This window comes from Tenrec ecaudatus, chromosome 4 (genome assembly GCF_050624435.1).
Source record: "Tenrec ecaudatus isolate mTenEca1 chromosome 4, mTenEca1.hap1, whole genome shotgun sequence".
Classification (NCBI taxonomy): Eukaryota; Metazoa; Chordata; class Mammalia; order Afrosoricida; family Tenrecidae; genus Tenrec; species Tenrec ecaudatus.
Genome location: NC_134533.1, coordinates 64,159,676 through 64,231,764, shown reverse-complemented (window position 1 = coordinate 64,231,764; position 72,089 = coordinate 64,159,676). Strand labels below are relative to the sequence as shown.

Below are 72,089 nucleotides of genomic sequence, written 5' to 3'. Positions count from 1 at the left end.
TCCCTTAAATATGAATGGGAAGTAAGAGCATTTACAGACACGGATAAACTAAAGGAATTTATAGAAACAAGAACAGCATTACAAACAATACTTAGGGGATATTCTGGACAAATGACAAAAGTAGACACCTGAGATTAACGCACAAGAAAAAACCACCTAGAAATGAGTACACTTAAAACAGCGTTCAAAAGCAGCATAGAAATACAGGAAAATTAAATAGACCATTATTCACATACACACACAAAATCAAAATGACAGCACAAAATCCACACATAACAATAACAACATTTAATATTACCATTAATATTAAACACACGGGTCAAGAGACAGAGTAGCAGATTGGATCAGAAAACAAGGTCCATCAATATGCTGCTTGCAAGCAGCACACCTTAGACACAAAAACAAAAAATAGACAAAAATATCCAAGGTTGGGGGGGCAATTTCAAGGTAACGAACAAAAGGAACAGGAATGGCAACATTAATTTCCAATGAAATAGACTTCTAGACTTCCATTATGGAGTCAAAGAAGGACGCTACATGATGATTAAAGAAGCACAACTATAACAAGCATATATACACACTCAACAAAAGACCCTTGGACTACATTAATCAAGCTCTTATAGAACCAAAAAGAGAAATGGATAATCATCAATGACAAGAGGACACTTCAATATAACACTGAGGAAGGACATGTCATTGGCAAATAAATTCAATAAAGACACAAAAATGTAAACAACACAATTAACCAACTTGATCTCCTAGATATATATACACGACTCCACATAACTGCAACACTATAGAAATTCTTTTTCAGTGCATCTGGAACATTCTCTATACTAGAGCATATGTAAGGCCACAAAGTAAATCTTCATAAATTTAAAATATGGATATATTACAATCCAAGACAACAATGTTTTCATTATTAAATAAGGACTCAGACTCACTGCTATCAAGTTGTTCCAACCCATAATGACCTTGTAGGAAAAAATAGAACTGGCCTGAGTGTTTCTCAGGCTGCTTTTTGTTTTTTTAATGGGACTAGAAAGCCTTGTTTTTCTCCAGTGCAGCCCTGGGAGGAGTCACACTGCTGACCTGTAGTCGGCAACCCAGTGCATAACCACTCTGCCACCAGGGCTCCTCAGGAAGAAGAAATGCACTTTTTAAATTCCTTGAGACTAAAGAGAATGAAAGCGCAACACACTAAACCTTTGGGATATATCAAAACAAGAACTCAGAAAGCAATTTATAGCAATAAACACACACATGAAAAAGAAAACAAAAATCAACACATCTTAATCTAGCACATCCCATAACCACAAAAAGGGCAACAAAATACATCTTCAACCACCAAAAGAAAAAAAATCATAAAGATTAGAGCAGAAAAAAAACAGAAAAAGTCAACAATATAAGAAGCTGATTCTTTGAAAGTATTAAAAAAAGATAAACCACTAGCAAAACTCACAAAGGAAGAGAGAAGATAACAAAATCAAGAATAAGACATGAAAGGAGTGACCTCACAACATATCATAAGGAAAACAATTTAAATTATAATGAATTACCACGAAAGATTGTACTCCAACATTTTTTTTCAAGTCTAACTAGCTCATCATGGAATAGAACCTACATTCAGGAGGGGTGTAAGTGAAGGCTGTTTCCTGCATGACTTATCTCCTTAGTCATTGTCCACAGACTCTGAGAAGCTGTAGGAGTATACAGGTGCAGGCTCCAGCCCTGGCTTGATCTCCAACCTCATGGAAAAACGCTGTACATCACAGAGTACTGAGCCCTGTGCTCCTCCATGCCACCTGGGAGTATCCACGTCGGGAGTATCCACGCCGGGTACAACAATTTTTAAAACATAGATGAAATGGGAAAATTCAAGAGACGCAATAGCTACTCGTTAATAAGACTTATACAAAAAAACCCTAACTGTACACATAACAAAGGAAGAAAAAAGATTAAGTCACTTAAAAATCCTTTCAAAAAATATCAAAGACCAGATGGCATCATTGGAGAATTCCACAAAGAGGTCCGAAAAGAGTTGATATAAACTCCAAACAAATTATTATGTTACATAGAAAAGGACAGCAAACTCTCGAGCTCATTTTATGAATGAACATAACTGTGATACCCCAACCAGACAAAATATTACCAAACAACCTTACAAGAATACAGAAGGAAACATTTTAAAAACTTCTGGAACATAACGAGTACCCTGGGAGAATGGGTCACTGCACCTGGAGTTCAGGAACATAACCTCAGAGGAAACCAAGGTCAGTTGGCATATAGAGTTCGCAAAGTAGGTCTACATCTTACCTTAGTGAGTAGAGACGGAGACTGAAGCTTGTGAGTGAACATCTACGGTACAATTATTAGCCTTTCCCTGTTCGTGAAAAGCATGGTGATGAAAATCCTAGAGTCATAGAAGCAGTTAGTCCAATGGATTAATAGACCATCAGTCTTTAGACCCCCCAGATATGAAGAACTAGATGATACCCATATACCACTACCCACAGCTTTGAAAGGGATCACATTAGGAGTTTGCGGATTGAAAAGCTTCCGGAAAGAAAGATGTTGAAAAATATGCAAAATCATGAAGGAGACAAAGGTTGCTCCTCAGAAAGAGATTGATGGAACCCCCGAAACTATGATCCCCTGTCATCCTTTCAGTCTAGAACTCAATTCACCCTTAATAAAAATGTCCCCAAGGGAATAATGAAACTCTTACTATGTGAACACCTTAGACTAATTGACCATTTGTGATCAAGGGAGCAGCATTTCCTCTAGGACACAGTTCAGAAGGTTAGGAAATAATGAGAAATAGAGACAAAATGATGGATGATGTTACATTGAGGCTACTGACCAGGGATGTGACTTGCCTTGCTAGCAGACAGAATAAAAACCACAGGAAAGGACTGTGTGCAAAGCACGGCCAGTTCTCTGCAAGTCCAGTACTGACATATTCCCTACTCTCCTCTAGAGGGCTGAGCTGAGATAAACACAGAACAGTGAAAGGGTGAGAGAAATCAGCCTTGAATGCAGGAGGGTAAAATCTTGGCAGCCAGAAGACTGAATCCCACTAGGCAATTCTTGCTGCATATTTATCCCTCGGCACTTAGGATGTTTCTCCATTCTGAACCTGTACCAACCACATATTCAGGGACAAAAATCTAAATTCTCCTGAGGCCTGAATGACCAATTTTCCTGAGTGGAACTCATTAAAAATGGAATCCTGAAAACTGCTGTGAACAGGGAATCCCAGGTCACTACAGGTCGGAACAAAGTTGATGGCATCTGACAACAACAAAACGGACTGCCAGAATAACACGTGAATCTGTTTGGGAGAAAGTACAACTAAAATGTTATTTAGGAGCAAGGATGTCAAGGCTTGATCTCAGGCCATAGTGCTTGATACAGTGATTGTCAGTGAAAAAGAAGAAAACTCTTAATGAGATAGATTGACACAGCGACTGCAACTGTGAGCTCAAAGGTGACAATAGTGGTGAGGATGGCATCAGACTAGACAGTGTTTCATTTAATTTGTGTATTGGGCTACTATGGGTTGACGCTGATTCCACAATCTCTTTCAACCCTAGTAACAGCAGTGCTTCTATGGATGCTATGAGTTAAAATTTACTTCATGGCAAAGACTTGAAGTCAAGCATGGGGATTGACAGCATTCCTACAGACCAGTGGTTCTCAACCTTCCTAATGCCATGACCTTTTAATACAATTCCTCATGTTGGGGTGACCCCCACATATAAAATTATTTTTGTTGCTACCTCATAATTATAATTTTGCTACTATTAGGAATCGTAATGTAAATACCTGATATACAGGATATATTAGGTGACCCCCAAAGGAATCACGACCAACAGGTTGAGAACTTCTACTATAGACCAATAAAGCTGGGTCAGCCCATTTAATATCTAGAGTTAGACCTTCAGTTGAAGATGGGCCAAAAATGGATTTTTTTCCCTAAGGATACTGCAATATGAAATATGAACATCAGTGAGATGCCTCTGTTAGTGCTTCTTCCATAACTGTGGCTATAGCAGTACTTAAAAAAGATTAAATGGGTCAATGCATCCCAAAGAGCTATTCATGTCTGTGACAGGTAGGTTTATTGTGCCAAACTGCCCAATAAACACAAATGGGATTAATAAGGTTGCAATTTAATTGCGGGACAAAGAGATAAATGGCTTGTGAGCCTTGCCTTTTTCTCTTGCTCTCTGATGATGGGACCAGTGTGTGGCTGCCTGACCGAGTTCTCTGACTCAACTTGTAAGCTACACTATCTGTGGGACACCCAACCCATGGACCATGTTGTTATAGTGTGAGGTTCCTTCGAGACCTGATTCGCCACACTGCTGGTGTATATATCACTTGAGCTGGGGACTGTCGGATCCTGTCATCAGGCTGACTGTTGGTGACCTTCCCTGTTGTTTTCTGTCTGTGGCCAGACTGATTGTATTGCTCTACAGAAGACTCAGCTGTCTTCTTCCTTGACTTGCACCCAGAAGCCCTCTGGAGTTGAACGAGTGCCAGTATATTAACTGTCTCCTGGTTGTGAGTTGAACTGAGCCCTTTGAACTGCTCTGTATACTAATAAGCTTTTTATTTCTTCGTGTTATATATATATATGTATATATATGTACATATATATATATGTATATATATGTGTGTGTGTGTGTATATATATATATATATATATAAAGTTTCCTGGTTTTGTTTCTATATAGCTAGCCCTGCCAAACACCATCTTCTGGAATAACTTCTCAAACATCAATTATATTATTTTCCTTCTCAGAGGGTAGGTGGATACTGGCCAAAGCAAGCCAGTGAGGGAGAGGAAAGCATGTGGGAGGAGGAAAGAACTGAGGTGTATTAATGTCATGGGCTGTCTGTTCTGAGAGTTGTAGACAGACAGCAGCTAAATTCTATTTTCTTCAAATGAGAAATGGTTCCTGGAGGGAGATAGTGTGTGAAATAATAGTAAAGATACAAAAATGTTTGCCAAAATGTGAGTTTGTTTTTTGTATTGGAAAATAGTTTCCTTATCTGTGGTGGAACTGGCTATCACTGTAGTGCAGGACTAACCCAATTACAACAAAAAGTTATTTGAGCTTTATGTGAAAAATAGATAATTTTTCCTCAAAAGACATTGAGGGATCTATAATATTTATATTAGCTAAGATCCCAAGATTTGTGGATATCTTAAATCGCGCTAACCACTATGTCATCAGGGCATCAAGAGCTATGAGATAGATCTATCAATAAATATTCTAAGATAAGGATTACAATGGTAAAACACATCAGTTTTCAATCTCCAGTGTTGCCAACACATTGACATCTTATTTAGAAACTATCATGCCTTTGTTCTTCTATTACCTACCCTATTCAAGCAGATACTTCTGTTTCTCTTTACCTTTGCACTTTCTCTTCTGAGAGAGTGAATGGATGGTGTGCCTCCTTGTTAATATGATGGCTTTCTGTTACACTACCCAGGAAGCATATTCTGATGCCAAAACTTATTGGGAAAAATTACTCACTTCTGAGCCTCAATTTCTTGGCTATAAGATGGTCCAAATAATAGTACCCACAGAATTAAACAAGATAATGCATGCAAAGCACCTAGTTTAATAACTAACTGTTTATGGTTACATGGAAATATATGGGAGAGCAAAAAGTTTTCATAGAAATACCTGTTTGACTTTTTAAAAATGATGGTGAATCAACAAATTTTTACTAATAGCATTCATTCTTTTCATTTGTTATTTGCTTTTCTTCACTACCCTGACTTTTCCTCGTGATCTTGCTCGATCTTCTCAAGGAAGCTTTCCAGATGGTATCTACACCATGTCATATCCCTTCTTCACTGCCTTATTTTTCTCAATTGACTCATCACCATCAAGCTTCTGTGCATTCTACTTCCACCATTTGTTTGCTATGTCTCTTCCTCTTAAGAAGGTGAGCTCCATAAGAGTAGAGGTCTTTATTGGTTGTGTTTACTGGGGTATCACCTTTCATATCTAAAACAGAGCTTAACATCTATTAGATCATTGATATTTATTTTATTGAAGAAATCAGTATATTGTATTAGGAGTTGAAGGGCACAGGCTATAGTGATTTGGGATGATGAGTGGACAAAGAGTGGTTTTTACAGGAAGGTAAATCAAGTGTTATAATCATTGTAGTAACAGCACTTATTTACCATTTACATTGTATTAGATGTCAAATTAAGAGCATTAGATATATTCTTTCATTTGAATTTAGTCATCAGGAAAAAAATCAGAGGCCCAAATTTGATAATTAGTTTTTGGTGCAATGATGAAGCTTGTTTTGCTTTTTCACAGTAATGCCTGCATGTTTCAGTTTGACTCTATTAATATGTTATACTTGACTCTCAGATATATTAATAGTCAAGTTTGGGTAATTTGTTGTGGCAACAGGAACTAATACACTTGGCCACAACCTATTCTTTCTTAGTTGATGTTCCAAGTTGTTAATATTCTTTCTAATTCCAATTCTTAACCTCTTGTGTACAAACCACCTATTTATACTTCACCAAGAAAATTGAGCTGATCAAACACAAATGATTTCTTTTTATGCCTTGACATCTAAAATGTGTCCATCTGTGTCCACATCTTTGTCTATTTTGTCAGAAAAGATGGGATACCTCTTAGTTTTCAACCTGTATTCTTGATTATATATAGGCTTCCCATCACCTCATGGAGGGCGAATAGAATGCTACTTAGCAATAAGAAGGAACAGAATAATGACATATGCAGGTTATCAAAATGGATATGTCTAATCAAGTGTGTAAAAGAAACTAGACCAAAACAACCAATAAAATCTTATGTGATTTCATTTCTGTAAAATTTCAGAAAAATAATAAATATTTAGTGACAAAATATATAGCAATGAAAAAAGTTTTTAAAACTATAGCAATGGTTTGTAGCTATGAGTGGGGGAATAGCATCAAATGAAAGGGAGCACTAGGTACATTTTAAGGGTCATTAAATTCTTTATATCATATGTGGTAGTGATTTGCTGGACTGCTTACATTTACCAAAACTGAGCCTTGGTACACCATTCTTCACCAAGAGAACCAATTGACCTTTGGTGGTATGTTGATTACACAGGGCCACTTCTATCACTGAGCAGTTAGCCATGTTTTGTTCTCATTAAAAAAACACGTAGATGTCTTTTAGCATCAGTATCCATTGACTTATAAAAGTCTCATCAATAGACAAATGTATCTCACATAAGAACAATTCCTAACAGAAGGCCCATTTTATGGTTAAAATAAGGTGTGGAAGTGGACTCGCACTACAGTTATTTGTACTAGCAAGCATCCCATTATCCATGAGCACTTGACTTGAAAGTTGTGGAATGACCTGTTGAAGTCTGTTACAACCACCTAGGGAACAATCTTTGAGGGGTTGCAGTCCTGTTTCATACAGTGTAACATAAACTTTAAAAATAGTGGTCAACACAGGAAGCTGGCCCTACAGTAATGAGACTGCAGTAGTTGACAAAACAAGATATCCTGGTGAAGCGGTTCCTTTCATTTCACACCTGTAACCAAGTGAAGTTTTTGCGACCCACGAGGTGGTTTCAGTGCCTAGATTTCCAAAGAAGGACTGTCATCGTGGTGGTCTTAATAAATTGGATGCACAAACCTCTCCCTTGTATTGGTGTCTTCATTATACTGAAAAAGATGGGAATCATTCTGTTGGCTGAAGTCTTCAATTCTGAAGTCTAAGAATAAATAAGCTTGCTGATTACAACTTAAGATAAGAAGGACCAAGTTTAGAACTATGAGAAGCTCAGGTATGTCTTATAACACTTCCCTTAACAATAAGCATTTATTTGAAGACAAGCTGATTGCAATCAATGGCAACACCAAGGAAGACTTAGTAGAACCTTGCTCCCTAGAGTTTCCACTGGCAGTCAGGCCGTTTTTACAGAGTTCCCATAGGTAGACTTGAACCTCCAACTTTTCAGTTGGTTAAATCTCCTTGAACAACTGTTCTGGTCACAGATAAGCTTCAGAGTCAATAAGAATGCCAAGCACTCAAGTGTGACAGGAAAGAAACTCTAGAGAAACACAATAGCAACATACCAGGCAAAGAGCCCCAGCCAAGTGAGATGCGTGAGGAAAATAAGAACGCCATGAAAAGGAGGGGGGGAAGGAAGAAGCTTTGATGATCAACTTAGACCCCATGACCGGAACCAGGTACTGAAGCAACTATGTTCTCTGTTGTTGATTTGTTGTTGTTTTTTTTAATGGTTTCTCCCTCTGCTTCCTACTGAAAATGGTTCTAGGGAAAGATATTGTTTCAGATATCAAGGAGGGGTGTAATGAATTGTTATGGCATGGCTGTGATAACGTTGCTAATAAATCTTTAGATGTTCTCTCTATTGGAGTGATTTATTGTACTCATGTTACCCATAGTCCACATGTCACACACACACACACACACACACACACACACACACGCCATCTGTTGTTAGATGCCGTTGAATGGGTTCTGACCCCTAGCGACATCTGCTCAATAGAACCAAATATTACCCTGTCCTGTGTCATCCTCACATCTGTTCCTGTGCTTGCATCCATTGTTGCAGCCGGGGCATCAATCCATCTCCTTGAGGGCCTTCCTCTTTTTAGCTGCCCCTCTACTTAGTAACACTTCCAGTTCACAATCAGCAGCCACTCCACAAGAGAAAGACAGGGCTTTCTACTCCTGTAAATCAGAGTCTAGGAAATTCAGAGGGGGCAGTTCTATCATGTCCAATAATGTTGCTAAGACTCAGCACCGACTCAATGGCAGTGAGTTTGGTGTGGACTTTTTCGACTTTAATAAACGTGATGTCTTTGGCCTAGAACTGGATGCTCTTGACAACATGTCCAAACTATGAAAAAAAAATGCATCACAATTCTTGCCTCTAAGGATCACTCATGTGGTACTACATCCAGCTCATAGTAAGGGCTTAATGTTTCTTAAATGAAACTCTGCTAGCACAAAAGTTAAGTGGTTGACTGTTCGCCAAAGCCCAAAGATGATCCTCCTGCCATATTACAGATTCACAAAAAAAAACAACTACTCAAGTCTTACCAGAAGGGTGGTAGTCTGTGAGCTCAGTGTCAGTGGTAGAAACCAAGTTTGCACAGGACATTCCTTGAGGCTGCTTTTCTCAGAGCCCCCTTCACATCCTTGTTCCTCAGGCTGTAGATGAGCGGGTTAAGCATGGGAGTTACCACTGCATAGAACACAGACACTAGTTTTTCCTGCTCTTTGGAAGACTTTGGGGTCATGTAGGTGATAATGGCTGACCCATAAAATAGGATGACAACCATGAGGTGGGAGCCACAGGTAGAGAAAGCCTTCAGCCGCCCAGCAGTTGACTTCATCCTAATCACAGTCACTATAATGTTGCCATAGGAAACCAAAATTAAGGAAACAGGTATGAGGAGAATAACCACCCCCACAAGAAAAATGGCCATCTCGGACATGTGGGTGTCGGCGGAGGCGAGGAGCAACAGGGCGGGGGCCTCACAAAAGAAATGAGCGACGGAGTTGCTGCCTCGGTAGGGTAACCGCAGAGTGAAGGTGGTGTCCACAATAGACACAAGAAGGCCGCTGCTCCATGACCCTGTGGCTAGCTGGACACACACCCTCCAGGTCATGATGCTGGAGTAATGCAAAGGATTGCAGATGGCCACGTATCGGTCATAGGACATCACTGCCAGAAGGGCACATTGTGTCCCACCAAAAATGAGGAAGAGTAAAAGCTGAGCTGCACAGCGTAGGAATGAGATAGTCTTCTTCCTGGACAGCAGGTGAACAAGGGCCTGAGGGACGATGTTGGTGGAGAAACAGAGGTCTACCAGAGACAAGTTGCAGAGAAAAAAGTACATGGGCATGTGAAGATGGGAGTCGAGCCGGACAAGGGACATGAGAAGCAGATTTCCTAGCACAGTGACCAGGTAGACAAACAGGAATAAGACAAAGAGCAGTTTCTGGATGTAGGGGTCATCAGAGAGTCCCTGGAGGAAGAACTCTCTCACCAGGGTCTGATTTGTCAGTCTCATTGTTTGTTTCTTTTTAATGTGAATGCTAAGCCAGGGCCTCTGACGGTAAGCACTTCAGAGTTAGAAAGTGTCTGGGTTGTCCCCTTGACTATCAACTATTTCTAGAATTCCCTGTACAATTCCAGGGGCCTTAACAAACAATCATGCTTCCTTAGTTGGTACCTTTTCAGTGCTGCAAAACAATGCTTCATCAAAGGGTGCATTCCATTGTGGGTGTAGTCTAGCAAAAGAAGATTAGAGCAAAAGAATCATCTATTTTGTATTTCACATTTCTGATAACAGAACAATAAACTTAATTCCACTCTGAAGTCATTCCATTTAATTAATTTCCTTTTATGATTAATTCGAACAAGTCTATCTTAAGCTGCTCTTGCCACCTTGTTCTTACCTCAGGATTGTGTGGATTTGTTGTTGTTTCTGCTGCTCTGCACATACAACTCATTATGTGGATTTTTCTCAGATAACATAGTCATGAAAGTTATGTGTGAAGAATGAGAACCAAAGTAGCTTACATATTGGGCATGTTTCTCCGGGAATAACTTGTCTAAAAGGAGCTGGGGAACCAAGAGGTCATGGAAGACTGTGGATAATATCATTAGAAATCCTGTCTCCACCTTCAACCCACAATTAATTTGAGCAATAAAGGAGTTTCCAAATCTGCAAACCTACAATGACAATAGAAGTTTCATTTAAACCACCATCTTGACCAGTTTCTTACTCAGTACACACAGCATTTTTCACCCTCTCCAGTCCACCATCATCTTCCTCTGACCTGCACCATGTGTCCAGTACTTCCAGAGATTTAAAAATCTTTTGAAAATGATGTATGTGTTTTTCATACATCAGGAAGAACTGGCAAATGGAATGTATCCTCATATCAAGCAACACAAACATAAATGGTTACACTCGCACTAGGCCTACTTTTGATTAGCCATGGGGGAATTGGGAGTAAGTACTAATTTAATTTTAATAAAATAAGAACCAGTTTCACAATCCCCTAAAATGTTTTAAAAGGTTATATATCTTATGATCTCCAAAAAGTGTTGAACTCCTCAATCTTCTCCATTTCCATTTTGTTTTCCTTCACTCCTTTCCTTGAATAAATCTTACTAATATAATTTTAAATGTTTAATAATCCACATCTGAAATATATGAATTTTCAACACTCAAATAAATATTTGAAAAATTCCACATTTTTATACCTCACTGTTCATTCTTTAGGAATTTTCTCTCTACTCATACGTGTAGTGCTAGATGTAGCACTCATTTCCTTGTATGCTCACGACAATGGGAATATACAATCAACCTGATCTGTTGATCAAATACAACAAATTAATGCAACCAACTGTAAAACTCAATTTGGAAACATGCTGGAAAGTTTGTCCAAAGATTCAGCTCCTAGAGCCAAATAAACCTATAGAGGAAGATACAAACCATAGTCAAATTTTATCCACAGTGCTTAGTGGGGGTTCTTGGACATCATACTTGTATAGCAAATTTTAGTATGAAGGATGAATCTAACAGTTAGTTAAAACGAACTGACAAAGAATTGTTTGTAAATAGAAGTATGAACTGCTGTCAAAACAGCCGATATGACAATACATTTTCACAACACAAGCTATTTCACTTTAGATACTTCCTGAATTACCGTCCATTTAGTGTGAGGCACGACCTGGTTGGTCCTTACATCTCTGGATCTTATCATCTCAGCTCAGCTTTTGACTTGTTCCTCTTTCTGCCACTGCTTGCACCCTCACAGGTGTAGACGTTTGAGGGCAGCTGCAGGGACCCTGTTTCTAGGAATCTTTCTTAGGTCCATGAAAGGAGGTAGCATAAATACTTGACACAGTTCAAAGTGATACCAACATTGAGGGAGTAATGTAATGAAAGGGCATCTATAGAATATTACTCTGATACTTCCCTTATTCATCTGTCTAACAACCACAGGTTTTTCAAGATCTCATTTAGGAAAGACATTCTTCAAAAAGGGCCCTTTCACAGAAACATACACTTGTCTCATTCCTCTCATTCATTTCCAACAGACACAGACACAGATGAACACAAATAAAATGACTCACAGTCTATAGTGGGTACATGGGCACCTACACCACTGTAAGCACACTTACATTTTAGGTTAACAGGTTATATTAAACATTTTTGATTTTCAGTCTACTGCTGTAAATGCACAAGGGCAGAGGTCACATCTTTCTTCCTTTTTCACAGAAAATAAGGTTAATCCTGAAATGTACAAAAAGTAAACATGTAGTTCAGCTGGCTTTCCTGAACTAAAGCAGTTAGACAATGAGTCAGAGAACAGAGTGCATAGTCAGAGAACAGAGGTTCCCCTGGATGCTGCGCTTACAGCAGCAGAAGATGAACAACTGCTCTTCTGATTTAATTTTTAAAAACATGCTCTCTCCCCATGCACATGTAGAGGAGAAGATGCCCCTCCAACTGACTGTGACTCTGTCAGGGATCGCCTGTGAAGGAACCATGATATCCATCAAGCTTAGTTTCATCTAATTCCCTTTCCCCACATTTTACACCAATTTATACATTTTTTTCTGTAAAGGGACCCATGCCACCAGATAACAGCATCACTGAGCCACGTACATTTTTCATCTGCCACTTCTTTTAGGAAGAGGAGCCTAAGGAAACCTAGAGGAACCAAGGAAAACAGTAATTGCTTTCCTGGATTGCAAGATTCTTTGTGTTCAGAATCATTTCCGCATATCCTCCCCAACGACCTACTATCTTCCAAACCAATCTCAACACACGAGTAAGAACTTCAGCATATGGACCAATGTGTGGGAGGTTTACATATGTCTCTGTAGGTGGAGAACAGGTATTCTCCAAAGGTAATGCAACATGAAAATCAAAAGCAGATCCACTGTGTGCAAAACCATGGTTATATTTATCACAGAAGATGGAGGTTACTTTGACAAAATTGGTAGGAATTTAAAAGTCTGTGAAGAGATTGAAATTAATCCATTTCCAACAAATGTTAATCAAAACATGATTTTTTTTCTTCCAATAATGTTACCCAAATGAAATGTTCTTGCCTGTTAGGTAAAAAAAAAATTGTTAGTATTCCAAAGCCAGTAAAACACTACCCTGTTGAGAATGTTACAGGTGCCTTGGCAGCAGCAAGAGGACGATGGAGACAGAGAGCATCTCCTTCTAAAGGCACAGAGTTCAGGAAAGTCTTGGAAGCTCAAGGACCAGAGAGAAAACCTCACATCTCCTATTTCCTTCTGCTCCACAAGAAGAGTTTGCCTTGGGCCCCAGGGCAGGTTGTGTGAGAATTCCACGACCATTTTCCTTAAATGAATCCCAAGGGGGAATAGGAAGAGTGGCCTCGAGAGCAGTGCTCAGGGGACTTCTGCATCATTAGGGTGGATCCTGAGCTGTGTTTCCTTGCAGGTGATTCCCTTGTGGCTATAAGAAGACAGAAAACAGATTTAATTATTGCTCAAGTTCTAGTCACAGCCTCTGCCACCAGTTTCTCTTATATGTCTTATTTTGGAGGAAATGGTATATTGTACAGATTATGGATTTAGTTTCTGGAGAGAGAAATAATAGGTTGTACTTCATATCTCCCACATGTTCTCCCTGTGATTTTTTGAGAATTTATGTGTTGTATGGAGGGAGAAGACCCCAACGTCAAATATATTTTAGAGAGACCCCTTTCACTAAGTCTTAAATAAGACAAAGATGTGACACAGACAAAAATGAATGCTCGGAATGAGGGCGAGCACCGCATAGGGTCATCATGGCCTCCATGGGAGTCACAGCCCTGAGGCTAAATTATGTTGCTGTTTCCTAGTTAGGGGCCATCACCTCCTCCCTCACAGCGACTCTCTGCACCACAGAAGCAGACACTGCATGCCCCTTCTCCATGCTCACCATTATTTCCTGGCCTGAGCTCATTGTTGCAGCCACTGTGAGCGTCCATAACATCTAGGGCCTTCTCTTGTTCACTGCCCCTCTACTTTACCAAACATGATGTCCTTCTCCAGGGGCAGGTCTCTCCTAATAATATGTCCAAAAATATGACTAAATTAAAGCATGGAAGACAAAGTAAATTCTTCATAAATATCATGATTGGTAGCAGATCAATTAATCACCGTCTTAGGTGCGAACGTGGTAGCTGAAAAGGGACCACAAGTGAGATACATACACTATTGAAGAATAGGAACATGTACAGGACTGGCTCTGGGCCCTCTGCCCATCTTCTGGGAGAATGGTACTTGGGCACTGTAAGATCAAGTGCCCTGAAGTCAAGACTGCCCCTCCCCAAACTGTCTAGGGGAGTGGTAGTAATCCACTTTGAACTGCACTCATTTAGAAGGCAAACTTTTAATACTGCTGGTCAATGATTAAGGAGCTCTGGTGTTTTAGAGGTTATGAGTTGAGTTGTAGTGCATATGGTCAGTAGTTTGAAACCACCAGTTGCTCTTCCTGAGGAAAAGATTTCGCTTTCTACTCTCATAAACAGTTACTGTCTCAGAAATGAAACACTTGGGGACAGAGGAGGGGTGGTTGTGGTCAATATGAGTCAGTATTGACTCCATGGCAGTGAGTTTGGGTTTCATTTTGTTTTGTTTTGTTTTTGGTTAATGATCACAAATAAATCGAGGAGGCTGAATTTATGTGTAGATTGTGATAGTTAGGTTTATTGTGTCACCTTGGCCCATCGGCACATGTGGGATTAATCCGGTTGCAGTGTGATTGGAGGGCAAAGAGATAAATGCAAGGCCTACCATCCTTGCATTTGCTCTCTGGTGATCAGAGCAGCTGTGGCTGCCTTAGCTAGTTCTCTACGTCAACCTGTGAGCGACAATACCTGTGGACTAAACTAACCCATGGTTTGTGTCACTAAAGCTTGAGGCTCCTTCCAGATCTGCTGTCTCATGCTGCTGGTGTGTACATCTCTTGAGCTTAAGACAGGTGGAGACTGTTGCCTTGCATAGCTTGAGTTCCATATGTCGTCTGGGCCTCCTTCGCGAAGCTCCTGAGCTATGGACTAGTGGTGACCCATCCTACTGTTTGCTGCCTGTGGGCAAACACTGCCTGCATTGCCTGAGGAAGGACTCTGCCATCTGCTTCCTTGACCTTGGAAACGGTAGGTCACGTGAGTTGAAGGACATCCAGTACATTACCTGTTCCATGTAAGTGAGTTGAAGCGAGCACTCTAGGGAAACAAGATCATAAAGATGGGCTTCTCAAATTTGTTCTCCAGCCTTATTAGGCCTAACAACACTGAGAATGCTACCTCTACCCTAAGCATGGATACATTTCCACTCTTACTAGAGAGGGTGGTGTTAATCCATGATGTGAAGTCATGAAGCTACTATCCACAACATCCCCACCCTTACATGAAGTGCTGGTGACAGGAGTGGTCCTGGGTGAGCGCGTGCTTGATATTTTCTAGCAGTTTTGTCAGGATGAGAGTCTAGGGAAGCTCGTTGGCTGGTCTTCCTTACACTAGAGAATGTGAGCCAAAAAAGGGATAATCTCAGAAACTCAGAAGTACGTCTCAAGTCCTGAATAACAGACCTAAAAGCTTCTGCATGTGCTACAAAGGATAGTCTTCTCTCTTATAGTCATAGTGCTGACACTGCTGAGAAACAAATCCAGAGTCTCATCATACGAGTAACTGGGATAGAACAGTGTCTGATATTAAAGCAAGGTCATTTATCGGAGAGAATTGGGACCCTGAAACATGGGATGGGAACATATGGGTTAGTAATCTAGAAGAGGGGAGATGAGGCAATAGAGTGGTTTGTGGCATCCCAGTCAATAGCTCCACCCTCCCACCTGAAGGGATGAATCTACTATCAGTAAAACAACTCACACTTGAGCAAATTAACCAAACTGTTCAAGCTGACATGACACGTGGGTTTGAAGCCATAGCATTGTCTGGGGGGAGATGCCTTACAAGATATTGCTGCGAGCCCCTAGGAAAACACCACCACCCATTAAACCTGTAACTAGAATTAAGACTTAGAAAGTTCCTAAACGTGAGGTTCAGATGATGACTCAGGAGGAAGTGCGCTATGCTCATAAAGATCTTGAGTTTTCTAATACGTAGAAGCAGAAGCCTGGGGAATATCCCTGGGAAGAGTTCCTAAGGGTGGGGGATACCTGTGCAAGAATGTAACAGTGGACCAGTCTGAGGTTCTTGATATGGGCCCCTAAGCACAGATTCTTCCTTCAATGTCTCAGCGAGAGAGGTTAAGAGAGGATCTAATAGCTTATTTGGTTGGCTTACAGAAGCAATGACTGCCAGATGGCCTAGATGAGGCCATCTTGAGGAACCTGACCTACCTTGGTGCACTGGAGGAGAAGGCATCCAAAAACTTAGGGAAATTGCTATGTTGAAATGGCTCTATCAGAAAAATCCCATAGACCCCAAAAAGTAGAGTCCTGAGGAACTACCCTCACCACAACAATACGGGCCAGCAGCTCTGAAGACTCCTGGGACTGCTATTTTATGTTAACAGTGGATTAACAATGGGAAATTCCCTAAGTGTATTCTGACCATTTGCCTACAGTGGGGCTGTCTGGGCCCCATAGTGATAGGGGCCAAGTGTCAGCATTGAATCAACAGAGAAAGGGTGGGCATGGTTATCCTACTAATCAGAACAACCTGTCTTGTGTGGGCTTATGTCATTGGCTACTTAACCATGGTATTCCTAGGAGTGAAATACATGGGAAACCTATTAAATAGTTACGAGATCTATTCAGGCAGAAGGATGTTAGATCAGGGGAACAGCAAATAGAGAGTCACGACCTCCTCAGTCGACTCCCAGACCTGAGCTGTTTACAGACCCACAACCCCTTGAATGAGGGGGAGGCCAGGTCCCTTTGAAGAAGGACCCTGCTATACCCCCAAAGGTTTATACTGTTAATCTTTCGTGGCGTCTTTAAGGAGTGCTCCCATTGTAAATTTCAGCCTTCTGAAATCCTACTAGTGCTCAGAACTTAAGCTCCAGAATAGTTCATATCATTTGTACAATGTCCAAGCAATGTGCCAATGAAAACTTTTATAAATGCAATTAAACTAATACCTTCACATGTAAGAGCGGAGTATTACCTCTTATTGTAAGCAGGGCATGCAAGTTCTTGTAATATGGTCGATATCTGAGCTTTGGGAAGTGATATCATATGTTCAGCATCTCTGTCACTCAAATTGAACATTATTCTGCTAATGAAGGATAAAAGTAGATACTAATCTGACTCAATAAGCCAGCAATCCATAGCAAAAGGAACCACATCCAAATGATCCCGACATTTTCCAGACTTCTCCTGTAGTTGGAGCTCCTGGTGATCCAGATGCACATATTCCGGTTTATTGTGCTTCACTTTATTGCATTTTGCAGGTACCAGGTGTTCCTACAAATTGAAAGTTTGTGGTAACCTTGCTTTAAGTAAAAGGGCATTCGTGACATTGTGGGCTGGACTGTAATTTCTATCTTTTCATAATTCCATTGCACGCTTAATAGACTGCAGTATAGCAAGAACATTGCTCTCATATGCACTGTGATGGAGAGGGGCAGACGAGTTTAACTCCCTGTACTGAGGTGGTCAGGAACCAAACTCTCACTATCTCTGAGTCCCTATGCCTGTGGTCAATGCACGCATCTGCTAACTGGGAGGCTGGAGGCTTGAATTCCCCCACAATCCCAGATACCATTAACTAACTCAGACTTTGTAATATTGCCACATTAAACATTATGCTAATTTTGGGCTCCAAATAAAACATATTATCATCAGGGACCAGTCCTGCAGAATATCATGCTCAGTAAAGTAACAGTTAAGAGAAAAAGACAATGGATTTATCAAATGGATTGACACCATGATGCAGGTGAGACCCATCAACCATTGTGAGAAGAGCACAGGCCCTGGCAGCTTTGCGTCCTGTGGTACCCAGGTTCAGAACTCGCTCCACGACACCTGACCAGAGCATGGACCTCCTAAGTATGTTGCCATTTCTATTTTGCAAAGGTATTTATCAGGAATAAAAGTTGACTTTTTTGTGTGTGTGATTAGTTTTTTATTTATTTATTTATTTTTTATTTTTATTTTTTAACAATTTATTGGGTCTGATACAATTCTTTTCACAGTTCATACATATACATACATCAATTGTATAAAGCACATCTGTACAGTCTTTGCCCTAATCATTTTTTTCTCTTTTCTTCTTTTACATTTTATTAGGGACTCCAACAACTCTTACCACAATCCATACATATACATACATCAATTGTATAAAGCACACCCATACATTCCCTGTCCCAATCATTCTCAAGGCATTTGCTCTTCACTTAAGCCCCTTGCATCAGGTCCTCTTTCCCCCCCCCCTCCCTTTCCCCCCACTCCCTTTTCCCCCCTCCCTCATATGCCCTTGGTAATTTATACCTCGTTATTTTGTCATATCAAAAGTTGACTTTTTAAGATGCCTTGGGGCATTTATTCAGCTGACCTTCTTAACCCCCATTTTGATCAGCTGATATGAATAATTGTATGAAACAATTACTGATATCAGGCCATGAAAACATTAATGCAATAATTCATTTAACTGCGATACTTCATTCTTTTGTAATACAGATACCATGTCTTTATTTTTATTTTATTTAGCGTTTGTATCTGTGTTCATGGTTTCATGCTTCTTCAGTTTTTAAAATTTACTTTTGCTCCCCAGCCCTTCGATATGCTAGATCAGGTCAATATATTCAAGTTTGTTTTATTTTTAGGTTTTCGTGTGTGTGTGTGTGTGTGTGTGCGTGTGTGTGTGTGTGTGTGTGTGTTGTCCTGTGTGTGTGTTCAAATAGTTTATTCAGAAGAAAAATGAAACACGTGTAAAATTGCTCAACTGCATCAAAGTACAAAGGAATGCAATTTTGTGTGCACACATACACACATAGAAGATACAGAACATAATGTGTGACAGGATCTCAATTTAGGAGAATTGCTGTTTCTGTTTTTAGATGTCCTCTAGTCGATTCTGACTCAAAGCATCCCTGGAAGCAGCAACCCTGTAGACAGCAGGATGAATCGCCACTCCTTCCTGCATCGATCGTCCTCACACTTGTTGCTATGGTTGAGCCATTGTTGCAGCCATTGTAGCAATCCATCTTTTCTAAAATCATTTTATTGGGGACTCGTACACTTATTATCACAATCCATACATCCATACATTGTGTCAAGCGCATATGTACATTTGTTGCCATCATCATTCTCAAAACATTTGCCTTCTACTTGAGCCCTTAATATCAGCTGCTCATTTTCCCTCACTCCCTATTTTTAGGTTTTCTTTGGTCATTCAGAATTATTTTAATTTGTTGATATCCTAACATTTTCAGTATCATTCAATTAAAAATATTTTATAATTCTACTTGATTTTTTCTTTGACCCATAGACTTTAAAAAAATATCTTGTTTCATTTCCAAATAATTGAGAATTTTCCAGATGTCTTTTGGTGATTGATTTAAAATTAAAGTTGTTGTTGGAAAATATATCCTATATGTTTTCACTCTTAAGGTAAGGTATTAAGATTTATTTTATCACCTGGCATATAATTTATCTGTGTTTAATGCTTATTTTGTATTTGAAAAGATTATACATTTTGTCCTTTTTAGTTAGATAAAAAAGAAACCCAGTACTCTTTTTGTTTTAATTTAATAAATCTTTTTATTGGGGCTCATACAACTCTTATCACAATCCATACATACATCAGTTGAGTAAAGCACCCTTATACATTCATTGCCCTCGTCATTCTCAAAATTTGCCTTCCTGTTGGGTTCCTGGAATCAGCCCCTTTTCCTTTTCTTCCCTCCTCTTCCCTCCCAACTCCACCCTTCCCCCTAAACCCTTAATAGTTTATAAATAATTATTTTATCTTATCTTACACTTCCTGGCGTCTCCCCTCACCCACCTTCTCATTGCCTATCTCCCAGAGAGGAGGTTACACATAGATCCCCAAGATTGCTTCTCACCAAAATCCAGTACTCTGGACTCAGTTATGATTCCTAACAACCCTATGTGTGGTTTCTGAGATTGCAAGTCTTTATAATCTATGTTTTATCAAGCAGCATGTTAGGCAGACAGCCTTATCTCTCTTTCTTGGAGCAGGTGGATTTAAACCATCCACCTTGTGGTTAGCAACCCAAAACTAGTGCACAGGGTCACCATGTTAATTAAGTCAAATCCTTTGTTGTTGTTACTCAAGCCTTGTACATACATAGTGATTTTATTTTTGCTTGTTCTTTCAGGAGAGGAGTCTTGAAATATTCAGCAGTATCTGTGGATTGCTCTCTTTACTCTATCAGCTTTCCTTGGTATACTTTGAAATTTTAAGTGCATATGCATTAAGTATTGTTTTATCTTTATCATGAATGACACTTTCATCATTATGATACATTGCTTTTTATTTTTGGTAATACTCATTATTTCCTAAATTTTCAGATATTGGAATAGCCATTCCAGCATTATTATGGCTATAGTTTTCATGATATATTTTTCTCTGTTCTTTTACATAATTGTGCCTATATATTCACAAAATGCTTATAGATTGCAAGTTAGTAGGTCTTTATGCAGTCTGATCACCTTTGTCTTTTAAATAGGCTGTTTCGTCCATTTACTTAAAAGAAAATAAAACTGCATTGTGTTCTTAGTGGAGGTTTACACAGCACTTTAGGTTCCCAATCAACAATTAGTACACAAATTATTAATGGCTATAGTATGCATTCCTCACTATATGTGAACACTGATTTCTGTTCTACTTCCATTTCCATTGATAATTGTTTTCTCGCCCTGTACTGTTTTATCTCATTAGCTAATTATTGAGCATTTAAGTTTATATAGATGTTTCAAAATTTACTTATATAGGACATGTATTTTTTTCAGTTATCTGGCCTAAAGGAGGTCTTATGGGCTAATTTCACCTCCAATTTTAAAGTATACCTCAGGGTAGTATCTTGGGGTTGCTCCAGTGTACTGGTCCATGAAGTCTGGATTTGTTAAAAAGTATCTGTTACTGTGCCACATATGTACTTACTTATATTGGTGAACATATACACACATACAATTATGTACATATATGCATACACCTTTTATATACACATATACACTCACATCTAGATATCTAGACATGTATGGTGATGCTGGCTGTTATTTTTACCACCTTGTCACTTTTCCCGCTTTTTCTCATCGATTATTTTGTTCCTTTCATCTTTTTTCTATCCTTTTGAAGTAGTCAGTATTTTGGAAATGATTCCATTTTCTGTTTTATAGTTTAGTGGCTAAAGACATGCATCTTTAATTCATCACCATCTTACTCTTAAGATTGTCCTCTGGGTTATCAAATAAGGGACAGAGGCTCTGCTCTGGCTCATTGGAATGCCGAAGTCGCTCAACCTTCCATATGTTCTCAGTTCTTGTTGACTTTGGCAGGTTTACCGTGGGTGTACCTGGTTGACTAGTTGCCTGAGATAGTGAATTCCTGAAATTCCTCCTCCGGACAGTACCTATTTCGATTGGTCTCTTCCACAATTTTAATATTCTTTGGGTGTGTCAATAATTTAAAGCTTCCCTAACTTAGCAAGGCCGCTGTGTTCTGCTCAAGGTCCAACTAGTGTAATTTTGGAGCTGACTCATCTGTTTGGTCCTCCTGTCTTCCTATTCCCAATTCTCTTCCTCTTTATCCTCCTCCTCCTCCTCTTTTTCCTTTTCTTTTTTTGTAATCATAGCTTTCCAGCCTCTACTAGCAACTGTCTGGAAATACTTGTTCCAGATACTTTATCCAATTTATATTTACATCTAGCAGGAGGCTTACTACAGTTCCAGTTACTAAAAGTAAAAGCATTGAAGTGACTAAGTTTAGAAAATCCTTAATTAAATAATGTTAAGATTAACCCACTTAGAAATATAATTCTATTGATATTGTAAAGGCTTTTAAAGAAAAAACCTTTCAGTTTAAAACATATTAGAAAAGGATTAAACAAAACAAAACAAAACAAAAACACACCATAACCTTAGTACCCACCAAGGCCAACTACTTTTCAAATTTTGGAAAGTTTTTCCTCCAATCTTTTCTCTGCATTTTGAAAATATTGTTATTGGTCTCCAAGGCATTAGCAAAATCATCTTTTAAGGTGCCAACCATAATTACTATTAATAATAATAACAATCATTACTTGTAGATTCCAGAAAAAGGTCATTCTAGATAGCACATGTACAACCAGAGGAGAGAAAAGGAAAATGAGAGGCATCACTTTGATTTCCATTTCCTGAGAACAGATAAATTATTCCCTGCAAAATATCAGAAATAATTGGAGACGAGGAAGTGACCCTTTATAGTCATTACTTTTTTTACTGCTAGAGGAGGAACTATTTGTGCAAAATGTTATTGATTTGTGCCCATTTTGCTTGGCTATATAAATATGTTGGCTCTTTACTTTCATAATATTTAGACTGCCCGAATATCTGAAGTGAACCTGTGAATTCATTTGTGACTTCTCCACAATTGTTAATGGAAGAAGATAGTAGAAAACTGTCTCTTCATGGGAAGTAGAGTCCCAGGACATTGCCTCATACTATCCACTACTATAGAAGCTACTGCCTGTTCAGGATGACTGGACGTGACTGTTTAAACATGTTCATTTTCCACACATCAGGCGTTTGAGAGAAATAACCTAAACTCATAATAGCAGTAAACCATAAAGGCCCATCCATGTATCTGGATTTTAAGGACCTTTTGGATGCTGTAACACAGCTGGCAACTTGTTTAGGGTAAACCTTAATAAAATGGAGAAACCAAATGGAGGCAGACTAGCAAAAGTAACTCTATTTTTGTTATTTGCTGAATGAACTGCCTCCTTCCCCCTCTGGTCTTGGAAAGTCCTCTAGTGATTGATTTTAGAATGTACTCTCAGGTTCTCGAGATCAGAACATTGTTATGAATAATATTGTTCCTTTTGATGCTGTAATTAGGCTGCTATAAATAATGCTGTGTTCTGTAACACGAACTCTAAACAATAGTAAATTTAATTTTGCTTTTTGCTTCTGTCCACGCTTGCTGAAGTCCTAGACAAATTATACATTTGATTTTCTAGTTTAAAACAATGGCACATATCCTTGAGGGTATCAAATGTTCATTGACATTTATTTGTAGATGACTTCTCTAAATCTATTTATACTGTACATCACTCTCTTAAATACCTGTAGTCAGTAATGTGAGGTGGCACTTACTGAGCAATAGATACGTTCTACACTGTCATAGAATTTCCAATCTAAGAAAATAATTAACAAAGCTTTCTGACTGCCCCAGTATCCCCCTGCCGGGAAAGCAGTGCACATTTTTTTTACTGTGCCTAAGAGTCTGCTGACTTCATTGTTACCAATGAGGACTCCAAAGACTCATGGTCTCATAGCACCCTGAGAAAGAGAGTCTTAACAAGCATGCCTGGAACTTTTCAGGTCCTGTTAGAGAGAAGAGTGTCAACTCAGAAAGTCTAAATGCCTCACCAACGTATACAACAGCCTCCATTTACCTTCACTCTTACTTGCCATCACTGGTTCATACATTCCCTTATCGTCAGCATTTTCAGAATTCATTTACTGGGGAAATATTGAATTCAAAGCATTCTCAATCCTGTCTTTCAGCTTTCCTAATTCTAAAATGTTGTCATTTATTATTCCTTAAATGTGTTCACATTCAAATTTCAGAAATGGTTTCATTTAGGTTTAAAGTCATCTTAGATACATAATACCTTGGAAGGTATTTCTTTGTCTATATTCATGTGTTCAGTTCTGAAAAAATCTGCCTATGATACATATAAATAGTAAGTGTTCAACAAACAGTGAATCGATACAAATATTTGTGATAGTTTATTTTCTGTTTTGCTTTGCTTTGTGTCTGGTTTTTTTGGTCTCATTCTTTCTTTTTCCAGTCTCTCAAAGAAGAGTGATAAAAGTATGCTGACATGTTTCAATTAACGTATTAGCATGTGCTGGTTTGGGAAGTAGAAAATCATTTTTATGCTCATCTGTTTTTCCTTTTTTTTCCCTCTGTGAAAGACAGTATACGGTTTAAGTAGGCAATTTAGTAAATGTATGTGAAAATAAAGATGGGAAAATATGAGAAAATATGAAGGAATGAGACAAAGTGCTTCCTGGAAAATGACAATTTCTCACAAAGGTTATCTTGCCATTATCCTCCTGAGAGCTCCTTTGACATCCTTGTTCCTCAGGCTGTAAATGATGGGGTTCAGCATAGATGTTATGACTGAGTAGAACACAGAGATCACTTTATCCCTTTCACTCATTTTTTTGGAGTTTGGCCTCATGTAGGCAAAGATTGCTGAGCCATAGAAGAGCACCACCACAATGAGATGGGAGCCACAGGTTGAGAAAACCTTGAGCCTTCCCTCGCCAGACTGCATCTGGATCACAGTGGAGATGATATTCCAGTAGGAGACAAGGATGAGGGACACAGGAGCTAGCAGGATCACCACTCCCATGGCAAAGATGGCCATTTCTGTGTTGTAGGTGTCTGCTGAAGCCAGCTTCAGGAGGGCAGGAGGTTCACAAAAGAAATGGTTAATGATATTGTTTCCTTTGTAAGGAAGATGCAATGTGAATGTGCTGTCCACCAGGGACACCAATGCCCCACTGGCCCAGGACCCAATGGCCAGCTGGACACAGACCCAATGTGTCATGACGGTGGAGTAATGCAGGGGCTTGCAGACAGCCACATAGCGGTCATAGGACATCACTGCCAGCAGAGCACACTCTGTACACCCAACCAGAAGCAAAACAACTATCTGAAATGAGCATCCAACAAAGGAAATGGTTTTCCTCTTTGCCAAGAAGTGGACTAGCACCTGGGGAACTACGGTAGTCGAAAAGCAGAGATCAGCAAAGGACAGGTTTCTAAGGAAAAAGTACATGGGTGTGTGGAGTCTTGAGTCTATGTGAATAAGCACAATGATCAGCAGGTTTCCCAGCACAGTCAGCAGGTAGATGATCAGAAACAGGAAGAAGAGCAGGACTTGTGTCTGTGGGTCCTGGGAGAGGCCCAGGAAGACAAACTCAGTCACAGAGGTGTGGTTCTCTTCTTCCATGAATGTTTATGCCTGCTGACAAAATAAAAATAACAAACAAACAACATGATCAGTTCTGAAAAATATGATTAACATACAGTATTTTGTAAATTATTTTTCAAGTTTTCTTCAATGATTTCTACATCCTACAGGTTCCACATATCAGAAGACTGAGTATGCACTTGTTCTAACAATTGAAAACCACTTCTGCTTTTCCCTGACTTTGCATTTTTAAGAGAATCAGCTTGGAATCATCCTTAAGTAGCTTCATGATTAAATCTCAATTGGAGTATCAATGACTTACCGTCCTGAGAAGACCCCAAAGCTGTTTAGAGTATGCCCATGCTATTTTGTAGGTTTGAAAAGCAGATGGATTGATGTTGCTATAAATCTGTTAGATTGTTATTCATATTGATAGCATTTTTATGAAGGTTGATTTTCTTGAATATATTTTTTAATAATTCTAAAAGTATGTCCTGAGCATGAAATCAAATTTAAAATAAAGTACCTAGTTCTTGTCCATAGTTTCAATCATTTATATCATGTATCAGTAAAATTGGATGCCTTGCTGTTGTTGAATTCAGTAGTGATATTCCCAGATTCATCCTCGACACCAGGGGAAGGGAATGCCATGTGTGCTGGACCTACTGGCCTACAATATCATCGGTCCCAGCCAACACCACACACCTCACTGAGGAGAAGCTGTTCCAGTCATCGCATTAGGGCTGAGTTCATTAAATGCTTGAGCAGTGTGCCTCACAATGTTCTAAAGATTCAAGTGGCCACTGGAAGAGACTAGATTCCCTACCTCTACTCTACAGCTTTCATATCTCTCTTTGAACCAGATCCGTTGGCAGTAAAAAATGATAATTATGGTCTCCTAGAAAATCTGATGTGAGTCATTATTGCTGTCGTCGTCAGGTGCCATCCAGTTAGTTCTAATTCATAGCTCCCGATATATAGCACGACAAACCTGCCTGGACCTGCACCATCTTCACAGTGGTTGCTATGATTAAGCCTAGTGTTCCAAGCACTATATCAATTCATCTCATTGAGGGACTTCCTCTGTTATACTGACCCACACTACTGGACAACCTGAGATATGCAGATGACCTAACCTTGCTTGCTGAAAGTCAGGAGGACTTCAAGCACTTGAGGATGAAGACCAAGGATTTCAGTCTTCAGTGTGGATTACAATTCAATGTAAAGAAAACCCAAACCCTTAAAAGTGGACCAGTAGATAATGCTATAATAAAAGGAGAAAAACTTGAAGTTGTCGATGATTTCATCTTTCTTGGACCCACACTGAATGCTCATGGAAGCAGCAGTCAAGAGGTCAAAAGACATGTTGCATTGTGTAAATCTGCTGTACAAGACCTCTTTAGAGTATTGTAAAGCAAAGATATTACTTTGAAGACTAAAGTGCACCTAACCCAAGTCATGGCATTTTCAATCACCTCATATGCACGTGAAAGTTGGACATTGAGTAAGGAAGCCCAAAGAAGAGTTGATGCATTTGGAATATTATACTTATGAAGTATATTGAAAGTACCATGAACTGTGAAAAGAACAAACAAGCTTGTCTTTGAAGAAGCACAACTATAATGCTCCTTTGAAACGAGGATGGAAAGACTGTCTGACATACTTTGTACATGTGATCAGGAGAGGCCAGTCCTTGAAGAAGGACACCGTGCTTGGTAGTACAGAGGGGCAGCAAAAAGAGGAAGACCCTCGATGGAATGGACGGACCCAGTGATGGAAACAATGGGCTCAGACTTGAGAACAGTGGTCGGGGTACAGGGATGGCCAGTGCTTTGCTCCGTTTGCCCAGGCTGGCTGTGAGTCAGAACCAGCTGGAAGACACTTCACATCAGCGTTCTGCTTTTCCTTCTTCCCACAGAGCCATTTTTCTCATGTTTCCCTCTTCAAAGATGTTACTTCCAGGGAACATCAGTCAGTCCAGTAACTCCATCCAACCACATGCACTACACCTATGGTCTTGGCCATTGGTGTTTATGCTGGAAAGAGCACCATTTTATTTTCTCCCCATTTCCTCCTTTTCTTTCTTAACTCCCTCATATTCATTTTCCCCTCTTCATTCCTTTTGGTACATGCGTGTGTGTGAGGGTGTGTGTATGTGTGTTTTGACTTTCTCATCTTTTCTTCTCCTTTCCCCCTCAGACAGGAATCAATGACTCTACCCAGTCCTACTCCCCGAAGTTGTGAGTTTCATACCTGGAGCTTGAACTGGTACTGTACCAACCACCACCCAGTTCCCAAGCCTTGTGATTTTGCTGCTATTACTTTTGCTATTGTTTGTTTGTTTTTGTACTTTACCCCTGACGAGTTTTTGTACACATATACATTTCTTTTTTAAGTATGTGATAAGTTCATTTTCCATTCAACAGTTCATACACAGTTTGTTTTGTGGCATCGATAGCAGTTCCTACAAAATAGCATTCTTTCACTTCTTCCCTGTGTTTACCATTTCCCGTTGCCCTTCGTTCCTATCCCTTTCTGCCTGCTGAGCATAATCCCTGGGCAAACGGTGCCAATTTGATGTCATGTAGTTGATATTCCCTGACATTATTGTACCCTTTATAGGCCTCTCATGTCCATGGCGCTTTCCGTGTGCAAAGGCAGCGCTGTAATTCAAATGCATCAGTGCTTCTTCTGCCTTCCTTAATCAATATACTACTTTCACCTGCACATGAGCCAACTGTAAATCTCAGTCTGGGTGAGGCCCACCTTAGTTCTCAAAGTAGCACCCTCACTTTTCAACTCGCTAAAGAGATCTACTGCAGCAGGTTTACCCAGATGTAGTGTATCCATTGATCTCTTGACTACTGCTGCCATGAGAACTGACTGTGAATCCAAGCAAGACATAATCCTTGACAACTTCTATTTTTTCTCCATTTGCCATGATGTGTGAAAATGTTGGTTTTCTTTACATTAAGTTGTATTCCATATTGAATTTTGTAATATTTGATCTTTATCAGTAAATGCTTAAAGTCTTGTTCACTTTCATGAAGCAAAGTTCTGTTTTCTGTATATTGCAGGTTGTTACCTCCAATCCTAATGATGCACTGTTCTTCATCTAATCCTGTCTCTATGCTTCTTTACCTGTCATACAGATTCAATAAGTACAGTGAGAGGATACAACCCTGATGTACATCTTTTCCTGATTTTAAACATGCAGGATTCCTTTGTTCTGTTCAAACAACTGCCTCTTGATTCATGTACAAGTTCTGCATGAGCACAATTAGTTGTTCTGGAATTACAATTCTTCTCAGGGGTATCCATGTTTTTTTATGATCCATATGTTCGAATTCCTTTGCATAGTTAATAATGCACAAGGAAAAATCTTTCTGGCATTCTCTGTTTTCAGCCAATACCCATCTCACATCAGCAATGCTATACCTTGTTTCATGTCCTCTTCTGAATCTGGACTGAATTTCTGGCAGCTCCCTGTCAATGTCCTGTTACAACCTTTGTTGGATGATATTCAGAAAAATTTTGCTAAAGATAATGGAGATGGATATCTTAGGTTTGGGCCATTTTCAATCAGAAAATCATACTGTTTCCTGTGCTTGAAATGACTCAATCAAGAGAATAGTGTTGCATTCATTTTCAAAAAGGACAGTACAAGATCTGTCTTGAAATTCATTGCTGTCTGTGATAGGATTACATCTATCCACATTCAAGGAAATGCAATCAATACAACTGGTATTAAAATTTATTTATCAACCACTAAATCCAGTGATGAAGAAACTGAAGAATTCTAGTACATCTTAAGTCTGAAATTGATCAAATTTGCAATTAAGATGCCTTGATAATTACATTCACAAATCAGAAGTTGGAAACAAAGAGGAACCATAGATGTGTGATCTTGGGAATAGAAAGTAAGCTGGAGATAACATGATAAAACCTTGAGAGACCAACGTCCTTCCTGATTGCAAATACCACTTTTCAACAACCCAAAAGGCAACTATACACATGGACTTTTGTAGATGGAATACACAGAAAGCAAACAGATGAAATAACACATTCAGGTGTCCAACCAACCCACAATGAAATGCTCATGTTCCTTGGCTATTAAAACTCACAACGATCAAGTCAGTTCTAACGCATAGCAGCCCAATAGGGCTGGATATATAATTGCCCCTGTAGGCTTCTGAGCCTTTACATCGTTACGGGAATAGACAGTCCTTTTTCTCCTGGAACATGGCCGGTGGGTTCAAACTGCTGACCTTGTGGTCAGCAGTCCAACTCATAAACTTCCACAGCACCCAGGCTTCGGGAAAGGAAATACTAAATGAGTTCACACAAAACGATACAAGGCAAATGACACTGAGAGGGTCACAAGAGCTGAATGCAACAAAGGTAAATACTTCTCGATCCTGTAAAAACAATAACCTACTAGGGAATACAAAGGAGCCCTGAACTGGTGTGTGGAGCTGATCACCACAAGGACAACAGTCTGAACCCACCAACCATTGTGCAGGAGAACACTGAGCCTTTCTGTGAGGGTAAAGTTGTTTGTTCCTTAGGCACATGGGATAGGACCACCTGCTACAGTGCATTGCCCATGGGAGAATGCTGATGGTTCAGCCAAGGAGCCGATGAAGCAACAACTGGCCTCTCTCTCTCCTGAGATAAACAGACTGTTCCCTGACTAAAGTTGCAGAAGGCAGCAGTCTGCAAACTTGTCACTTCATGCTCCCAACCTTGTCCTCCTCTCCCATCTGTGAATAATTGGCTGGTGTGTTAATGCTTCCTTGTACACCTTTGAAGAATTGTGAACTGTGTCATTGTGTAATCCTGCCATGGGTTGTAGGTTATATGCAGGAAAAGTATTTAAGACTACCTTTAATAAAGTTAGGGGCCCTGGAGTGTCAGTACTACAGGTCCCCTATGTCTCACTGCGTCTATCCTTTTTCTCATCTATAAGTTTTCTCACTGCAGATCGTACTCAAACCTGTAAGATTTGTAAGATAAGAGCCGTTCTCTACATTTACATGTACATGTGCTGCAGATACATCATGGAGATAGCAGAATATATGTGGAGCAAAATTATGATAACTTCTTAGACAAAGCTAACACCTTGAAAAAAATGATTAGATAAATATACATTTTATAATATATTTATAGAGTTTATCTAATGATTGTATTAAATAGATTAGATATTCTTAGATAAGCTCTATAAATATATTGCAAAGAATCATTAAATTAAATATCTAGATACTTAAAGAATTTAGAACATTAAACTCTGTTGGATTATGTGTTGGGCTGCTAACCACAAGGTCAGTGGTTTGATCCCACCATCTGATCTGTAGGAGCAAGATGAGAGCAACATGCATCTGAAGTCTACACAGGCAATTCTACTCTGTTCTATAAGGTCACTGTAATTCAGAATAGACAGGAAAGCAGTAAGCTTGAGAAGCAAGACTGGCTAATATTAATCCCGTTATAGTAGGATTATGATCTAGAACTATACTTCCAACTATTTAAAAAACTTTTTAATATTGAAAATTTGAAAGAGAAATTAGCAGTGTCATATATCTAAAATTAAAGGACAACCTTATATATATAAAATCATTTGCATCCATCTTTGCAAAATCTATTGCTATATAGCAGCATGGATTATATATATGGTTTGTGTACTCATAGAAAAACAACTTTTTAATAGCAAATACTACCAGAAGGTATTTACTATTAAATTTACTAAAATACCAGGAGGTGGTGTTTAATGAATCAGGGGAAGTGGTTGAAGGAAGAACTTCATGTATTTCCTTTGTGTGTAAATTTATTGCTTGATTAATTTTATAATTTAGGCTGAATTTTCTGAGTGAAAATAAATTTTTTTAATGATTTAAAGATAATACATAGAAATATTTTAATGAGCTGGTAGTTGCATTGCCTACTTTTAGAAGTAGTATGAAACAAGATACATGATGTTCATAATGTTAAAAATATTGCAAAATAAAAAATAAAATCACTGACCAGAATATATATCAAAATTAGTCAAAGGCACCTAAGAATCAGACAAATGATAGTATTTCCAATGAATCAGACAAGTACATGGTTCAATAAATCATGCGCAGACTACTGATAAAGTAGTTGACAATCTAAAGAAGTTTATTTATATAATTCATCACTGAGAAAACATACCAGAGGGTTTAGAAATGTGTGTTCATGTAACATCCACGGACAGACACACATAGTTACAAACAAGTAACTCTTTGTTTATCTAATGTAGTAGAAAACCATTCAGAACCTGGCAACAAAGGCACAAAATAAAAAAGAAAATATTGACATGGTTGATGAAGAAATATCTATATCTTTGCATCTCTTTAAATATATCTAAAAGGTTAAAAAAGCAATGTGGAAAAAATTACAATTATGTAGCAGATCAAGGTTTAATATCTGTAGTGTACAAAGTGCAATGATAATGCAATAAGGAAATGTTACAAATAGCTTGAGCAGCATAAATCGTTAATTTATAATAAATCATTTTAATTTGTCTACCAAAATGGCAATAGAAACTAGATGTTCTTTTTGTCCATCAGGTTTGTATGATCTGATTTTCCCCCCAGCTCTTCTTACTAATGAGGTTGTGGAAAATTAGGTGGTCTTTTTGAAATAGAAAGTACTAGAGTTTCAACAATGAATACATTGCCAGTTTTTAGAAAATACCTTAACATGAGAAATATAATTCAATAGAAGAAATTGAATTTTTTCATAATAAAATCAATAGCAATGAAACGAATCTATAAGGATGTTTGTTACAGTATTATGATTATAGAACTTGGGGAAAGTATCCTTAGATAAACTGATGTAGACACTCAAATGATGAAATATTATGGAGCAACTAGAAAAGTATAAAGTAGTATATGACTGCAAAATCCATTTACTTAATTTGTAAAATTAGATGACAAAAATGAGTTATACTATTATTCTCCGTCTATAATTTTCTCTCTCGGGTCTGCCTGTGTTATTTTCTGCGTCATGTGACTTATTCTTTGTTTTCGTTTCATAGTCTCCAAATGTTCCACAACCAAAACAAATTGCTTTTGAAGTCAGAAAAGAAATAATGATCATTTATCCCTTTTATCTTTTATTTGTATGCTACCTAGTACACAGAATTCTCTTGATAAAATATGTTTGGCTATGAGTCCACTTTCCTTCCTTCCTTTGTTCCTTTCTCAGATGAGAACATTCAGAAGTGTAGCGTTCCACCTGAGGATGAAAGGGTGCACAGATGTATCATGTAACCTGCATATCTTATTCTGGTATTTCAAACCTAAATGATCCATTAATTGCCTAGAATTCAATTTGATGTAATCATTTTCTTTCAGTTCTCACCTGATTTTAAAGGATTCATTATCTTCATAATCACTAGGAAAATATTTGTATTTTTTTTTCTGGTAGTAAGTTTTTTCTTGTTATTGTGAATTGGTTGAGGTTTACAGAGCAGACCAGTTTGCCATTTAACAATTTATATACATTTTGTGTCATCTCATTACTACATGCTCCACAATGAAACATCTCTGACCTCACTTCCTCCCTGTGTATCTGTATCCATTCCTCCTGCTTTGCTAAGTCTTCTGATCTTTTTCCTTAGGCAAATGCTGCCCGTTTTAATCTCAAATGGTTGATCATGCTAAGACGTGCATTCCTCTGAAGAATGATCACATTTCCTTAGTGTTACTGTGGCCCTGATAGACATGGCAACTGTTTGGCTGAAAAAAGAACTAGATGATGCCCTCCTACCATTAATCAACTGCTCTGACAGGGATCACATTAGAACGTTTTACATAGACTGGGAACAAAACTCAGTATATATAAATTTTAAAAAGACAAAGATTGTAGGTTGGATAGAGGCTGGTGGAAGCGCTGAGCCTATGTCAGATATGGAATATATATATATATATATATATATACTTTTTGTGCAATCATTGCATTGTCTCTTAATCATTTAGTGGCATATTTTTCTCCATAGGCTCTAAGTTCTCCTTCTTCCAGAGAGTGAAACACCTACCAGGGTTCTTCAAAAACTTGAGGGAAAAATTCCCCTATCTTTTTCATTTCATTTTCCCATGAACCCTTTGAATTACCCTCATTTTGCTCCTGTCATCTGTGATTCATTATCAGCTGATATATAATGGATGGATTAATAAGAAGTGAATGAGTGAATAAATAAATTGACACTGACACCCTTACACTTCAAGTAGCACACAAACACATTCATTCTCTCAAATGACAGATGTGAGTAAGAAGAGGCATACTGGCCATTAAGACGTTAGCATGACCAAGACCTACCATCAAGTAAAAGAACCGGTCAACCAATCTCTGTGTGCAATGGTGAGTGCAGTGTGATAGGGAACTCAAACTAAGGAAGCCTAAAGGGGAATCCCGGAAACAGCCAGGTGCAAAAAGAAGAGGCAATAGGTTCCCACAGCCCTGGTACTCATTCTTGGATCCTTTTGTAGCTTAGTCTTCTCCACAACACAGTTTGTATTCTGTCTAGAAGTCAGGTGGGAAAGGGGAGGGGCAAAGAAGAGTAAAAGACCAAGCTCATCTCAATGAATATAATCAATATATCAGCCTCCTGAAACTCATTAGTTACCTGTCCCTCAGCATCTTACCTACTCACCTGGAGAACTGGCATGAGACAAGCACTTGTAGTGAAGACAGAGTTGAGAGAGATGTGATGAGAGGTGTGGTTTCTGGACCTCCTAATTCATATCTTAACAAGCAACCTCCACTGCAATTCAGAAAAAATTTCTGAACATTAATACACCAATTAGGCTATGAGTCTTAATTCATCTGAACCCCCTGGGTACCCATTTATTAAAGGGCATGATCCCAAATTCATTAAGGTAGCAGCCTTGAGGATTTTCCTGGAAGGAAGTCTTCAGACCTGAGGTCCTAATAGCTGTTGTAAACAGGGCATTCCCTGGAGCAATTACTACTGATAACTTCTTAATCTTGCTACACCCAGAAATACACTGGGGCATGTTTTTATTGCAATCACTGATTTAAATACCCAACTCTCATCTAATGGCAAGAATTACATTGAATACAGTTCCATCCAGTCTGTGACCCTGTGATGTCTTCAAGTTCTTTATCAGAATTTTAAAAAATAGAGGTTCAATCATGACAATAATATAAAAGACAGGTGAGAAAATACATATATTCTATATCACTTAGAAAACACCAACTGCCATGACCCCTCTGTTGAATATCTACCAAGGAATTTCAGATTCTTGTCCACATTATACTCAAAAATGTTTTCATTTTCTTTTGCTGATGAGGAAAACTGGCTAGAGGTTCATGATTATAGCCCAAAAAGTCAAGACAGCTTGAATTGAGGCTTTATTGTAATCTATTAAAAATACTGAAGTGGGGCATGGGAACTATCCTAGCATATAACACATGTCCATATAAACATATCCAAAGCAAATTTTCAAAAATTTAATCTACCATCTCCCAACTCCTGGCTTTTTTTTTGTTTTTTAGTTTTCTGGTCAGTGAATAGAACTATCAACCACAGACTGGTTAAAGTCAGACTTAATATGAACATTTCATCTGTCTTCTTTCACTTCAAACAGCATATCCACCCATATGTCTTATATCTCCTCTACCTCTGTTGTTTACACACACACACACACACACACACACACACACACACACACACACACACACACCTCACTGCTATTGAGCCCATTCAGACTCACAGCAACCCGGTATGGCAGAGCCCAACTGCCCCTGTGAGTGTCTAAGGCTATAAATCTTCATGGAAGCACTAAGCCTCGACTTTCTCTCGCAGAATGGTTGGTGGATTTGAACTATTGAAATTGAGGTTGGAAGCTCAAACCATAATCAACTATATCACCGGAGTTCCCTTTACTATAATCCTAAATTCTGGGATGGAGCTCAAAAGAACTTAGTGCTTGGCATAAAGAGGGGCTTCTACCAAAGACATAGCCCAGACTTCAATTGTACTGTTTACTGATTGTTCTGAGCTGCATTTGAAGCCATTTAGCTACCATGCCCTAGGAATTTATTGTTAGCTCCTCATTTCCCACCACTTTCCCTGACATTCCCCTTAGTAAATATTTATCTAGTTGATCTCTGTATGGATTTACCTATTCTGGATTTCAGATATAGAAAATCATACAAACAGAAAATATTAAAAAATTTAAATGAATGAAAAAAGAAAACAGAGAAAAATGTCAATAAAATGGAGCAGACTATTAAAAACTAAAACAACTTTAATGGGTGAAAAAGGAGAACAAAGGATACAGTATTGCATTTGAACCTAAATACATCTGCCAGAATTGATTTTACAAAGCTCTCTCTCTGACAAGAATGCTGTTCTGATCACTGGATTATAGTCAGAGAGGATTCATCAGAGGCTTAATCCATGTGGGGACTGCAAGTGGATTTTGGATTTTCACTGTCATCTGTAGCCTTCTGCAAACTGGGTGTTTACAATTTAGTCTCTGATACTGTTCCTTTCTTTAGATTTAGATTTATTATTATTATTTAAATCCTTGGATCACACAGGTCTATGTGTTTCTTTCTTGTGGACTTTGTTGATATCTCACTTAGTTTAAGACAAGCTTTTAAGATGCCCAGTGCTTTTCTTTGAGACAGCAGGTCTCCATCCACATTCTTCACCACCCTTTGCAGTAGCACCCATCTCGCACGGGATCTCTGCATGAAGGTGGGCACTGAGCAGGGCCACACCGTAAGAAATCCTTTTTCTTACACTGGGGCTAGAACTAAGCATGGGGCTGAAATCCATCCACATATCTATGGTTGACATACATCTCTGGTTTACTTAGGAGACATCATTACCATTTTATGACAGAGAACATTATGAATCATCCCAATGGAGTGTAAGCTAATCCTTTTGATAGTATCAGTAATTTAGAAAATGCAATAAAATTTAAAACACTTTTGAGAAAAGATAATCATACATGTATTGGCTGCCTTTCCAGACTTAACTACATGAAGTATTGGCTTAAAACTGTTAACAGCTTAAATGAGTGGACACCGCTTACATGAAAATGAGGGTTAGGGATAGGGTAAAACTTTGAATAACCTAAGTTCACAAAGGTAGAACTGTGCCGCCAGACTAGTATACATGTATCAAAAAAGCAATAAGAGTATTAAAATAGGAAAACTATGGTAGTCCTGGGCTACCATTCACTGGGTTCCCACAAAGCAAGAGCCCTGAACACCACCATTCCATAACTTTGAGAAGGAGATTATTTGCTCTTCTCACACTGTGGCCTTGCAGCCAAGTCCAGGGACTTGGCCATTTCCTTAAATCTACTGCAGGTGAGTGCAAGGTACAGCACAGTTCACTTAGTGGAGTTTCCACACAGAACCCTTCTGGTCTGGCCTATGAAGGGCATTAAGGGCCCCTAAAGGTCAGAGTCTACAGTCCTAGTCTTCAGCACATGGCCTGGGTCGTCAAGGGCTAGACAGGAAGTAGGTCACAAGTATTTGATGACGAACACAGCACCCGGCATATTCTCTCCATAGGTTCCGTGTACATTAAGAATTTTCTCCTGATGGCAGGTTCCTCTACCAGGAGAAAGCACATTTTTAAGTCTTCTGACCATGGCCGTGTGTTTGTGGCTGCAGGATTATGTAAATGCCCCCAATCAGAACTGTGTCCCTGTGAGTTCCGAGATGGTTTCTATTTAAGCTCTGTGAAAAGTCCTCTCACTCCAGTCCTTTGTCCGATCCTCACAAAGTGCTGCCCATTCCAAATTGCTTTGCTCCTCCAAGTAAACTCTTTATTTAACTTTTTCAGAAGTTCCCGTTTGATCTTTGATGATTCAGAACTTGATTATTACAAGTGAGACCACCACTTGCTGTTCTGGCCTGAATGTTTGCATGTTTGCAGTGCCTTCTCCATGTAATACACCATTAAGAAAACAAAAGGCAAATTTTCAAAGGAAACATGGAAATAACATAAATTAATCATTCATAGCAAATAAGCCAAAATTTCAGTACAATTCAAAGCCAATTAAAACTAGAAGTCTGATTTTGCACATTGGCTGGTAGAATTTTTCAAATTTTAAAAGGTGAGAAAAAATCTGGTATGATTTATTTCCATTAGTCCATGAACTTTTGAAGCACTCTTGCACTTCGTGATAATCAGAGAGTGGAATTAGGTGTTCTTTGACTGTATTATTTGATATACAAATTATGAATAAGATATATTTTGTCAATATACAGATAATATATTAAAATGAGCAGTATACTTATCTATAGTAAATTACTATTCTTGCTATAACATGGCAATATCAGTGAAATGAAGATGAGGATGTTTTTTACAAAGCTTGGTAAAAACCCTAGCATCTTTAGATAAACATAGGTAGAATATTTCAATGACAAAATAATTTGCAGTCTCTGGCCAAATATAAAGAATTACATGACATCAAAACCCATGTAAGTAAGAGGAAATGAGATAGAAGAATAAAAGACAAGTCCAGCCCAAATAAGAGAATCAAGATTTCAGTCTCCTTTAAATGATTAATTCCCCCTCATCACCTTAACCACTCACTTGGAACTCCAGTGCTGAAGAGGTTTGTGAGGGGAGGAGTGGTTTCTGTAGTCTCCTATTTCATATCATAACAAGGACCTCCCATGTCATTCAGAAAATATTTCTGAAGGTTGAAACATCACCTAGGCTGTGCGTCTTCTTCCATCACCCCCCCCCCCCCCAGGAGCAGTAGAGATTGTAAACAGGGCATTCCCCAGAGCCGCCAGTGCTGTTAACCTTGTAACCTTTCCTCACTCAGAGAGACCCTGGACTCAGTTCTCTGTTTTCATTTGTAATCACAGACCGAGGAGGCTCATTTTCATCTATTGTAAGGTACTAAATGAACGTGATTCAAACCAAAGTCTGTGGACTACTGAGCTCTCCTGATTCTTTATAAGAATGTTTAAGAAAGATGTTTCATAATGTTGATAATGTAAAAGACAATTGACCTAAATATATTCTTCATGAGCTGGAAAATTGTGGCCCTTGCACCCCTAAATTAACAACCATAGAACTTTAGCTTCTTTTCTGTACTTGCACTCACAATACATTCATTTTGTTCCTCTAATGAAAAAGCAAAACAAAAAACCAACCAAACAAAACCTAGAAATGCAGGATGTAGTAAAAATATCATAACTGTTTAAATGAAGACTTTACTATGCCTATGCACAAACACTGAGGGGCGTGAGCTCTAGCTCAGCACATAACAAATACCTATGCAAGCAAATCCAAAGGAAAAATAGTTTATTTCCTCACCACAATCATTTGAAAAAAAAAAAAGTTTTTCCAATCCAGCGAATGGAGCCATCAATCACGATTCTGCTCAAGTCAAAGATTCAGTAAAGGTTTTTCACTCTTCCTCTGTTTCACTTTCCTTTTCTTTTTTCAGTCATTTTATTAGGGGCTCAGAAAACTCTTTTTAAAAATCAATTTATTGGGGGTCGTACAATTCTTATCACAATCCATACATACATCCATTGTGTCAAGCACATATGTACATTTGTTGCCATCATCATTCTCAAAATAATTGCCTTCTACTTGAGCCCTTAATATCTGCTGCTCATTTCCCCCTCCCTCCTGACTCCCCCTACCTCATGAACCTTCATCATTCATAGATTATTATTATTTTGGAATATATTACACCGTCCGGCATCTCCCTCTGCCTTCTTCTCTGCTGTCCCTTCCCCAGGGAGGAGGCTATAAGTAGATTCTTATAATCAGTTCCCCTTTTCCACACCATATTCTCTCAACAGTCCAGGCATCGCCATTCTCACCCCTGGTCCTGAAGGAGTCATCTGTCCTGGATTCCCCATGTTTCCAGTTACTATCTGTACCAATATACATCCTCTGGTCTAGCCAGATTTGTATGGTAGAATTGGGATCATGATAGTAGGGGGAAGGAAGCATTGAAGAACTACAGGAAAGTTATATGTTTCATCATTGCTACCCTGCACCCTGAGTAGCTCATCTCCTACGCACAACCCTTCAGTAAGGGGTGTCCTGTTGGCTACCAATGGGCTTTGAGTCTCCACTTTGCTAGCACCCACATTTTCTATGATATGATTTTTTGTTCCTTGATGCTTGATACCTGATTCCTTCGACAGCTCGTGGTCAGACAGGGTGGTGTGCTTCTTCCATGTGGGGTTTGTTGCTTCTGAACTAGATGGCCACTTGTTTATCTTTGAGCCTTTAAGACCCCTGACACTATATCTTTTGATAGCTGGGCACCATCAGCTTTCCTCATCACATTTGCTTATGCACACGTCTGTTTCACTTTTCACAAGCTGTCTTACCATCTCCTCTGTCTTGCCATTTCTAAAACCTCAAACTCAAACCATCGTGTCTGACCTGAATTACTGCAATAGAGCATAATGATTGTTCGAGTTTTTTTTAAACATTTTATTAGGGGCTCATACAACTCTTATCACAATCCATACATATACATACATCAATTGTATAAAGCACATCCGTACATTCTTTGCCCTAATCATTTTCAAAGCATTTGCTCTCCACTTAAGCCCTTTGCATCAGGTCCTCTTTTTTTCCCTTCCCTCCCCGTTTCCCCCTCCCTCATGAGCCCTTGATAATTTATACATTGTTATTTTGTCATATCTTGCCCTATCCGGAGTCTCCCTCCCCCCCCCCTTCTCTGCCATCCACCTCCCAGGGAGGAGGTCACATGTGGATCCTTGTAATCAGTTCCATCTTTCCAACCCACTCACCCTCCACTCACCCAGTAGCGCCCCTCACACCCCTGGTCCTGAAGGTATCATCCACCCTGGATTCCCTGTGCCTCCAGCTCCCATATACACCAGTGTACAACCTCTGCCCTATCCAGTTCTGCAAGGTAGAATTTGGATCATGGTAGTTGGGGGGAGGAGGCATCCAGGATCGGGGGGAAAACTGTGTTTTTCATCGGTACTACATCGCACCCTGACTGACCGATCTCCTCTCCTAAACCCTTCTGCGAGGGGATCTCCAGTGGCCGACAAATGGGTTTGGGTATCCACTCTGTACTTCCCCCTTCATTCACTATGGTATGTATGTGTGTGTGTGTGTGTATATATACTGTGTGTATATATACACTGAGCAGTTAGTCATGTTTTGATCTCATAAAAAAACACGTAGATGTCTTTTAGCATCAGTATCCATTGACTTATAAAAGTCTCATCAATAGTTGGGGGGAAGAAGCATCCAGGATCTGGGGGAAAGCTATGTTCTTCATCGGTACTATATTGCACTCTGACTGGGGTATCATCTTTCATATCTAAAACAGAGCTTAACATATATTAGATCATTGATATGTGTTTTATTGAAGAAATCAGTATATTGTATTAGGAGTTGAAGAGCAGAAGCTATCATGATTTTGGATGATGTGTGGACAAGAAGTGGTTTTTAGAGGAAGGTAAATCAAGTGTTATAATCATTGTAGCAACAGCATTTATTTAACATTTAGATTGTATTCGATGTCAAATTAAGAGCATTAGATTTATTCTTTCATTTGAATATATTCATCAGCGGCCCAAATTTGATGATTAGTTTTTGGTGCAATGATGAAGCTTTTTTTTTTTTTTGCTTTTTCACAGTAACGCCTGCATGTTTCAGTTTGACTCTATTAATATGTTATACTTGACTCTCAGATATATTAATAGTCAAGTTTGGGTAATTTGTTGTGGCAACAGGAACTAATACACTTGGTCATAACTTACTCTTTCTTAGTTGGTGTCCCAGATTGTTAATACTCTCTCCTATTAAAATTCTTTCTCCTGTGCACAAACCGCTGATTTATACTTCACCAAGAAAAATGAGGTGATGAAGCATTGAGTTCTTTTTATGCCTTGACATCTAAAATGTGTCCATCTGTGCCCACATCTTTGTCTATTTTGTCAGAAAAGATGGGACACCTCTTAGTTTTCAACCTGTATTCTTGATTATATATAGGCTTCCCATCACCTCATGGAGGAGGAATAGAATACTACTTAACAATAAAAAGGAACAGAATAATGATGTACGAAGCTTCTCAAAATGGATATGTCTAATCATGTGTGTAAAAGAAACTAGACCAAAACACCCAATAAAATTTTATGTGATTTCATTTCTGTAAAATTTCAGAAAAATAATAAATATTCAGTGACAAAATATATAGCAATGAAAAAAGTTTTTAAAACTATAGCAATGGTTGGTAGCTATGAGTGGGGGAATAGGATCGAATGAGAAGGGGCACGAGGTACGTTTTCAGGGTGAGTACATTATTTATGTCATATGTGGTAGTGATTTGCTGGACTGCTTACATTTACCAAAACTGAGCCTTGGTACACCATTCTTCACCAAGAGAACCAATTGATCTTTGGTGGTATGTTGATTACACTGGGCCACTTCTATCACTGAGCAGTTAGTCATGTTTTGTTCTCATAAAAAAAAACACGTAGATGTCATTTGGCATCAGTATCCATTGACTTATAAAAGTCTCATCAATAGACAAATGTATCTCACATTAGAACAATTCCTACCAGAAGGCCTATTTTATGGTTAAAATAAGGTGTGGAAGTGGACTCGCACTACAGTTATTTGTACTAGCAAGCATCCCATTATCCATGAGCACTTGACTTGAAAGTTGTGGAATGACCTGTTGAAGTCTGTTACAACCACCTAGGGAACAATCTTTGAGGGGTTGCAGTCCTGTTTCATACAGTGTAACATAAACTTTAAAAATAGTGGTCAACACAGGAAGCTGGCCCTACAGTAATGAGACTGCAGTAGTTGACAAAACAAGATATCCTGGTGAAGCGGTTCCTTTCATTTCACACCTGTAACCAAGTGAAGTTTTTGCGACCCACGAGGTGGTTTCAGTGCCTAGATTTCCAAAGAAGGACTGTCATCGTGGTGGTCTTAATAAATTGAATGCAAAACCTCTCTCTGGTATTGGTATCTTTATCATACTGAAGAAGATAGGAAAAATTCTCTTGGCTGAAGTTTTTAATTCTGATGTCTAAGGATAAATTCGTTTGGTGATTACAACTCAAGATAAGAAGGACCAAGTTCAGAACCATGATAAGCTCAGGTATTTCTTTCTTTTTTTTTTTTTTAAATCAGGGAGAGGAGGGGAAGGCAGCCAGGGAGGAGGTCGCTCAGGTATTTCTTATAACACTTCCTTACCAATAAGCATTTATTTGAAAACAAGCTGATTGCAATCATTGGCAACCCCAAGGAAGCCTTAGTAGAACCTTGCTCCCTAGATTTTCCACTGCCAGTCAGGCTGTCTTTACAAAATTCCCATAGGTACACTCGAACATCCACTCTTCAGTTAGTGATATCTCCTTGAACAACTGCTCCGGTCAGAGAGCAATTGCAGAGACTCAATAAGAATGCCAAGCACTCAAATGTGACAGGAAAGAAACTCTAGGGAAACACAATAGCAACATAGCAGGCAAAGAGCCCCAGCCAAGTGAGATGCGTGAGGAAAATAAGAACGCCATGAAAAGGAGGGGGGGAAGGAAGAAGCTTTGATGATCAACTTAGACCCCATGACCGGAACCAGGTACTGAAGCAACTATGTTCTCTGTTGTTGATTTGTTGTTGTTTTTTTTAATGGTTTCTCCCTCTGCTTCCTTCTGAAAATGGTTCTAGGGAAAGATATTGTTTCAGATATCAAGGAGGAGTGTAATGAATTGTTATGGCATGGCTGTGATAATGTTGTGAATGAATCTTAGATGTTCTCTCTATTGGAGTGATTTATTGTACTCATGTTATCCATACTCCACCCCTCTCTCTCTCTCTCGCTCTCTCGCTCTCTCTGACACCGCCCCCCCACATACACACACTCACAAACACACACACCATCTGTTGTTAGGTTCTGTTGAATGGCTACTGACACATAGCAAACATAAGCTGAGTAGAACCAAACTTTAACCTGTCCTGTGTCATCCTCACAACTGTTCATGTGCTTGCATCCATTGTTACAGGCAGGGTATCAATCCATCTCCTTCAGGACCTTCGTCTTTTTAGCTGCCTCTCTACTTAGTAACACTTCCAGTTCACAACCAGCAGCCACTCCACAAGAGAAAGACGGGACTTTCTACTCTTGTAAATCAGAGTCAAGGAAATTCAGAGGGGCAGTTCTATCCTGTCCTATAATGTTGCTAAGACTCAGCACCGACTCAATGGCAGTGAATTTGGTTTGTACTCTTTCAACTTTACTGAATGTGATGTCGTTGACCTAGAACTGGTCGCTCTTGACAACATGTCCAAAAAAGGAGAAAAAAAGTCTCAGAATTCTTGCCTCTAAGGATCACTCATGTGGTACTACATCCAGCTCATAGTAAGTGCTTAATGTTTCTTAAATGAAACTCTGCTAGCACAAAAGTTAAGTGGTTGACTGTTCGCCAAAGCCCAAAGATGATCCTCCTGCCATATTACAGATTCACAAAAAAGATAACTACTCACGTCTTACCAGAAGGGTGGTAGAGTCTGTGAGCTCAGTGTCAGTGGTAGAAACCACGTTTGCACAGGACATTCCTTGAGGCTGCTTTTCTCAGAGCCCCCTTCACATCCTTGTTCCTCAGGCTGTAGATGAGCGGGTTAAGCATGGGAGTTACCACTGCATAGAACACAGACACTAGTTTTCTCTGCTCTTTGGAAGATTTTGGGGTCATGTAGGTGATAATGGCTGACCCATAAAATAGGATGACAACCATGAGGTGGGAGCCACAGGTAGAGAAAGCCTTCAGCCGCCCAGCAGTTGACTTCATCCTAATCACAGTCACTATAATGTTGCCATAGGAAACCAAAATTAAGGAAACAGGTATGAGGAGAATCACCACCCCCACAAGAAAAATAGCCATCTCTGATGTGTGGGTGTTTGTGGAGGCAAGAACCAACAGGGCGGGAGCCTCACAAAAGAAATGAGCAATGATGTTGCTGCCTCGGTAGGGTAACCGCAGTGTGAAGGTGGTGTCCACAATAGACACAAGAAGGCCGCTGCTCCATGACCCTGTGGCTAGCTGGACACACACCCTCCAGGTCATGACGTTGGAGTAATGCAAAGGATTGCAGATGGCCACGTATCGGTCATAGGACATCACTGCCAGAAGGGCACATTGTGTCCCACCAAAAATGAGGAAGAGTAAAAGCTGAGCTGCACAGCGTAGGAATGAGATAGTCTTCTTCCTGGACAGCAGGTGAACAAGGGCCTGAGGGACGATGTTGGTGGAGAAACAGAGGTCTGCCAGAGACAAGTTGCAGAGAAAAAAGTACATAGGCGTGTGAAGACGGGAGTCGAGCCGGACAAGGGACATGAGAAGCAGATTTCCTAGCACAGTGACCAGGTAGACAAACAGGAATAAGACAAAGAGCAGTTTCTGGGTGTAGGGGTCATCAGAGAGTCCCTGGAGGAAGAACTCTCTCACCAGGGTCTGATTTGTCAGTCTCATCGTTTGTTTCTTTTTAATGTGCATGCTAAGCCAGGGCCTCTGACGGTAAGCACTTCAGAGTTAGAAAGTGTCTGGGTTGTCACCTTGACTATCAACCATTTCTAGAATTCCCTGTACAATTCCAGGGATCTTGCTTCCTTAGTTGGTACCTTTTCAGTGCTGCAAAACAATGCTTCATCAAAGGGTGCATTCCATTGTGGGTGTAGTCTGGCAAAAGAAGAGTAGAGCAAAAGAATCATCTATTTTGTACTTCACATTTCTGATAACAGAACAATAAACTTAATTCCACTCTGAAGTCATTCCATTTAATTAATTTCCTTTTATGATTAATTCGAACAAGTCTATCTTAAGTTTCTCTTGCCACCTTGTTCTTACCTCAGGATTGTGTGGATTTGTTGTTGTTTCTGCTGCTCTGCACATACAACTCTTTATGTGGACTTTTCTCAGAGAACATACTAATGAAAGTTATGTGTGAAGAATGAGAACCAAAGTAGCTTACAGATTGTGCATGTTTCTCTGGGAATAAATTGTTTAAAAGGAGCTGGGGAACCAAGAGGTCATGGAAGACTACGGATAATATCATTGGCAATCTTGTCTCCACCTTCAACCCCCTATTAATTTGAGCAATAAATAAGTTTCCAAAACAGCAAACCTATAATCACAATGGAAGTTTTATTTAATCTACCAAATTGATCCCTTCCTTATTCAGAACACACAGCATTTTCCCCCTCTCCAGTCCACCATCATCTTCTTCTGACCTGCACCATATGTCCACTACTTCCAGAGATTCAAAAATCTTTTGAAAACGATGTCTGTGCTTTTCATACATCAGGAAGATCTGGCAAATGGAATGTATCTTTCTATCAAGCAACACAAACATAAATGGTTACACTAGCAGAGGTTTACTTTTGATTAGCCATGGGGCAGGGGAAGTATTGATTTAATTTTAATAAAATAAGAACCAGTTTCACAATCCCCTAAAATGTTTTAAAAGGTGATAAAATCTTATTATCTCCAGAAAGAGGTGAACTACTCAATCTTCTCCATTTCTGTTTTGTTTTCCATCACTCCTTGCTTTGAATAAATCTTACTAATATAATTTTAAATGTTTAATAATCCACATCTGAAATATATGAATTTTCAACACCAAAATAAATATTTGAAAAATTCTACATTGTTATACCTCAATGTTTATTCTTCAGATTTTTCTCTGTACTCGTGTAGTGCTAAATATAAATATAGCACTAGATTCTTTGTATGTTCATGACAATGGAAATATACAATCAACCTGATCTGTTGAGCAAATACTATGGGCCAATTAATACAACCAACTTTAAAACTCCATTGGAAACATACTGGAAAGTTTGTCCAAAGATTCAGCCACTAGATCCAAATAACCTTAGGAAGATACAAAGCCTAGTCAAATTTTATCCACAGTGCATAGTGTGGTTCTTGGACATCATACGTGTGCCGGAAATATTAGTATGATGGATGAATCTGACAATTACTTAAATCAAATTGACAAAATTCTTTGTAAATACAAGTATGATCTGTTGCCAAACAGCCGATATGACAATACATTTCCACAACACAAGTTATTTAATTTTAGATCCTTTCTGAATTAACATCCATTTAGTGTGAGGCACGACCTGGTTGGTCCTTAGGATCTCTGGATCTTATCATCTCAGCTCAGCTTTTGACTTGTTCCTCTTTCTGCCACTGTTTGCACCCTCACGGGTATAGACGTTTGAGGGCAGCTGCAGGGACCCCGTTTCTAGGAATCTTTCTTAGGTCCATGAAAGAAGGTAGCATAAATACTTAACACAGTTCAAAGTGATGCCAACATTGAGGGAGTAATGTAATGAAATGGCATCTATAGAATATTACTCTGATACTTCCCTTATTCATCTGCCTAACAACCACAGGTTTTTCAAGATCTCATTTAGGAAAGACATTCTTTAAGAAGGGCCCCTTCAGAGAGACACACACTTGTCTCATTCCTCTCTTTCATTTCCAACAGACACAGACACAGATGAACACAAATAAAATGACTCACAGTCTATAGTAGGTACATGGGCACCTACACCACCATAAGGACACTTACATTTTAGGTTAACTGGTTATATTGAACATTTTTGTTTGTCAGTCTACTGGTATAAATTCCCAAGGGCAGAGGCCCCATCTTTCTTCTTTATTCACAGAAAATAAGGTAAATCCTGATATGTACAAAAAGTAAACATGTCGCTCAGCTGGGTTTCCTCACCTAAAGCAGTGAGAGACAGGTGACAGAGAGACAGAGACCAGTGTGCATTGTCAGAGGACAGAGGTTCCCCTGGATGCTGTGCTCACAGCAGCAGAAGGTGAACAACTACTCTTCTCATTTGATTTTTAAGAACATGCTCTCTCCCCATGCACATGTAGAGGAGAAGATGCCCCTCCAACTGACTGTGACTCTGTGGCCTAGGGTCAGGGATCGCCTGTAAAGGAACCATGATATCCATTAAACTTAGTTTCATCTAATTCCCTTTCCCTGCATTTTACACCAATTTATACATTTTTTTCTAAAAGGATGCCACCAGATAACAGCATCACTGAGCCACGTACATTTTTTCATCTGCCACTTCTTTTAGGAAGAGGAGCCTAAGGAAACGTAGAGGAACCAAGGGAAACAATAATTGCTTTCATGGATTGCAAGATTCTTTGTGTTCAGAATTATTTCTCATATCCTGCCCAACTACCTACTGTCTTCCAAAACCAGTCACAACACACGAGTAAGAACCTCAGCATATGGACCAATGCCACTGTGTGGAAGGTTTACGTATGTCTCTGTCAGTGGAGAACCAGTATTCTCCACAGGTAATTCAACATGAAATTCAAAAGCAGATCCACTGTGTGCAAAACCATGGTTATATTTATCACAGAAGATTGAGGTTACTCTGACAAAATTGGTAGGAATTTAAAAATCTGTGAAGAGATTGAAATTAATCCATTTCCAACATATCCCAAGTTCTTTTGTTTTTTAATCAAAACATGACATTTTTTCTTCCTATAATGTTACCCAAACGAAATGTTCTTGCCTGTTAAGTGAAAAAAATTAAGTTAGTATTCCAAAGCCAGTAAAACCCTACACTGTTGGAAAATGTTAGAGGTGCCTTGGCGGCAGCAAGAGGACAATGAAGACAGAGCATCTCCTTCTAAAGGCACAGAGTTCAGGAAAGCCTTAGAAGCTCAAGGACCAGAGAGAAAACCTCACATCTCCTATTTCCTTCTGCTCCACAAGAAGAGTTTGTCTTGGGCCCCAGGGCAGGTTGTGTGAGAATTCCACGACCATTTTCCTTAAATGAATCCCGAAGGGGAATACGAAGAGTGGCCTCTAGAGCTGTGCTGAGGGGATTTCGGCATCATTAGGGTGGATCCTGAGCTGGGTTTCCTTGCAGGTGACTCCCTTGTGGCTATAAGAAGACAGAAAACAGATTTAATTATTGCTCAAGTTCTAGTCACAGCCTCTGCCACCAGTTTCTCTTATGTCTTATTGTCGAGGAAATAGTGTATTGTACACATTACGGATTTAGTTTCTGGAGAGAAAAATAATAGGTTGTACTTCATATCTCCACATGTTCTCTCTGTGCTTTTATAAGAAATTATGTGTTGTATGGGGGGAAAAGACCCCAACGTCAAATATATTTTAGAGAGGTCCCTTTCTCTAAGTCTTAAATAAGACAAAGATGTGACAAAGCAAAAATGAATGCTCAGAATGAGGGCAAGCACCTGCATAGGGCCATCATGGCCTCCATGGGAGTCACAGCCCTGAGGCTAAATTATGTTGCTGTTTCCTAGTTAGGGGCCATCACCTTCTCCCTCACAGCGACTCTCTGCACCACAGAAGGAGGCACTGCATGCCCCTTCCCCATGCTCACCATTATTTCCTGACCTGAGCTCATTGTTGCAGCCACTGTGTGCGTCCATCTCATCAAGGGCCTTCTCTTGTTCACTGCCCCTCTACTTTACCAAACATGATGTCCTTCTCCAGGGGCTGGGCTCTCCTGATAATATGTCAAAAAATATGACTAAATTAAAGCATAAAGTAAATTCTTCATAAAAATTATGATTGACAGCAGATCAATTAATCACCATCTTAGGTGGGAACGTGGTAGCTGAAAAGGGACCACAAGTGAGATACATACACTATTGAAGAATAGGAACATGTACAGGACTGGCTCTGGGGCCCTCTGCCCATCTTCTGGGGGAATGTTACCTGGGCACTGTAAGATCAAGTGCCCTGAAGTCAAGACTGCCCCTCCCCAAACTGTCTAGGGAGTGGTAGTAATCCACTTTGCACTGCACTCATTTAGAAGGCAAACCTTTTAATACTGCTGGTCAATGATTAAGGAGCTCTGGTGTTTTAGAGGTTATGAGTTGAGTTGTAGTGCATATGGTCAGTAGTTTGAAACCACCAGTTGCTCTTCCTGAGGAAAAGATTTCGCTTTCTACTCTCATAAACAGTTACTGTCTCAGAAATGAAACACATGGTGACAGTGGAGGGGGTTGTTGTGGTCATTATGACCCAGCATTGACTCCATAGCAGTGAGTTTGGGCTTCGTTTTGTTTGTTTGGGTCTTTTTGGTTAATGATGAGAAGAAATCGAGGAGGCTGAATTTTTGTGCAGACATGTGATCATTACGTTTATTGTGTCACCTTGGCCCATCGGCACATGTGGAATTAATCCGGTTGCAGTTTGATTGGAGAGCAAAGAGCGAAATGCAAGGCCTGCCATCCTTGCTTTTGCTCTCTGGTGATCAGAGCAGCTGTGGTTGCTTTAGTTAGTTCTCTGCCTCAACCTGTGAGCGACACCACCTGTGGACTAAACTAACCCATGGTTTGATTCACTAGAGCTTGAGGCTCCTTCCAGATCTGCTGTCTCATGCTGCTGGTGTGTACATCTCTTGAGCTTAAGACTGGTGGAGACTGTTGCCTTGCATAGCTTGAGTTCCATATATCATCTGGGCCAGCTTTGCGAAGCTCCTGAGCTATGGACTAGTGGTGACCCATCCTACTGTTTGCTGCCTGTGGGCAAACACTGCCTGCATTGCCTGAGGAAGGACTCTGCCATCTGCTTCCTTGACCTTGGAAACGGTAGGTCATGTGAGTTGAAGGACATCCAGTACATTACCTGTTCCATGTAAGTGAGTTGAAGCGAGCACTCTGGGGAAACAAGATCATAAAGATGGGCTTCTCAAATTTGTTCTCCAGCCTTATTAGGCCTAACAACACTGAGAATGCTGCCTCTACCCTAAACATGGATACGTTTCCCCTCTTACTAGAGAGGGTGGTGTTAATCCATGATGTGAAGTCATGAAGCTACTATCCACAACATCCCCACCATTACATGAAGTGCTGGTGACAGGAGTGGTCCTGGGTGAGCGCGTGCTTGATATTTTCTAGCAGTTTTGTCAGGATGAGAGTCTAGGGAAGCTCGTTGGCTGGTCTTCCTTACACTAGAGAATGTGAGCCAAAAAAGGGATAATCTCAGAAACTCAGAAGCACGTCTCAAGTCCTGAATAACAGACCTAAAAGCTTCTGCATGTGCTACAAAGGAGAGTCTTCTCTCTTGTAGTCATAGTGATGACACTGCTGAGAAACAAATCCAGAGTCTCATCATATGAGTAACTTAATTATAGTCATTAGCTGAATTGCGGCGCTAGAAAAGTATCTGATATTAAAGTAAGGGCATTTATCAGAGAGAATTGGGACCCTGAAACATGGGATGGGAACATATGGGTTAGTAATCTAGAAGAGGGAAGATGAGCCAAAAGAGTGGTTTGTGCCACCCCAGTCAATAGCTCGACCGTCCCACCTGAAGGGATGAATCTACTATCAGTAAAACAACTCACACTTGAGCAGATTAACCAAATTTTTCAAACTGACATGCCATGTGGGGTTGCATCGGTAGCATTTCCTGGGGGGAGATGCCTTACAAGATATTGCTGAGAGCCCCCAAGAAAACCCCCACCACCCATTACATCCTCTAAAGCTGTAAGTACAATCAGAAATTTCCCTAAACGTGAGTTTCAGGTGATGATTCAGGAGGAAGTGTGCTATGCTCATAAAGATCTTGAGTTTTCTAATACGTAGAAGCAGAAGCCGGGGGAATCTCCCTGGGAAGAGTTCCTAAGGGTGGTGGATACCGGTGCAAGGATGTAACAGTGGACCAGTCTGAGGTTCTTGTTATGGGCCCCTAAGCACAGATTCTTCCTTCAATGTCTCAGCGAGAGAGGTTAAGAGAGGATCTAATAGCTTATTTGGTTGGCTTACAGAAGCAATGACTGCCAGATGGCCTAGATGAGGCCATCTTGAGGAACCTGACCTACCTTGGTGCACTGTAGAAGAAGGCATCCAAAAGCTTAGGGAAATTGCTATGTTGAAATGGCTCTATCAGAATAATCCCATAGACCCCAAAAAGGAGTGTCCTGAGGAACTGCCATCACCACACCATAAGGAACAAGATTGGGAAGTGGGCCTAGCACCTCTGAGGACTCCTGGGATTGCTATTTTATGTTAACAGTGGATTAACAGTGGGAAATTCCCTAAGTGTATTCCGACCATTTGCCTACAGTGGGGCTGTCTGGGCCCCATAATGGTAGGGGCCAAGTGTCAGCACTGAATCAACAGAGAATGTGTAGGCATGGTTATCCTACTAATCAGAGTAACCTGTCTTATGTGGGCTTATGTCATTGGCTATTTAGCCATGGTATTCCTAGGAGTGAAATACATGGGAAACCTATTAAATAGTTATGAGATCTATACCAGCAGAAGAATGTTAGATCAGGGGAACAGAAAATAGAGAGTCTCGACCTCCTCAGTCGACTCCCAGACCTGATCTGTTTACAGACCCACAACCCCTTGAATGAGGGGGAGGCCAGGTCCCTTTGAAGAAGGACCCTGCTACACCCCCAAAGGTTTATACTGTTAATCTTTCATGGCGTCTTTAAGGAGTGCTCCCATTGTAAATTTCAGCCTTCTGAAATCCTACTAGTGCTCAGAACTTAAGCTCCAGAATAGTTCATATCATTTGTACAATGTCCAAGCAATGTGCCAATGAAAATGCTTTTATAAATGCAATTAAACTAATACCTTCACATGTAAGAGCGGAGTATTACCTCTTATTGTAAGCAGGACATGCAAATTCTTGTAATATGGTCAATATCTGAGCTTTGGGAAGTGGTATCATATGTTCAGGATGTCCGTCACTCAAATTGTGAACATTATTCTGCTAATGAAGGATAAAAGTAGATAACAATCTGACTCAATAAGCCAGCAATCCATAGCAAAAGGAACCACATCCAAATGATCCCGACATTTTCCAGACTTCTCCTGAAGTTGGAGCTCCTGGTGATCCAGATGCACATATTCCGGTTTATTGTGCTTCACTTTATTGCATTTTGCAGGTACTAGGTGTTCCTACAAATTGAAAGTTTGTGGCAACCCTGCTTTAAGTGAAGGGGCATTCGTGGCATTGTGGGTTGGGCTGCAATATCTATCTTTTCATAATTCTATTGCATGCTTAATAGACTGCAGTATAGCAAGAACATTGTTCTCATATGCACTGTGATGGAGAGGGCCAGAGAGTTTAACTCTCTTTACTGAGGTGGTCAGGAACCAAACTCTCACTATCTCTGAGTCCCTATGCCTGTGATCCATGCACAGATCTGCTAACTGGGAGGCTGGAGGCTGGAATTCCCCCACAATCCCAGATACCATTAACTAACTCAGACTTTGTAATATTGCCACATTAAACGTCATGCTAACTCTGGGCTCCAAATAAAACATATTATCATCAGGGACCAGTCCTGCAGAATATCATGCTCAGTAAAGTAATGGTTAAGAGAAAAAGACGATGGATTTATCAAGTGGATTGACATAGAGACGCAGGTGAGACCCATCAACCATTGTGAGAAGAGCACAGGCCCTGGCAGCTTTGCGTCCTGTGGTACCCAGGTTCAGAACTCGCTCCACGACACCTGACCAGAGCATGGACCTCCTAAGTATGTTGCCATTTCTGTTTTGCAAAGGTATTTATCAGGAATAAAAGTTGACTTTTTTAGATGCCTTGGGGCATTTATTCAGCTGACCTTTTTAACCCCCATTTTGATCAGCTGATATGAATAATTGTATGAAACAATTATTGATATCAGGCCATGAAAACATTTATGCAATGAATTCATTTAACCGCGATACTTCATTCTTTTGTAATACAGATACCATGTCTTTATTTTTATTTTATTTAGCGTTTGTATCTGTGTTCATGGTTTCATGCTTCTTCAGTTTTTAAAATTTACTTTTGCTCCCCAGCCCTTCGATATGCTAGATCAGGTCAATATATTCAAGTTTGTTTTATTTTTAGGTTTTCTTGTTTGTGTGTGTGTGTGTGTTGTCCTGTGTGTGTGTTCAAATAGTTTATTCAGAAGAAAAATGAAACACGTGTAAAATTGCTCAACTGCATCAAAGTACAAAGGAATGCAATTTTGTGTGCACACATACACACATAGAAGATACAGAACATAATGTGTGACAGGATCTCAATTTAGGAGAATTGCTGTTTCCGTTTTTAGATGTCCTCTGGTCAATTCTGACTCTAAGCATGACTGGAAGCAGCAACCCTGTAGACAGCAGGATGAATCGCGACTCCTCACACTTGTTGCTATGGTTGAGCCATTGTTGCAGCCATTGTAGCAATCCATCTTTTCTAAAATCATTTTATTGGGGGCTCATAAACTTATTATCACAATCCATACATCCATACATTGTGTCAAGTGCATATGTACATTTGTTGCCAATGTCATTCTCAAAATATTTGCCTTCAACTTGAGCCCTTAATATTGGCTGCTCATTTTCCCCCTCTCTCCCTATTTTTAGTTTTTCATTGGTCACTCAGAATTATTTTAAGTTGTTGATATCATAACATTTTCACTTTCATTCAATTCAAAGTATTTTATAATTTTACTGGATTTTCTCTTTGACCCATAGATTTTTTAAAATGTCTTATTTGCATCCTGGTTATTGATTTAAAGTTAAAGTTGTTGGAGAATATGTCCTATATGTTTTCAATCTTAAGGTATTAAGATTTATTTTATCACCTGGCATATAATTTATCTGTGTTTAATGCTTATTTTGTAATTGAAAGGTTATGCATTTTGTACTTGTTAGGTAGATAAAAAACAAAACCCAGTACTCTGGACTCAGTTATGATTCCTAGCAAGCCTATGTGTGGTTCTGAGATTGCAAGTCTTTATAATCTATGTTTAATCAAACAGCATTTTAGGCAGACAGCCTTATCTCTCTTTCTTGGAGCAGGTGGATTTAAACCATACACCTTGTGGTTAGCAACCCAAAAACTAGTGCACAGGGTCACCATGTTAATTAACTCAAATCCTTTGCTGTTGTTACTCAAGCCTTACACATACATAGTGATTTTATTTTTACTTGTTCTTTCAGGAGAGGAGTGTTGAAATATTCAGCAGTATCTATGGATTTCTCTATCTACTCTTTCTATCAGCTTTCCTTGGTATACTTTGAAATTTTAAGTGCGTATGCATTAAGTATTGGTTTATCTTCATCAAGAATGACACTTTCATCATTATGATACATCTCTTTATTTTTGGTAATACTCTGTATTTCCTAATTTTTCAGATATTAGAACAGCCATTCCAGCATTATTATGGCTAGAGTTTTCATGATATATTTTTATCTGTTCTTTTACATAATTGTGCCTATATATTTACAAAATGCTTATAGATTGCAAGTTAGTAGGTCTTTATGCAGTCTGATCACCTTTGTCTTTTAAATAGGCTGTTTCGTCCATTTACTTAAAAGAAAATAAAACTGCATTGTGTTCTTAGTGGAGGTTTCCACAGCACTTTAGGTTCCCAATCAACAATTTGTACACAAATTATTAATGACTATAGTGTGCTCCTCACTACATGTGAACATTGATTTCTGTTCTAGTTGTTCCATTTCCATTGATTATTGTTTTCTCGCCCCGTACCATTTTATCTCATTAGCTAATTATTGAGCATTTAAGTTTATATAGATGATTTGTTAAAAAAAAAAGCACAGTACTTACACAGGATATGTATTTTTTCAGTTTAAAGGAGGTCTTATGGGCTAATTTCACCTCCAGTTTTAAAGTATACCTCAAGGTAGTATCTTGGGGTTGCTCCAGTGTCCTGGTCCATGAAGTCTGGATTTGTTAAGAAGTATCTGTTACTGTGCCACATATGTACTTTATTATATTGGTGAACATATACACACATACATTAATGTGCATATATGCATACACCTTTTATATACACATATACACTCACATCTAGATATCTAGACATGTATGGTGATGCTGGCTGTTATTTTTACCACCTTGTCGCTTTTCCCATCGATTATTTTGTTCCTTTCATCTTTTTTCTATCCTTTTGAAGTAGTCAGTATTTTGGAAATGATTCCATTTTCTGTTTTATAGTTTAGTGGCTAAAGACATGTATCTTTAATTCATCACCATCTTACTCTTAAGATTGTCCTCTGGGTTATCAAATAAGGGACAGAGGCTCTGCTCTGGCTCATTGGAATGCCGAAGTTGCTCAACCTTCCATATGTTCTCAGTTCTTGTTGACTTTGGCAGGTTTACCGTGGGTGTACCTGGTTGACTAGTTGCCTGAGATAGTGAATTCCTGAAATTCCTCCTCCGGACAGTACCTATTTCGATTGGTCTCTTCCACAATTTTAATATTCTTTGGGTGTGTCAATAATTTATATGCTTCCCTAACTCAGCATGGCCACTGTCTTCTGCTCAAGGTCCAACTAGTGTTATTTTGCATCTGACTCATCTGGTTGGTCCTCCTCCATTTCCTCTTCCTCTTTATCCTCCTGCTCCTCCTCCTCTTCTTTTTCCTCATCCTTCTTCCTTTTCTTTTTTGTGGTCATAGCTTTCCAGCTTCTACTAGCAAATGTTTGGAAACACTTGTTCCAGGTACTTTATCCAATTTATATTTGCATCTAGCAAAAGTCTTAGTAAGATTCCAGTTACTAAAAGTAAAAGCATTGACGTGAAGAAATTTAGAAAATCCTTAATTTAATAATGTTAAGGTTTACCCATTTAAAATGTATTTCTATTGATATTATAAAGGTTTTTACAGAAAAAACCTTTCAGTATAAAAAATATTAGAAAAGGATTAAACAAAACAAAACAAAAAAAAAACCATAACCTTAGTACCCAAGGCCAACTACATTTCAAATTTTGGAAAAGTTTTCCTCCAGTCTTTTCTCTATATTTTGAAAATATTTTTATTGCTTTCCAAGATGTTAGCAAAACCATCTTATAAGGTGCCAACCATAATTATTATTGATGATAATAACAATCATCACTTGTAAGTTCCAGAAAAAAGTCGGTCTAGATGGCACATGTACAACCAGAGGAGAGAAAAGGAAAATCACTCTGATTCCTGTTTCCTGAGAACAGGTAAATTATTCCCTGCAAAATATCAGAAATAATTGGAGACAAGGAAGTGACCCTTTATAGTCATTACTTTTTTTACTGCTAGAGGAGGAACTATTTGTGCAAAATGTTATTGATTTGTGCCCATTTTGCTTGGCTATATAAATATGTTGGCTCTTTACTTTCATAATATTTAGACTGCCCGAATATCTGAAGTGAACCTGTGAATTCATTTGTGACCTCTCCACAATTGTTAATGGAAGAAGATAGTAGAAAACTGCTTCTTCATGGGAAGTAGAGTCCCAGGACATTGCCTCATACTATCCACTTCTATAGTAGCTACTGCCTGTTCAGGATGACTGGACGTGACTGTTTAAACATGTTCATTTTCCACACATCAGGCGTTTGAGAGAAATAACCTAAACTCATAATAGCAGTAAACCATAAAGGCCCATCCATGTATCTGGATTTTAAGGACCTTTTGGATGCTGTAATACAGCTGGCAACTTGTTTAGGGTAAACCTTAGTAAAATGGAGAAACCAAATGGAGGCAGACTAGCAAAAGAAACTCTATTTTTGTTAGCTGCTGAATGAACTGCCTCCTTCCCCCTCTGGTCTTGGAAAGTCCTCTAGTGATTGATTTTAGAATGTACTCTCAGGTTCTCGAGATCAGAACATTGTTATGAATAATATTGTTCCTTTTGATGCTCTAACTAGGAATCAGGCTGCTATAAGCAATGCTGTGTTCTGTGACAGTAGTAAAACTGATTTTGCTTTTTGCTTCTGTCCACGCTGGCTGTAGTCCTAGACAAATGATAAATGAGTTTTTGCCTTTAAAGAGGGACTGAAATGGGCACTCAGTACTACAGTCAAAGAATTGCTTTTAGATTCTTGCAGTCCAGTTATAACCGAATAAAGACTCTTCTAAATTATCCACACATTAGAGTGGCTGTCATTTATTTGCACCTGCAAAAAAGCACAATAGATTTTAAGAGATTAAAGAAGAAAATAATATGGAAAGTGCATTGTTAAAAACTTCCACCTTGCATATATCTCAATATATAAAGACTAGAAGAAAATATCCTTACCTTACCTTACCTAGTGGAAGATGGAAGCAGATTTTTAAATAAGGAAATGCGACAGATATTTTACTCAAAATTAGAAAAAATAAAATTATTGACTATGGTCCTTGATATCTAAAGTGATTTCAAAGATCAAATAAAGCACTATATTTAAATTGGTATAACCATTTGAAGAGAAAATGAAATGTACCCATTTTATAAAATGAATATAATTTTTATGTGGAATTACACATTGCTCACTGAATCATTTATATAAATAATAGAGTGCAGTAAGATGGATATCAATGTGGTGCTTGTACTAGATTTTTCCAGATGATGGAAATTTCTCTCTAAATAATGCTTAATAGCTATTTTAAGTGCACAAATGGATATGTAGAAAAGTAATAGTTTGACTATCAGAAATTATACATTTAAGAACATAATATTTTGAAAATAACAATACCTATTTTAAAATACAAGTAGTAAAATGAGGATAAGACAAATTCCACCAAAATGCATGCTGCACAATCTCACAATAACAATGCATGACAGAATGTGTATGAGTCTGTGATTCACATGTCTTTAGTATGAAAGAGAAGGATGTATCCTACAGACAGGTGACAGATTAAATATCTTTATTTCAAGATTTAAATTTTTCTTTTTGTTAAGTGATCTGCAAAATCAATGTAAATACCATTACAATTCCAATGGTTATTTTAAAAATAAGTTTAATAAGTAGAGTAGAAAGAATGTGAAAAAGCAAGAAAATGGTGAAAGGCAAGAGCTTTTGCTTTACCTGGAGAAAGATGAGGCTTTCTATTCCTGTAAAAATTTACAGTCTCGAACACCAAAAAGGCACAGTTCTACCCTGCCTTATAGGGTCACTGTGAGTCAGCATTGACTCCATATCAGTGTCAGTGAATGCCGTACTGGCTAAAGCTACAATAACTGAACTATGGTGAAACAACAACAAAACAGTGTGGAACTACTGTACAAATTTATAAATAGTCTAGGTGAATAGTGAAGTTTACTGTAGATCATTCTGCCTTTAAAATTAATCAGTAAAAAATGATTAATCGTGCTATCAAACCAAATATCAAGATGCCAGAAAACATTTCATACTTGGTCTCAAATATTAATTTTCTAAACTAAATTCCAGACTTTTAAAGATCTAATAGTTAAGAAGAAAAGATAAAAAATAGGGTCCTATGTCAGGCTATCTATTTCAGATTCACATTCCTCTTATTTTCCATGTCCAATATACTTTTAGGTAGAAATGTCTGCTTGAATTTTGATAATCACTTGATTCCATTATTCTGCTGCAACAATGTTTTGAAAGACCAATAATGATAATCTCATTGACAAATCCCATACCCTTTTATCAACACATAAAACCCTGCATCATTAAAGAATTCCTTCTTACAAAGCCTTTCTTCCTCTTTCCATGCAGCTTTATTTGAGTTCTGTCTCAGGGAATTTTGTCCTTCTGAAATTTCTCTTCATTCGCCTTAGAAATTCTTGGTCCCAATACTTGTGACTCCCAGGTTCCAGTCTTGGAATCTTCCCTGAGATCTTCATGCTCCATCAAGTCTCCCTGAGTGCACTTCAGAACGTCTGTGGGATATTGTTGCAAACCCTCTGTATTAGCTATGACTTTGACATAGGGCCAAGTACCCACATCTTATGACATATCTTTCAAGAGTCTAAGGCATACTGGTACATTTGATTTTCTAGTTCAAAACAACAGCACATATCTTTGAGGGTATCAAATGTACATTGGCATTTATTTGTATATGACTTCTCTAAATCTATTTATACTGTACATCGCTCTACTAAACACCTGTAGCCAGTCATGTGAGGTGGCATTTACTGAGAAAGAGATATGTACTTTCCTACAAGTGGTAATTCAGAGATCAATAAAGCAGCTTTGGTTTGTCATAGAATTTACATGGAATTTACAATCTAAGCAAATAATTACCAAACTTGCTCATTGCCCCACTATCCCACTGCCCCAAAAGCAGTGCACATATTTTACTGGCTTCGTTGTTACCAATGAGGACTCCAAAGACTCATGGTCTCATAGCACCCTGAGAAAGAGGGTCTTAACAAGCATGCCTGGAACCTTTCAAGTCCTGTTAGAGAGAAGAGTGTCAACTTGGAAAATCTAAATGCCTCACCAACGAATACAACAGGCCTCCATTTACCTTCACTCTTACTTGCCATCACTGGTTCATAATTTCCCTTATCGTCAGCATTTTCAGAATTCATTTACTGGGGAAATATTGAATTCAAGGCATTCTCAATCCTGTCTTACAGCTTTCCTCATATTCTACCACGTTGTCGTTTATTATTCCTTAAATGTGCTCACATTCAAATTTCAGAAACGGTTTAATTTAGATTTAAAGTAATCTTAGAAACATATACCTTAAAAGGTATTTCTTTGTCCATATCCATAGGTTCAGCTCTGACAAGGAGTGCCTGCGATACATATAAGTAGTAAGTGTTCGACAGACAGTGAATCAGTATTTGTGATGGTTTGTTTTCTGTTCTGCTTTGTTTTGTGTCTAGTTTTTTTGTTCTCATTCTTTGTTTTTCCCGTCTCTCAAAGAAGAGTGACATAAGTATGCTGACATGTTTCAATTAACATATTAGCATGTGCCGGTTTGGGAAGTTGAGAATTACTGTTATGCTCATCTATTTTCCCTTTTTGTACTCTATCAAAGACAGCATCTGGTTTACATAGGCAATTTAGTAAACAGATGTAAGAAAAAAGATGGGAAAATATGAGAAAAATATGAAGGAATGGGACAAAGTGTTTCCTGGGAAATGACAATTTCTCACAAAGGCTATCTTGCCATTATTCTCCTGAGAGCTCCTTTGACATCCTTGTTCCTCAGGCTGTAAATGATAGGGTTCAGCATGGGAGTCACTGCAGAGTAGAAGACAGAGATCACTTTGTCCCTTTCACTCATTTTCTTGGAGTTTGGCCTCATGTAGGCAAAGATTGCTGAGCCATAGAAGAGCACCACCACAACGAGATGGGAGCCACAGGTTGAGAAAACCTTGAGCCTTCCCTCTCCAGACTGCATCTGGATCACAGTGGAGATGATATTCCAGTAGGAGACAAGGATGAGGGACACAGGAGCTAGCAGGATCACCACTCCCATGGCAAAGATGGCCATTTCTGTGCTGTAGGTATCTGCCGAAGCCAGCTTCAGGAGGGCAGAAGGTTCACAAAATAAATGGTTAATGATATTGTTTCCCTTGTAGGGTAGACGCAATGTGAATGTGGTGTCCACAAGGGACACCAATGCCCCACCGGTCCAGGCCCCGATGGCCAGCTGGACACAGACCCAATGAGTCATGATGGTGGAGTAATGCAGGGGCTTGCAGACAGCCACATATCGGTCATAGGACATCACTGCCAGCAGAGCACACTCTGTACCCCCAACCAGAAGCAAAACAACCATCTGCATTGAACATCCGACAAAGGAAATGGTTTTCCTCTTTGCCAAGAAGTGGACTAGCACCTGGGGAACTGTAGTAGTCGAAAAGCAGAGATCGGCAAAGGACAGGTTTCTAAGGAAAAAGTACATGGGTGTGTGAGTCTGGAGTCTATGTGAATAAGCACAGTGATCAGTAGGTTTCCCAGCACAGTCAGCAGGTAGATGATCAGAAACATGAAGAAGAGCAGGTCTTGTATCTGTGGGTCCTGGGAGAGGCCCAGGAAGACAAACTCAGTCACAGAGGTGTGGTTCTCTTCTTCCATGAATATTTATGCCTGCTGACAAAATAAAACTAACAAACAAACAACATGATCAGTTCTGAAAAATATGATTAACATACAGTATTTTGCCCGGCTATCAAAAGAGATAGTGACTGGGGTCTTAAAGGCTTGAAGATAAACAAGCGGCCATCTAGCTCAGAAGCAACAAAGTCCACATGGAAGAACACACCAGCCTGTGTGATCGAGTGGTCCAAAGGGATCAGTTACCAGGCATCAAAGAACAAAAAATCATATCATTGACTGCACACCTCCATGATAGGATCGCTGAAGACAAATGGGTGCATAAGCAAATGTGGTGAACAAAGCTGATGGTGCCCGGCTATCAAAAGAGATAGTGTCTGGAATCTTAAAGGCTTGAAGGTGAACAAGCGGCCATCTAGCTCAGAAGCAAAAAAGCCCACATGGAAGAAGCACACCGGCCAGTGCGATCACGAGGTGCCAAGGGACCAGGCATAAGGCATCATGCAAAAAAAAACAACGGTATAAATGTGTGTATGTATATGTATATATATACCATATTAAATGAAGGGGGAAGTGCAGAGTGGAGACCCAAAGCCCAAGTGTCGGCCAATGGAGATCCCCTCATAGAGGGGTTTAGGAGAGTACATGGGTTAATTAGGGTGCGAGGTAGTACCGATGAAGAACACAGCTTTCCCCCAGATCCTGGATGCTTCCTCCCCCCAACTACCATGATCCGAATTCTACCTTGCAGGGCTGGATAGGACAGAGGCTGTACACTGGTACATATGAGGGCTGGAGGTACAGGGAATCCAGGGTGGATGATACCTTCAGGACCAAGGGTGTGAGGGACGATGCTGGGAGAGTGGAGGGTGAGTGGGTTGGAAAGGGGGAACTGATTACAAGGATCCACATGTGACCTCTTTCCTGGGAGAGGGACAGCAGAGAAGGGGGGAAGGGAGACTCTGGATAGGGCAAGATATGACAAAATAACGATGTATAAATTACCAAGGCCACATGAGGGAGGGGGAAAGGAGAGGGAGGGGGAAAAAAAAAGAGGACCTGATGCAAGGGGCTTAAGTGGAGAGCAAATGCCTTGAGAATGATTGGGGCAGGGAATCTATGGATTTGCTTTATACAATTGATGTATGTATATGTATGGATGGTGATAAGAGTTGTATGAGTCCCTAATAAAATGTAAAAAAAGAAAAGAGGAGAAAAAAATGATTAGGGCAAAGACTGTACAGATGTGCTTTATACAATTGATGTATGTATATGTATGAACTGTGATAAGAATTGTATGAGCCCCAATAAATTGTTAAAAAAACAAAAACAAAAAAACAGTATTTTATAAATTATTCTTCAAATTCTCTTTGATGATTTCTACCTCCTATAAGTTCCACATATCAGAAGATTGAGTATGCATTTGTTATGACTATTGAAAACCACTTCTGGTTATCCCTGACCTTGCATTTTTAAGAAAATCAGCTTGGAATCATCCTTAATTAGCTTCATGATTAAATCTCAATTGGAGTATGAATGACTAACCGTCCTAATAAGACCCTAGAGCTGTTTACAGTATGCCCATCCTATTTTGTAGGTTTGAAAAGCAGATGAATTGATATTGCTGTGAAACTCTTAGATCGTTATGCTTCATATTGATAACATTCTTATGAAGGTTGATTTTCTTCCACATATTTTAAAAATAATTCAAAAGATGTATCCTGAGCAAGAAATCAAAACTAAAATAAAGCAAGTGGATCTTGTCCATAGTTTCAATCATTTACATCATATATCAATAAAAATGGATACTCTGCTGTTTGTTGAACTCAGTAGTGATATTCCCGGATTTGTCCTCGACACCAGGGGAAGGGAATGACATGTATGCTGGACCTCCAAGGCCTACAAAGTCATCGGTCCCAGCCAACATCACACACCTCACTGAGGAGAAGACGTTCCAGTCATCGCGTTAGGGGTGAGTTCATTAAATGCTTGAGCAGTGTGCCTCACAATGTTCTAAAGATTCAAGTGGCCACTGGAAGATAATCAGTTTCCTACCTCTGCTCTACAGCTTTCATATCTCTCTTTGCACCAGATCCATTGGCAGTATTTTCAATCACTTCACGTGAAAGTTGGACAATGAACAAGGAGGAAGCTTAAAGAAGAGTTGATGCATTTGAAATATACTTATGAACAATATTGAAAGTACCACAAACTGTGAAAAGAGCAAACAAATTTGTCTTTGAAGAAGTACAACTATAATGCTCCTTTGAAACGAGGATGGAAAGACTGTCTCACATACTTTGTACATGTGATCAGGAAAGGCCAGTCTTTGAAGAAGGACACCGTGCTTGGTAGTACAGAGGGGCAGCAAAAAGAGGAAGACCCTCGATGGAATGGACGGACCCAGTGATGGAAACAATGGGCTCAGACTTGAGAACAGTGGTCGGGGTGCAGGTCTGGCCAGTGCTTTGCTCTGTTTGCGCAGGCTGGCTGTGAGTCAGAACCAGCTGGAAGACACTTCACATCAGCGTTCTGCTTTTCCTTCTTCCCACAGAGCCATTTTTCGCGTTTGCTTTCCCTCTTCAAAGATGTTACTTCCAGGATAAATCAGTCAGTCCAGTAACTCCATCCAACCACATGCACTACACCTATGGTCTTGGCCATTGTCGTTGATGCTAGAAAGAGCACCATTTTATTTTCTCCCCATTTTTCCCTTTTCTTGCTTAACTCCCTCATATTCCTCTTTCCCTCTTCATTCCTCTTGGTGTGTGCGTGTCTGTGTGTACTTTCTCATCTTTTTTTCTCCCTCCCCCCTCAGACAGGAATCAGTGACTCTACCCAGTCCTACTCCCTGAAGTTGTGTGTTTCATACCTGGCACTTGAAGTGGTACTGTACCACCACCACCCGGTTCCTGAGTCTTGTGGGTTTAGCTGGTATTACTTTTGCTATTGTTTGCTTTTGTACTATACCCCATAGGAGGTTTTGTACACATATACATTTCTTTTTTAAAATATGTAATTTTTAAATATGTGATAAGTGCATTTTGCATTCAACAATTCATACACATTTTGTTTTGTGGCATTGATAGTAGTTTATACAAAATACCAGCTTTCTTTCAACTTCTTCCCTGTGTTTACCATTTCCCATTGTCCTTCGTTCCTATCCACTCCTGCCTGTTGAGCATAATCCCTAGGAAAATGCTGTCATTTTGATCTCATGTAGTTGATTATTCCTTGGTATTAATGTACCTTTTATAGGTCTATCATGTCCATGGTACTATTCGTGTGCAAAGCCAGTGCCATAATTCAAATGCATCAATTCTTCTTCATCCTTCATTACTCAATGTCCTACTTTCACATGCATATGAGTCAACTGAAAATATCAGTTGGGGTGAGGCACACCTTAGTTCTCAAAGTTAAACCCTTGCTGTTCAACTGTCTAAAGAGGTCAGCTGCAGCAGATTTATCCAGATGTCATGTATCCATCATCTCTTGACTGCTGCTGCCCTGAGCATGGCATGTGAATCCAAGCAAGACATAATCCTTGACAACTTCCATCTTTTCTCCATTTACCATGATGTGTGAAAATGTTGGTTTTCTTTACATTGAGTTGTATTCCATATTGAAGGTTGTAATACTTGTTCTTCATCAGTACACGCTTCAAGTCATGTTCACTTTCAGGAAGTAAAGTTCCGTTATCTTTATATCACAGGTTGTTAATGAGCTTACCTCCAATCCTGATGCTGCATTGTTCTTCATATAATCCAGTTTCTCTGGTTATGTTGCTGTCATACAGATTGAATAAGTACAGTGAGAGGATACAACCCTGATGCACATCTTTTCTGACTTTAACCAAGCAGTATTCCCTTGTTCTGTTCAAACAACTGCCTCTTGAGTCATGTACAAGTTCTGCAGGAGCACAATTAGGTTGTCTAGAATTTCAATTCTTCTCAAGGGTATCCATACCTATTTATGATCCATGCAGATAAATGTCTTTGCATAGTTAATAATGAACAAGGAAACATGTTTCTGGAATTCTCTGCTTTCAACAATACCCATCTCACATCAGCAATGCTATAGCTTATTTCATGTCCCCTTCTGAATCTGGACTGAATTTCTGTTAGCTCCCTGTCAATGTCCGTTGCAACCTTTGTTGGATGATATTCAGAAAAATTTCACTAAAGATAATGGAGATGGATGTCTTAGGTTGGGCCATTTTCAATCAGAAAATCATACTGTTTCCTGTGCTTGAAATGACACAATCAAGAGAAATAGTGTTGCATTCATTTTCAAAAAGGACAGTACAAGATCTATCTTGAAATTCAATGCTGTCTGTGATAGGATTACATCTACCATGTTCACAGAAATCCAATTAATACAACTGGTATTAAAATTTATTCATAAACCACTAAAGCCAGTGATGTAGAAATTTAAGAATTCTACAGACATCTTATGTCGGAAATTGATCCAATTTGTGACCAAGATGCCTTCATAATTACTGACATTTGCAATTCAGAAGTTGGAAACAGAGAAACAGTAGATGTGTTGTCTTGGGGATAGAAAGTAAACTGGACATAGCATGATAGAACTTTGAAAAACCCATTGTCCTTCCTCATAGCAAATACCTTTTTTCAACAACACAAAAGGCAGCTATACACATGGACTTTTGTAGATGGAATACACAGAAATCAAATGGATGAAATAACACATTCAGGTGGCCAACCAACCCACAATGAAATACTCATGATCCTTAGCTATTAAAACTCTCTATGATCAAGTCAATTCTAACTCATAGCAGCCCAATAGGGTTGGATATAACTGCCCTGTAGGCTTCTGAGACTTTACATCTTTACGGGAATAGACAGTCCTTTTTCTCCTGGAACGTGGCCAGTGGGTTCAAGCTGCTGACCTTGTGGTTAGCAGTCCAACTCATAACCTTCCACAACACCCAGGCTTTGGGAAAGGAAGTACAAAATGAGTTTACACAAAACAATACAAGGCAAATGACACTGAGAGGATTGCAAGAGCTGAATGCAACAAAGGTAAATACTTCTCGATCCTGTAATAACAATAACCTACTAGGGAATACAAAGGAGCCCTGAACTGGTGTGTGGAGCTGATCACCACAAGGACAACAGTCTAAACCCACCAACCCTTGTGCAGGAGAACACTGAGCCTTTCTGTGAGGGTAAAGTTGTTTGTTCCTTAGGCACATGGGATAGGACCACCTGCTACAGTGCATTGCCCATGGGAGAATGCTGATGGTTCAGCCACAGGAGCCGATGAAGCAATGACTGGCCTGTCTCTCTCCTGAGATAAACAGACTGTTCCCTGACTAAAGCTGCAGAAGGCAGCAGTCTGCAAACTTATCACTTACTTCATGCTCCCAACCTTATCCTCCTCTCCCATCTGTGAATAATTGGCTGATGTGTTAATGCTTCTTTATACACCTTTGAAGAATTGTGAACTGTGTCATTGTGTAATCCTGCCATGAGTTGTATGCTATATACTGAAAAAGTATTCAAGCCTGCCTTTACTAAAGTTAGGGGCCCTGGGGTGTCTGCACAGCAGGGCCCCCTGTGCCTCAACAGCATCTATCCTTTTTCTCATCTATAATTTTCTTGGTGGAAATAGCACCCATCTGAAACCTGTTAGATTTGTAAGATAAGAGCTGATATCTACAGTATCTTACACCTTTAGGCTCATATCAAGATGTATAGTTTCAGAAATCCAAAGGGCATAATTCGATCCTACTGGATCTCTGAGTTGGAATCAACTTGATAGCAGTGAGCTTATTTATTTAGTTATTTGTTTGGTTTCTTTAGTTTTTGACAAGAGAATACATCCATATAGATGCAAGTTGAATCGGACTACATGAAACTAATTAAAAAACCTAAAGTAATATATAGGTTTGATAGATGATATTAGTTTACAAACCAAAACTAACATATAGATTTGACAGGTGATATTTCCAAATATGTATTTACATGTGCTGCAGATATATCATGGAGATAGCAGAATATACAAGGAGCAAAATTATGATAACTTCTTAGCCATAACTAAACACCTTGAAAGCATGAATCACTGGCCTTGGGAATTCAGGACCATAGTCTCAGGGATATCAAGGTCAATTGTTATAACATAGCCCAAGAGACCATGTTCCTTTCCCTAATTTGGTGAGTAATGACTGGGGCTTACACACTGTGAGTGGCCATCTAAGGTGCAACTATTGGTTTTTCCTCATCTAAACCAACTAAAAGTTAAGGAAATCGAAGATTCATGGAAAAAAATGGTCCAGAGAACTAATAGACCACATGCACCCCCTGACTCTGATAGAGAAAAATTAGATTGTACCTATAAACAATACAAACTTCTCTGAATGGAATCATGATGGAGGGTCCTGGAGAGAGTCAGAGAAAAATGTTGAACTAAACTTAAAACCATTTTTTAAAAAGACCAGGTTTACTTCTCTAATAGAGACTGATGGAACCCAGGAGACTACGGTACTTAGTCGTCTTTCAAGCCTGGATCCCATTGGCTCAATTTTCAATCAATTGATAAGTCAATGAGATGACCAATTATACATCCCTTATAACAATTAATCCTAAGAGATCAAAAAGGTAGCCTTGCCGAGGGAGAACATGTCACAATACAGAAAAGAACAAACAGATATGGGAAACAGGAAGTACAAAGAACTCTGGTAAATGGTAGGGATTGCAATCAGGCACAAAACAAAATATTTTCGAATCATTGATGTAAAATATATTTTATCTATAAAATATCACATAAATCACAATACAAATTTTAAAATTAGAATCTATGTGGTAAATACCATGATTCATATAACAAACCTGAGAAAATATTTGCAAAATATTCAACAGAAATTTTCATTACTATTAATATTATAAAGACCTTGGAATCAATAATAGTAGACATATGGGTTAATATTAAATTAGCCCTATAATGCCAAGGATGATGTTTCCATAATATTTCATTAAATGTATATATTAATATATATAGATAAGTAGGAAAGTAAAGAATAAAAACAAAAAAAATTTCCTAAAATTAAAAATTCAGGCATTATAGAGTTAGACAAGATATTTAAATTCCTATTCACAAAAAAATAAGTATAACTGAACAGAAACTTGAAACAAAAACACACACATTAAAACACCAAATGAGATGACATATTTTTCCTTTCAGGTAAAATGTCAACACTACAAAAGTCTATACATCAGCAAAAGTAAGTTTCTTGTATATATTATTCTTTTATAAATGTCATTTGACTTTTTCCAGGTGGACTATGAATGGTGTATGTGTTTGAGATTATAGCATTGTGTTTTTCATCGGTATATATTTCCACAAGAGTTTCTCCTTCAGTTAGAATTTACTGATTGTGGATGGACCACTGGTGGTTGTTAAAAGTAAACTAAATAAAAACTAAACCCGTTGCCATGGAGTCCATTACAAACTGGCCATCTCCTCAGGAACTCTGCACTCTGGTGTGACCTTTCCAAAGCACATTAGGAGGAGTTTCTTCTTAGGTATCTCTGAGGAGGTCTAAGCTGCCAATTTTTCGGTTAATGGTCAAGCATTTAACCATTTGCATTACTTTAAGAGCAACAGAGACGAGCCTTTCTACTCCCATTCCGAGTTATGATCTCAGAAATTCACAGGGCAGTTCCAGCCTGTCTCACATGGTAAATTAGAATCTCCTTGATGACAGTGAGAACAGAAAAGCAAGTAGCGTAGCTTATTAACAGTGGTGACCCTGAAGTTTGAATCTATGCCCTGCTAGTTACAGTGTGATGAAGAGCAAATTACTTTTCTATGACCACACTTCCTCATCTTTAAAATGAGGGCATTTTAATGATTGGATAAATATATTTTTACAATATATTTATAGACCTTATCTAATTATTGTACTAAATAGATTAGATATTCTTAGATATGCTCTATAAATATATTGCAAAGAATCATTAAATTAAATATCTAGATACTTAAAGAATTTAGAACATTAAACTCTGTTGGATTATGTGTTGGGCTGCTAACCACAAGGTGAGTGGTTCGATCCCACCATCTGATCCATGGAGCAAGATGAAGTTTTCTGGTGCCACAAATCTTTACAGCATTTGAAATCTACACAGGCAATTCTACTCTGTTCTATAAGGTCACTGTAAGTCAGAATTGACAGGATAGCAGTAAGCTTGAGAAGCAAGACTGGCTAATATTAATCCTATTATAGTAGGATTATGATCTAGAACTGTACTTTCAACTATTTAAAAATCTTTTTAATATTGAAAAATTTAAACAGAAATTAGCATTGTCCTATATCTAAAATTAAAAGAGAACCTTATGCACAATTAAATATATAATCATTTGTAACCATTCTTACAAAATCTACTATTGCTATATAGCAGCATAGATTATGTATATGGTTTGTGTACTCATAGAAAAACAACATTTTTATAGCAAATACTACCAGAAGCAGAAGGCATTTACTATTAAATTTACTAAAATAACAGGAGGTGGTGTTTAATGAATAAAGGGGAAGTGACTGAAAAAAGAACTTCATGTATTTCCTTTATGCATAAATATATTGCGTGATTAGTTTTATAATTTAGCCTGAGTTTTCTGAATCAAAATAAAAAATTTTAAATGATTAAAGAAAAGACATAGAAATACTTTAGCGAGATGATAGTTTTATTACCTAATTTTTAGAAATAGTATGAAACAAGATATGTGATGTTCATAATGTTAAAAATATTGCAAAACAAAAATAAAATCACCGACCAGAATATAAATCAAAATTTGTCAAAGGCACCTAAAAATCAGGCAAATGATAGTATTTCCAATGAATCAGAAAAGTACATGGTTCAATAAATCATGCTGGACCACTGATTAAGTAGTTGACAATCTAAAGAAGTTTATTTATATAATTCATCACTGAGAAAACATACCAGAGGGTTTAGAAATATGTGTTCATGTAACAACCATGGACAGACACACATAGTTACAAACAAGTAACTCTTTATTTATCTAATATAGTAGAAAACCATTCAGAATCTGACAACAAAGGCACAAAATAAAAAAGAAAATATTGATATGGTTGATGAAGAAATATCTATATCTTCGCATCTCTAAATATATCTAAAAGGTTAAAAAAAGCAATGTGGAAAAAATTGAAAGTATGTAGTAGATCAAAGTTTAATATCTGTAGTGTAGAAAGTGCAATGATAATGCAATAAGGAAATGTTACAAATAGCTTAAGCAGCATAAATCGATAATTCATAATAATTTGTTTTTCATTTGTCTACCAAAAAGGAAATTGAAACTAGATGTTCTTTTTGTCCATCAGGTTTGCATGACCTGATTTTCCCCTAGTTCTTGGTACTAATGAGGTTGTGGAAAATTAGGTGCTCTTTTGGAAATAGAAACTATTAGAATTTCAACAATTAATACTTTGCCAGTTTTTAGAAAATGCCTTGACATGAGATATATATTTCGATAGAAAATATTCAATTTCTCTATAATAAAAATCAGTAGCAATAAAATGAATCTGTAAGGATGTTATAGTATTCTGATTATATAACTTGGGGAAATTATCCTTAGATAAACTTATGTAGAATACTCAAATGATGAAAAGTTATGCAGCAACTAGAACAGTATAAAGTAGTATATGACTGCAAAATCCATTTACTTAAGTTAGAAAATTAGATTATAAAAATGAGTTATACTATCATTCTCCATCTATAATTTTCTCTCTCGGTTCTGCCTGTGTTGTTTTCTGCGTCATGTGACTAATTCTTTGTTTTCGTTTCATAGTCTCCAAATGTTCCACAACAAAAACAAATTGCTTTTGAAGTCAGAAAAGAAATAATGATCATTTATCCCTTTTATCTTTTATTTGTATGCTACCTAGTACACAGAATTCTCTTGATAAAATTTGTTTGGCTAAGAGCACATTTTCATTCCTTCTATATGAGAAAATTCAAAAGTGTAGCCAAATCAGAGGACGGAAGGTGCCACCGATGTATCATGTAACATGTGTATCTTATTCTGGTATTTCATACCTAAATGATCCATTAATTGCCTAGAATTAATTTTAATGTAATCACTTTATGGTCTTATCTGATTTTGTAGGACTCATTATCTTCTTCATAATCACTAGAAAAACATTTATATATTTTTTTCTGGTATTAAATTTTTTTCTTGTTATTGTGAATTGGGTGAGGTTTATAGAGCAGACCACTTTGCTATTCAACAATTCTTATACATTTTGTGTCATCTCATTGACTACAATCTCTTCAATGAAACATCTCTTACCTCACTTACTCCCTATGCATCCTGTTTTCATTCCGCCTGCTTTGCAAACCCTTCTGATCTTCTTCCATAGGCAAATGCTGCCTGTTTTAATCTCAAATGGTTGATCATGCTAAGGCGTGGATTCTTCTGAAGAATTATCACATTTCCTTCGTGTTACTGTGGCCCCAATCGACATGGCAATTGTTTGGCTGAAAAAGAACTAGATGATGCCCTGCTACCACTAATCAACTGCTCTGACAGGATCACATTAGAACGTTTTAGATTAGACGGGGAACAAAACTCAATATATAAAATTTTTAAAAATACAAAGATTGTAGGTTGGGCAGAGACTGGTGGAAACCCTGAGCCTATGTCAGATATGGAATACACACAAACACACACACACACACACACACTTTTTGTGCAATCATTGCATTGCCTTTTAATCATTTAGTGGCATATTTTTCTCCGTAGGCTCCAAGTTCTCCTTCTTCCAGAGAGTGAAACACCTACCAGGGGGCTTCAAAAACTTGATGGAAAAATTCCACTCTTTTTCATTTCATTTTCCCCAAGAACCTTTTGACCTGCCCTCATTTTGCTTCTATCTGTCATCTGTGATTCAGTATCAGCTGATATACAATGGATGGATTAACAAGAAGCGAATGAGTGAATAGATAAATTGACACTGACACCCTTACACTTCAAGTAGCACACAAACACATTCATTCTCTCAAATGACAGATGTGAGTAAGAAGAGGCATACTGGCCATTAAGACGTTAGCATGACCAA

General features: G+C 38.7%; 3 protein-coding genes and 2 pseudogenes across 3 annotated transcripts; all 5 read right to left on the bottom strand.

The window, feature by feature from the left end:
- Window positions 1–1,646: 1,646 nt before the first annotated feature.
- LOC142447541 (small nucleolar RNA SNORA73 family) lies at window positions 1,647–1,824 on the bottom strand (annotated as a pseudogene).
- A 7,327-nt stretch (window positions 1,825–9,151) lies between these two features.
- LOC142446731 (olfactory receptor 2D2-like) lies at window positions 9,152–10,099 on the bottom strand. Its single transcript, XM_075548476.1, has one exon. The coding sequence runs from the start codon at window positions 10,097–10,099 to the stop codon at window positions 9,152–9,154; it is 948 nt and encodes a 315-aa protein (XP_075404591.1).
- Window positions 10,100–24,303: 14,204 nt separating this feature from the next.
- Window positions 24,304–25,227, bottom strand: LOC142446730 (olfactory receptor 2D3-like). The gene has a single exon (XM_075548474.1). It carries the CDS (start codon window positions 25,225–25,227, stop codon window positions 24,304–24,306), a length of 924 nt encoding a protein of 307 aa, XP_075404589.1.
- Window positions 25,228–43,755: 18,528 nt separating this feature from the next.
- On the bottom strand, window positions 43,756–44,703 carry LOC142445846 (olfactory receptor 2D2-like). The gene has a single exon (XM_075547724.1). It carries the CDS (start codon window positions 44,701–44,703, stop codon window positions 43,756–43,758), a length of 948 nt encoding a protein of 315 aa, XP_075403839.1.
- A 15,389-nt stretch (window positions 44,704–60,092) lies between these two features.
- On the bottom strand, window positions 60,093–61,024 carry LOC142446729 (olfactory receptor 2D3-like; annotated as a pseudogene).
- Window positions 61,025–72,089: the final 11,065 nt, after the last annotated feature.

Coding starts and splice junctions, on each gene's coding strand:
- LOC142446731 (XM_075548476.1), bottom strand. CDS start 10,099: ATGAGACTGACAAATCAGACCCTGGTGAGAGAGTTCTTCCTCCAGGGA.
- LOC142446730 (XM_075548474.1), bottom strand. CDS start 25,227: ATGGAAGAAGAGAACCACACCTCTGTGACTGAGTTTGTCTTCCTGGGC.
- LOC142445846 (XM_075547724.1), bottom strand. CDS start 44,703: ATGAGACTGACAAATCAGACCCTGGTGAGAGAGTTCTTCCTCCAGGGA.